At 52.4% G+C, this 60,948-nt stretch overlaps 3 protein-coding genes across 3 annotated transcripts; all 3 read right to left on the bottom strand.

Moving 5' to 3' along the window:
• Positions 1-38,461: 38,461 nt before the first annotated feature.
• LOC135999849 (olfactory receptor 14J1-like) lies at positions 38,462-46,720 on the bottom strand. Its single transcript, XM_065653421.1, has 3 exons — positions 46,628-46,720; positions 41,594-42,055; positions 38,462-38,560 (listed from the first exon to the last, which is right to left on the bottom strand). The coding sequence occupies exons 1-3, from the start codon at positions 46,718-46,720 to the stop codon at positions 38,462-38,464; spliced, it is 654 nt and encodes a 217-aa protein (XP_065509493.1).
• Positions 46,721-52,592: 5,872 nt separating this feature from the next.
• On the bottom strand, positions 52,593-53,381 carry LOC135999850 (olfactory receptor 14A16-like). The gene has a single exon (XM_065653422.1). It carries the CDS (start codon positions 53,379-53,381, stop codon positions 52,593-52,595), a length of 789 nt encoding a protein of 262 aa, XP_065509494.1.
• A 2,207-nt stretch (positions 53,382-55,588) lies between these two features.
• LOC135999913 (olfactory receptor 14A16-like) lies at positions 55,589-56,518 on the bottom strand. The gene has a single exon (XM_065653489.1). The coding sequence runs from the start codon at positions 56,516-56,518 to the stop codon at positions 55,589-55,591; it is 930 nt and encodes a 309-aa protein (XP_065509561.1).
• Between the last annotated feature and the right edge of the window lie 4,430 nt (positions 56,519-60,948).

The raw sequence follows: 60,948 nt of genomic DNA on the forward strand, positions 1-60,948 counted from the left end.
TTCCATTGTGACATCACCCACTGCCGCTGATGTCACAAAGCAGCATCAGCGCTGAGGTCGGCACAGCAGGGTATAAAAGCAGGGGTCTCCCTGCGCCTTTGTCACTCTCGATCTTGAGGGAACTGAGATCGCAGAGCTTTTGGTTCACTCGTGAGCGAGTCAGATGCTTGTTACCTGCACCTCAGCAGGTACCAAGAGGCAGACGGAAAAGGTTGAAGATCTGAACGGGTATGTTAAAAAATCTTCCTCCCCTTTGCCCAGGTGTGTTTTCAACCTCATCAGCTGGGGTGGGTGGAGGGTGGACAGGAGAGGAACACGAGGGCAGCCTGAGAGCTCGCTCTGGAGCTGGTGGAAGGCAGCAGCCGCCTTTCAGTCTCTTCATGACCACAGGGGCAAGGCCCAGAAAGCCTTTGATCTCTGCAGAATGAGGGACAGGTCTATTTTGGATCACATGGAGGGAGTCCCAAGCAGTGGCCCCGATACAGCCTGCCGTAGGGGCACAGACTGAACCTTCTCTTGAGAGGGTGGAGAAGAGGATCAGCACAAGTGCCCATCGCATGGTGGGCAGCAGAAACAGCGTTCATCATGTGCCTTCCATTTCCAAAGAATACCTGTCCAGCCCAACAGACGGGAAGTGTGGCCACAGCTCTTGTTGCAACTCCTGCTCTTAGTCCAGAGTCAATCTTGAGCCCTTTGTCGCTAACGAAACAATCGCTGCCATGACAAATCCCCCACTGGTGCAGCTGGTGACAACCCCAGCAGTGACTCGAGCTGGTGCAGGACCAAGCCAACGCACACGCCAGGAACGCCAGGCTCAAGGGCTGCAGTCCCTGCTGCTGCTCTCCAGTCTGCTGCTGATCTGCACGGGAACCGCCAGCTTCACCAGCCTTTTCCTCCTTGTTGCTCTGCAGGAAGATGAAGGCACTGAAGGCAACAATCCTGGTGCTGCTTCTCAGCCTGTTCTCTCTCGGTGAGTCTCTGCAGAGCTCCGACCTGAGGATGGTGCTTTAGGATGAACTCAGGGCTCCATCCTGCCCTGGTCCGCTTCCCCCGCTGTGACCAGAGGAGCTCAGCTGAGAGCAGAAAGTCCCCAACAGAGCTGTGCCAGTCCCTGCTCCAGCGGGACGGGTGTGGGGGTGAGGAAGGGGTGACTTGCCTTCCCCAGGAGGGCTAAGCCAGTTCTCTTCAGCCGAGGGAGAGGCCGTGGCTGAGCTCTCCTGCCCCAGGGGGATGAAAAACATCTGCAGGACAAGGAGCACAGTCCAGGGCAGGGAACGTCCACCTCTTGCGGAGCCCGTATGCCATGATGGCCACTGTCAAAGACAATAAAAGGAGAGACAACAATGGCACTGGGGAGAGAAACAGAAAGGGGAGAGGACAGCCCCAGGCACAACCCAGCCTTAGACCAAGTTCTAAGCTCTGGTGTGTGTCTGACAGGTGTTTTCCATGTGGGACGACTCGGCGCCTTATCTCTCTGGAGCACTGCAGTGGAATTAGGAGACCTGATTGAAACTCAACCCCTGCCAGACCAGCTCCGTAAGCTCCAGGAACAGCTTTACAATCTGCGCTGGAGCACAAAGGATGTGGCTGAGCGGGCTCTCCATGAAGGCGTGAAGCAGGGAAGGCTCCCAGGCTTTACCGGACGGGTAAGGGCACAAGGCAGAAGGATCGACTCAGGGGTTTTATCCTCCCTCCGGCACGTATCCTACTCCATTCCCTGTCACAGCCAACAGGCTGGTGCTGCTGGAACAAGTGCTGTCATGGCCACGCTTCCTTGTCTGTCTGTCCTGCCTGGCCTGGAGCCTCTCCATGGGAAAAGCCCCTTCCCGCAGCTCCAGCATTCAGAGCACTGGAGTGAGCAGCCCCCGCTTTCTGATCCCGTCAAGCACAGCAGAGCAAACCTGGGAGGCTTCCAGGCAATTTGGGTGTTCCTTCCATCTGATATGGGCCTTGTCCCCATGCACCTTGGCTGGCCTTGCAGGGGAGCTGCTTGCCCCCTTCCTTTTCCTTCCAACAGGCGCTCTCCTTTGTGTTCCTTCCCAGGCGGTTCAGGAGATCATCAATGAAGCCCTGGAGAAGCTGGAAGAAATGCAGGTCCCAATGCCTGATTACGCCCTAAAATCAGCAGGTACCATGACACTGTACAAACAAACCAGTTCCAAAGCGCTTCCTGTCCAGATTGACAAGATGGGCATTGGAACGTGCCCAGGGGTAGGAGAAAAGGGGCGAGAAGTCAAGGGTCACCTTGTGCCCTAACAGGTGCCCCCACTGACAGAGTCTGTAATGGGCCAGACCCCATGGGAAGCACAGAAAGCCTGGTTCACGTTCTTGTCTTTTTCCACGGCCCCATGACTCCCTGCTGTGTGTGCTCGAGGGGTCATTCCAGTAAGAAAGAGAGGAACCCACTGTAGGACATGGATGACAACTGAGAAGCTTTTTCAAGTCAACAGTGCAATATTGCTCCCAACACTGCCTGATGATTCTGCACATGTTTTAATTTCCAGGGGCTGCTGTCATTCATTCAAGGAGTTCTCCATCCCTCCGGAATGACAAAGCCAAAGTCTTCCTGTACTCCATGCCGGTGATGGATTATATGAGGTCCCCTGAGCTTGTTCTTGAGGTAGGAGCACCAAGAAGCAGTAAAACAGAGGTCAGGAGGATGAACCACACACGCTGCTCTAGAGTTGCCTTCCCCCTGTCTTTGCTCCTCGAAGCTTCTTCTCCTGCCTCCTTCTCGCATGGACCTGCTCTCCTCCTGTGTCTCCCTGCTGAGTATTTCCTGTCCCAGAGTGCCCCAGGTTCTCAGTGGGAGCTTCTACCAGGCCAGGCTGCTCCTGCAGTCTGTGTCTGCCCAGTCACTGTGCAAACTGTCAGCATGGCACAGAAGGAGAAGGGCAGAGGTGCCTGCAGAGCTCTGGGAGAGGGCCAGGGCAACCTTCTCCATGTCAATGTAGTTTCTTCTTCTTTGTTCAGCCAGAAAATCATCCTGGAAGCTGCTGGCCCTTCCCAGGAAGTCAAGGACAGGTCTTCATCAAGCTGTCTGAGCCAGTGATTCCCAGAGCAGTCAGCATGGACCATGTCTCAGGGACAGCATTCCATGGAGAAAGTATCTCCGGAGCTCCCAAGGACTTTGCTGTCTACGTAAGTGATTTCTCTGGAGTGGGGGGCAGGGGGTTGCACAGCATTTCTACGCAGGGGGTGAAGATGGGTCTAAGAGTGGAGTGGCCTGAAGGTTCCTCCTGGCTCTCAGAACAAACAGGCTCCTTGGAGTCTCTCCCTTCCCATCGTTGTGCTCTTTTATTCAATGGACCACTCGAAAGGAAGCTTCTGGGGCAAGATGCTACTCCAGGAGCCATAGGGAAAAGGAGCTGGATAGTGCACGGTCCTAGACCTTCTTGGCTTCCAACCCCAGTGGCATTTGTGATCGTCGGGTTACCTCCCTCTCACTGGGAGCGTCTGCTCCTTTTCTGACCAGCAGCTTGGACTCGTTGAGTAGGCAAGTGTGGCGTGCTGCCCAACTGCAGCTTCTCATCTTTTCCTTGTGCTCATGGTCCTTGGACTACGTAGCTGAAATAACCCCGAACTGAAGTTCAGTCTTGCCATGTTGCACCAGACGCTCTTGTTTTCTCCACCCCTGTCCTTCTGTAGGGCTTCAAGGAAGAACACGAGGAACAGGGAACATTCCTGGGACAGTTCACCTTCCTGGCAGCGCTGAATCCCAGTCAGACCTTCCAGCTGAAGGTATGGGGACAAAGAGGGGGAGAACTGTAGGAGAGGAGGAGAAATGCGGCTGGATGGGGAGAGGCTTCCCTGCCAAAGGGCTACAGGCAGCCCTGTCCTTGAATGTGTGCCACGCTGGCCTTTCTTCTGATTTAACTTCCTGGTGGCACATGGCTGGACTGCCGCTCTTCTTCTCTCTCATTTTGGGTTTAAACTTCAGCACTTAGAAGCGCCACAGTTGAAACTAGAATCAGCTTGACTGTCTGGACCCCAAGTGCAGACAAGAGGCCACATCCTGTAGGATGCATGACTGCTGCTCTGCCAGTTAAAGACCAGAAATACTGGGCTTCCTGAGGATTCTGTTGGTGCTGGCAGTGAGCAGTGACAGGGAGGCCATTCTGTTTCCTTGGCTTCCTAGAGAAGACAATGAGGCATTTTCCTGACACCACCACTGGGTCTTCTGACTGTGGAAGCCTGCGCCCCAAAGCAGGCAAGAACTTTCCAGCGTATTTGCTGAGGCATCTGGGTGCTGCTTCTTCCTTTACTAGTTCTCATGGCCCAATGAGGTAGAGCAGGACAAGAACATCTTGCCCACGAGATATCCAAAGCCCTTGCGGGGCAGCTGGAAGGAAGCTGTTGAACGAGGCCGTTGCTGCGGCACTTCTGTCAGTGGTCACGTACCAGAGAGGAAAAGGCGACTCATTTCTTCTTGTCGTTTCAGAATGAGCTCCCTGGGGTCGTGAATTACATCCAGCTGCAAGTGCTGAGCAACTGGGGCCACCCGGACCACACCTGCCTGTATCGGTTCAGGGTGCATGGTGATCCGCCCAAAGACGGGGGAGAGGGGCCAGTTTCATCTATCAATAAATTCCATTAATGTTCACCAAGTTGAGTACCAGTCTGCTTTGCCTGTGATGCTGACTGGTCCTCCCTGAGCTAACTGCAGCTCCCCATCCTTCTCTGAACCCATCAACTTGTGGGAGACTTCAGGAGTCCACAGCAAGATTTTCCTTATTAGGGAAAACAGGAAAACTCAGTCACAAATCTGCAGAAAGCCTGACATCCACATGCTTGCTGCCTCCACAGGAACATCAGCAAGGCCCTGCCTGTACACCAAAGATTAAATTAATGGACAGTTTTCCTGTGCAGGAAGCAACTAAGGATCGCCTGAGTGGAACCATCCGTTGTTACCTGTTTTCACAAGAGGCAGATGCTGCTTCAGCATCCATCTTTCAGTGTGTTGCCAATGTGAAAATGGAAGTGTGTTTTTTTCTACGAAGGAAACCTTAACTGGAAAGTTGGTTCATGGCTCATTTGCCTCCCTGTGCCTATAATCGAATTAATAGCTCAGGAAACGTTACAGAGTGATTAGCAAAGCAATCCCAGGACACTTCAGAGATCCCATAACCACATGAGTCTGTCTTTCCTTTTGACCCCGAGTTCCCCAACCCCAAGGCAGGAGCAGGCAGGGCAGTCGTTTCCTCGAGTCACACCAGGGAGGAGAGAGCAGCAACAGCGCTTGGCACCCAGGGCTGGCAACAGCAATTTGTGCTCTGAGCTGGGGCTTAGTCCGTGTGCAAGCCCAGCACTGATCCAGATACCAAACTGAGGGTGTCAGTTCATCCCCGCTGCCACACACACGCTGCACCTTCTTCCATCTTCTCCTCCCGATGAGCTGTTTTCCAGCCCCTTCCACCTCAGCCCAGCTCAGACACCTGCACTCTGGCCCAGGGCTGACTGGGGCTGGTGACCCTCGGGGCAGCAGCAGGAACCGCTCTGACCCTGGTTGTGGGGCTGTCCCTGGGCTGAGCCCTCGGGCCCAGGGCTGCTGAACTGGGCCATGGTGGGGCCCAGGGGTGCTGAGGTCGACAGGTCCCCCCAGCCTGTCTGTGCTGGAGACACCTGATCCTGCAGCAGCCCTGGTCCTGGACCTGAACCTGCTCCATCCTCATCCAGAAGTACACGTTTGTTTGGCATTTTCTTAAAACTGAAGATCATTCAGGTAGAGGCAGAGCCTGTTCAGAAGTTTGAGTAGTTTGGGGACAGAGGCCAGTTGGGGGCCAGGGCCCTCAGGGGTGGGGGCTGTTTCTGCCCCGTGCCCTTGGCCTGGCGCTCACAGCTGGGAAGGGACTTTCCAAACTCCTGCTGGGAGGAGCCAGATGTGTCCACCCCCAGCACACCCTCAGGGTCTGCTGCCAGCCTGCCTTCAGATCATCTCTCCATAGAATCATAGGATCGCTTTGGTTGGAAGAGACCATCAGGTTCATGGAGTCCAAACATAACCCAACTCTAGCACTAACCCATGTCCCTAATGACCTCCAGTCTAAACCTCCCCTGGCACAACTTGAGGCCATTTCCTCTTGTCCTCTCACTTGCTCCTTGGAGGAAGAGACCAACACCCTCCATGCTCCAACCTCCTTTCAGGCAGTTGTGGACAGCGATCAGGTCTCCCGTCAGCCTCCTGTTCTCCAGGCTGAACCCACCACTTCCCTCAGCCGCTCCTCATCACACTTGTGCTCCGGGCCCTCAGCAGCTTTGTCGCCTCCTCTGCACTCTCTCTAGTGCCTCAATGTCCTTCTTCTGATGAGGGGCCCAAAACCGAACACAGGATTCAAGCTGTGGCCTCACCAGCACCGAGCACAGTGGCAACAATAAAGTGTGGCTGATGTTCTCTCTTGACCACGCTCCCTTCCTCACTAAGGAAAGGGAAAAGGAGGAAAAGGGAGAAAGACTTACAATTTGGGTAGATTTATAAAACAAAACAAGACAAAAATTAAAACTCTCCTCGTAATACTAATAATGAGACAAATAAGGCAAAATATACAAAACCAATATTGTATTTCCCAGAGTAGCCAAAATGCTGCCACAGGGGCTGGTGTCACAGCAGAGGCTGCAGGGAAGACATCAGGAAGTCCTGGACTGGACTCGGCAGTGCACAGGAACTGGATTCAGGGATGCAAGGACTGGAACCAGGATCAGGGTTGCAGGCAGGACAACGGGCAGGCTCCTCTTGAGATGCTGGCCATGGACCAAGAGCCTGAGACCCTTGTGATCTCCCAGCATTAAACTGTGCATGACGTGGATGGCATGGAACAACTCGGTTTTCAATTGGCATCACTTGTTCTGTCCACCCCTCCCTGCAAATACAACACCCTCACTTATGGGACATAAGAGGTTCACCAGCGATGTTGGCTGCTATAGCAATAAGATCTAGTCCTAGGCCTTTTCTGCATACCAGCCCTACTGTTAGCTCAGTAAAACTGTCAATATTGGCCGTTGTCAGCTCTGGAGCAGACCGTGTTTGAAAAACATGCATCCAACTGCAGAAATATGCAGTTACTTAGAAGAGCTTAAGCTGAAAGGAAAATTCACTAAAAGACAATTAGTCTTGTTTTAACGAAAAGCAGGACAGCCCTCATCACAGTCTGCACCTTCCTCAGAGAGGCAGCAGAGGTGAGGGGCCAATGTCCTGTCTCGGGTGACCAGTGAGAACAGGACAGGTGGAAATGGAATGAGGCTGCGTCAGGGGATGTTCAGACTGGACATTAGGAGGAAGTTCTTCACTGGAGGGTGGTCGGTCACTGGAACAGGCTCCCCAGGGAAGTGGTCACGGCTCCCAGCCTGTCAGAGGTCAAGGAGTGTCTGGACGATGCTCTTTGTCTTGTGGTTTAGTGTTATGTGGTTGTGCGAGCAGCGGGGAGCTGGACTCATTGATCCTTATGGGGATCTTCTAATTTGAGATATTCTATGATTCTGTGATGTTCAAGCTCAAGAATAGTCCATCCCAGACCCATTTGTGTGTGTGTGTTTGTCTCTTTCTGAGCTAACTGGGGAGATGAGGAGATCTCTGGGAGGGATCTAAACCTTACATGTGTCATATGGATGAATATTTTCCACTAACACAGTCAAGAGTACAGAGAGACATGGCGGGGTTGGGGAGGTGAGGAGCAGGTTCTCCATACAGTGATGGACCTCAGGCAGACTGCTGCTCCTTCCTGTCCACAGCTCCTCAGGGGACACTCTGCATCAGTATCAATGGGAGAATTCTCCTATCACTTCTTCTAAGTGCTCTTTCTGTACCTTCCTCCTTCACTACACCCTTGAAACTTATCTAATTAAGCGTACAAGTGTTGGAGACCAGATGTACATGATGGAAGCAACAGGGCTCTATCAGTCTTGTGTGATAACTGCCAGTCCCAGGCAGATACCTCAGGTACCCTGGGGCCTATGGTGGTTTGCACTGGGAGCTTATGGTCAGACCATGGAGCTCTGCCTGAAAACATGAGAACTGCTCTCAGTTCTTTTAAAAAAACAAACAAACAAACAATACAAAACCACAACTCACTCATCAGCTGAAATGATTCAATGTTTTAAATAAAATGTCCATGAATTTCTGTCCTGCCAAAATATGGATTTTTACAATATGTATGAATTGCAGGAGAAGAAATATTGTAGTTACCCTGTGCTTGTATTTCCAGAACTCTGCCTATGATACTGTGTATTTAATCCCCCTGAACATCCAGGTGTTTCTACCTGTCCTTATTCAACCCACCATGTCTGCAGTCGTCTCTTCAGAAGCCTGTCTGGACATTTGCACTTTCCATTGCTCCCCAGAGGTTCTTCCTCCTCTCATTCTTTGCTCATTCAGATCCCTCTCACCTTTCTCTGCTTTGAGCATCAGGCAGGTAAAGCTGAATTGTCTTTCAGCCGTCACTCTCATACTCCCTGTAGGCAACTCTTCAGTTGTGGTGATGGACCTCACTGGAAGTGGCTTAAACTAGTGACAGAGTATATTTTATTGTTCATTATGTTCAGTTGTGTTTTCTTTCTCATTGTCTTTTTTGCTTTTGCCAATTAAAAAAGCCTCTTTGCGCCTATTTAAATCCAGATCTCTAAGGAAAGCATGAAGTAATTCATGCAGAGAAGCTGTAACAATCAGGTGCAAACTTGAGTGGAGAATCTGATGTAAAGAAAAGTGATGTAACTGCCAGGGGGCCAATGAGCAAAACAGGGAAGTTGGAGAGATGAGGAGTAAGGATGTCCATCCCGTGTCTGGCCTCAAGGGACTGCTTTTCCCACCTGTCCAACCTCCTCAGGAGACACTCTGCACCAGTATCCATGGGAGAATTCTTCTCTCACTTCTTCCTAGTGCTCATTCAAAATGTCCTCTTTACCCACCCCCCTGAAACCTCTCTAATGAGCTCTATAATTCTTCAACACTTGAAGAAAATGATGGAAGAGACACGGCTTGTGAGGGCTTGGAGAATTTTAGTGAGCCCATGGAGTACATGAGGCTCATGAAGCTCAGTTATTTAGAAGAGACTCAACAAAGCTCTCAAGGAGCCAAAGGCAAAAGCAAACCTCAAAGTTCCTTGAAGCATTAATGGGCCCCACTGAGGGCTGTTCCTGACAAAGCCTCCCCAGAGACTCGTTAGAGCAGATAATTGGAGGCTGTGATGGCAGGTAGGCCAAGGCCCTGTGCAGGTGGCTCTGATGCTCAGAAACCCCTTGGTTTGCTTCCTGAAGCAGAAAGGAGAAGCCATGACCTCCAGGCAATGGGGAGGGGGATCCTGTCCCTCACACACGGCTCAGGGCTCTTCCTGGGACCGTGGGATGTGGGTGTGCAAGGCCGAGGGAAGGACAACACTGGTACAACAACTTCCAGCTTCCCCATGGGGCTGCAAGGAGACAACGAGGCCCCAGTGCCATGGGGATAACATGTCTTCTCCTGGGCCTCAGTGGCAGAGACAACTGCCATGGCCAAGGGGACAGACACCTGGGTTGTGTTGGTGCCTTCCAGCCTTGCCAGCGCCCTTTGCCATCTCCACCAGAAGCTGTTCTACATGGTCCTACCCCTGCCCCTCTTTCCCTGAAGGCTGTAGACACCCATCTCCCTTCCCCACCTGCTCTCGCCCCAGCATTTCTGTTCCTTCCCTGATGTGTCTGCACCCTCACTGGCTGTTCTTTGGAACACAAACCATGGGCTGATCCAGCTCCCTCTGGGTGACCTCTTGCACCACGGCACTGCCCTTCCAGGGACATTTCTTCCTCCTGATAACCAGTATCCACTTCCCAATCTGTACTTTGTGGCTTTTTTTTTTTTCTCTGCTGCTTTTTCCCACTGCTTGAGAAAGCTTTACCACCTTCAGAAACTGCCCATCAAGCAGGGAACCCAACCTGTTAGTCTTCTTCTGGTCTTGCACTTGACCAGAGTGAAGTAACCTCACAATGATCTTCTAAATCCCAGCACTGCTGCTGGCCTTTCAGCTTCTCTGACAGACACGACCATGTTCCTGCTGCTGTCCCGTCATGAACTCAGGTGGGATGGACGTGACAGCCCGTCTCCGAGGCCTCTTCCTGGGTAGGGCCTGTGGGTACTTAGGCCGAGGTTCTTTCCCAGCCATGTCCCTGCTGCTGGGCTGTCACCTCCAGAGACGGAAATGACCCCACAGTCCCCTTCACAGCCACGCGCTTCTGATTGGATTATGAGTGTCTGAGACCCAACTGACCTTCAAAATACCACACCCGTCCATCCCCCTCCTTAGCCCCCAGGACCTGACCAAGACTGAAGCGTGTTCTACACAGTCCTGCACCTGCCCCTCTTTCTCTGCAGGCTGTAGACACCCATCTCGCTTCCTTGCCTTGCTTGAAGAGAGCCCTTGTCTCACTCATCTTGTCTCACTGTCCTGCTCAAGGCCGGGTGCCAGGGGAGGTTTTTGAAGGCCTCCACCCACCTTGGCATCACCCTCAAAAGAGCTAAAATCGCATTCTACAGGAGGACGAGTCCAATCCTCTTCCCAGGGACAGAGGCAGGCTGACCAACCTGCAATTCTCCCCATGCTTGTTCTTGCAATGATCCACTCCAAGGCAGCTGAGATCAGTCTCACTGGGCCTGTGTTGTTGGTTCCTCTGTGGGTGAGAGGCCAGTGCTGGCAATGGTGGTTGTGAGGGGCCAGTGCATGATGATTGACCTGAGGCTCCTTCCTCAGGGTGTCCAGTGCACACGGGCACAGCCCAGCCCCTGCTCTGCTGGTCCTGCAGGTCTCTGGCAGGAGGCCTGGCTGTGAGAGGACACTGCTGTGTGCCCAGCCCTGCACACACACACTGTTCAGCTGTACACTGGCGTTTCAACCTGCAGGCTGCTTTCTTGTGCATGTTCTTAAGAGAAACTTGAAAAAGACCTAAGCCTTCAGGCACTGCCCTGTGAACATCACTTTTCTTTACAGAAGTACTGTTACGGAGGCCAGCTCTGTCACAGCAGTGCCCCTTGCCTGTCCCTGCCTGCACTCACAGGACTCACACACAGCAGGACGGTGACCAGGCTGCCAGAGCACTCAGGCCTTGCACCAACAGGAGGGATGAGAAGGAGAGTGTGGGAGTGGAACGAGAACAGCTCTGGAAGGCCAAGCGCTGCTGCTCCCTGGCAGGGCTGCCAGGCTGGACTCTTTTCCCCTCCACCCATGCACAGGAAATGTCCCTGCAGCTCCAAACACAACTTGGTGAAAGGATCTGAATAAAAAATAGATACTGTGAGACCATTTAATTTGTTTAAACACACATACAGCAAAGCTCCTCATTTACACAGCCCCTCAGTACGCAAAGACGACAGTGAATTAGAAAGGGGATGACAACATTATCACGTGAAAAGCCACAAGTGGCAACAAAAAATACAGAAGACAGGCTGGGCCTGCAACAATTTACACTCTAATTGTTATGCAGAAGATGATGGGCAGTTTACTGCTTCAGAAAATAATCCAGTCATCAGTTTCCTCAGGGCATCCTTGAGCTCCTGGTTCCTCATGCTGTAGATGAGGGGGTTCACTGCTGGAGGCACCACTGAGTACAGAACTGATACCACCAGGTCTAGGGATGGGGAAGAGAAGGAGGGGGGCTTCAGGTGGGCAAATATGGCAGTGATGACAAACAGGGAGACCAGGGCCAGGTGAGGGAGGCAGGTAGAAAAGGCTTTGTGCCGTCCCTGCTCAGAGGGGATCCTCAGCACGGCCCTGAAGATCTGCACATACGACAGCACGATGAAAACAAAACACACAAATACTACTAATATACTAACCGCAAGAAGCCCAAGTTCCCTGAGGTAGGCATCTGAGCAGGAGAGCTTGAGGATCTGGGGGATTTCACAGAAGAACTGGTCCAGGGCATTGCCCTTGCACAATGGCAGTGAAAAGGTATTGGCCGTTTGCAACAGGGCATTGAGAAACCCAGTGGCCCAGGCAGCTGCTGCCATGTGGCCACAAGCTCTGCTGCCCAGGAGGGTCCCGTAGTGCAGGGGTTTGCAGATGGCAACATAGCGGTCGTAGGACATGACGGTGAGAAGAAAATATTCTGCACCAAACAAGAAAAATACAAAGAAGACCTGGGCAGCACATCCTGCATAGGAAATGACCCTGGTATCCCACAGGGAGTTGGCCAAGGATTTGGGGACAGTGATGGAGATGGAGCCCAGGTCGAGGAGGGCGAGGTTGAGCAGGAAGAAGTACATGGGGGTGTGGAGGTGCTGGTCACAGGCTATGGTGGTGATGACGAGGCCGTTGCCCAGGAGGGCAACCAGGTAGATGCCCAGGAAGAGCCAGAAGAGCAAGAGCTGCAGCTCCCACATCTCTGAGAATGCCAGGAGGAGGAACTGGGTGATGGAGCTGCTGTTGGACATTTGCTGTTTATTGTCATGTGGGCTCTGCTCAAACATAAAATTAGGACAGATTCCCCTTAGCAAAGCGACACCGTTTTTCATAGGTATCTCCCAAACTGAAATGCATTTCCTTCCTCTGTTGTGTGCTGACTGAGTGTGCTGTGAGCAGTGGGACCTCTGCCCGTGTGCTGCAAAGCAGCCAGCTTTTCTCTGCTGCAGTGGGGACAGAGGAGCTGGTTTGTGACCCTCAATGAAAAAGTTCAATATCTCTGCTCATGACTATCAAGGGCTTGGGCTGCAGAGGAGACAATTACATGTCATTATACATATTTTATCTGTATTTTTTTATTTTCCACCACCACATCAGGTTAGCAGGGTTTTTTTAGGGGTAGAAATCCTGCTTTCCGTGATTTAAAATGTGAAGATTCTTGAGACAGGACAGGCAAAAATGCTGAGCTTTGTCTGGCTCAGTGCAGAGTCAGACAGCAGAAATGTCCATCAGGATTTTACTCATCTGTCCTGTGCTTCAGCTTTTGCTGCCTTGAAAATGACTTCAGACACAATTTAATCTAATTAATCCAAACAACTGGACTGATACTGGAGCAGGAGATCCTTTTAGAAAGGACAGATCTGCAAACTCTTCTCTGTCCCAGCCCAGAGGTGGAGATGTGATGGAGACAGCAGGACACGACCCCTCACAGACAGAAGCAAAGGACTCTGGCAGGAGAGTGCGGACCCCAAGGAAACGCTCAGCACTCCTGGGATCCTACAGCAGAGCTGGGCCTTTCTGGGGGCAGCTGGTGAGCCCAGCAGGGCAGGCAGAGCAGACTCAGGGCTCCTGAAGATGGGATGTGCTAAAGGGACAGTCCTGGGGTTCAGCTTTGTCAGATGGAACCACAACATGTCTCACCCTTTCCTAAAAAGCATTTTCTCAGTTGCAGCATCTCTGCGCTTCTCCGTGGGGCTTTCAGATACAGAAGGATGCTGTAGGACAGGTTTGCATCCTGGACGGAAGCTCACAGCTTGGAAGGAAACCTCAAGGAGACAGCCAAGAGTCCTAATGGTGGCATTTGATTAAGGGAAACTCAGCTCATTCCCCAGCCCCACAGACTGCATTGCCCACACCCCACAGGGCAGAGGAAAGCTGGGACATGTGTTCCCATGGACACAGCTGCAGGAAAGGACCCACAAGATCAGGCTGTGACTGTGCAGCTGAAACTCCCATCCCCAGAGAGCCTGACAGCAAGAACCAGATCACAACAGCAGCGACCCAGAGCAGTGGAGCAAGAAGGAAAATGCGGTGAGGGTGGGTGTGTGTCTCTCTCTGCCTTGCCCGTCTCCCTGAGATCCCCAGGCAGAGCCCTAAGCCCTGCTGTGCTTTGCAGAGGAGCTGCTCCTGGGCAGAGCTGTCTCTCTGCAGCGCTGCTGCTTGACATAAGCTCCCTCTGTCCCAGGAGCCCAGCCCAGCTCAGGAGCACAGGAGCAGCACAAGGCACTTTAATAACTCCTCTGGTGGCTTTGGCGCTGAGTCCATGGACCTCAGACACAGAGAGGAAGTTGAAGGAACCTCTCAAGAAGTCCAAGTCAGATTCAAACTCCAAAGTTTCTGGTAATGTTAATGGGTCCCACTGAGGAACACTACTGAGGAACCATCCCCAGGGTCTGGTTAGAGAAGGCAACTGGAGGCAGAGATGACAGGTCAAGAAAAGCAAGGTGAAGGTCTCTCTGATGATCAGTAAACCTGGATGTGTTTCATTAACCAAAGGGCCAAGCCCTGACCCCCAACCCTGGGAAGGCAGATCCTGTCCCTTCCACATTGCCCAGGGCCCTTCCTGGGACAGTGTGATGTGGGGCTGTGCAAGGCCAAGGGCAGGACTATGGTCCAACACCTCCCAGGTTCCTGGCTGGGGACAAGGAGGCCATGAGGCCCCTGTGCTGTAAGGACAAGGTGTCTCCTCACAGGCATCAGAGGTGGAGACAATAGCCATAGCTGAGGGGAGAAGGAGCTCATGTCTGGTGGGGGCTTTCAGCCTCTTTACATCCGTGATCATCTCCACGACAGCCTGTGCTATGCTGTGGCATCACCTGCACCTCTTTCTCTGCAGGCTGGAGACATCCCCCCTGCTGCCCCACCTTGCTCTTGACTGAGCATCTTCCTTCCTTTGCTGATCTCTCTCCATCCTCCCCAGCTGTTCCTTGAAGCACAAAGCCTTGGGCTGATGCAGACTCCCTCTGGGTGACCTGCTCCACCACAGCACTGCCCTTCCAGTCACATTCCTTTCTCCGCATGTCCAGCCGGAACCACCAAAGCTAAACTTTGTGGCATTATTTCTTTCTCAAGCTCTTTCGCACTATGAAGAAAACCTCCACCATGTCTGAAACCACCCTTCAAGCACTCTCAGGCTCCTCCTACACTGCTGCAGCCTCCCCAGCGCTGCTGGGCCAAAGCAGCCCAGGTCCCTCAGCATCCCACACCATGTGCACAAGGTCCTGAACCCTGCCTTGGCAGAGCCCTACACTCTCCAGTTCCTCCCTGCTTCTCCAAACTGGGAAGCCGCACACTGGCACACACCCGTGTGTGTGGGGTCACACCAGTGCTGAACCGAATGGGATGAGAACTCCAGGTGTCTGGGTCCCCACGCTCCTCCTCATGCAGCCCCGTGTGCAGCTGCCTTGTTCATGGTGAGCGTGCAGCACGGGCTTGTTTGGCGGCCCTTGTAGTGCCCAGGCCCTTCTCCTCAGTGCCCCTGCTCAGCGTGTCAGGTCCTGCTCTGTCCTGATGGATAGGGTTATTCTCCTGCCCCCAAAAAGCTTCTGCAGATCTTTCAGATGGTGGAATGCCAAAGTTTCTCAAGGTCTGGACCCTCCCTGAACTGAAGCTCCATTTGTGGTCATCTCTTGATGTTTACATACAGATGGCTTATCCTGATGAGGGTGTCTCTCCAAAGATAACAGCATGAGGAGTTTCAGGGCACTACAAATAGCCCCTCCTGGAGAAACTGTGGAGTCTTGAGGGTCTGGTGCTCATCATGCCAGAGGTCTGGAGTCCAAGGGGAAGTTGCCCTTTATGTGAGGGAGCAGCAGGAATGTGTGGAGTTCTGCCTGGGGACAGAGAATATCAGCTCTGAGCTGAGGAGTCAGCATGAGAGGGCAGAACAACATGGGCAATGTTGTGGTGGGTGGACATCAGCAACAGACTCACTGATGAGGAAGAGGAATTAGATGAGGCCTCCTTCAGACAGATGAAAGTAGCCTCATGTTTGCAGGGCTGTGTCCTCATGGCAAACCTAAGATATCCCAATATTTGCAAGGTACGAGCCATCCAGGAGGGGTTTGGAGCTCGTTGACAACATCTTCCTGACACGGGTGACTGAGGAGTCAGTGAGTTGAGGTGCCCTGTGGGACTTCCCACCTACAAACCAGAAAGAGTTGGTCAGGGATGTAACAGTCAGGGATGAGAAAGGAGACTTGAGGCTCCTGGAAGATGATAACAAGGCAAAGAGCAGGATTTCAGGAGAGCAGGCTTTGGCCTGCTGAGAGACCTACTTGGGTCCCATGGGATATGACCTTGGTGTCTGTAGCGTTTTTTCTCTCACATTTCCTCCCTCCTCTCTCCCACCTGCTGTTGTGCAGTGTTTTTTACCCATTCTCATATACAATATCACAGAGGTGCTGTCAGCATCACTGAGTGGCTCAGATTTTTCAAGGAGTGGGTCCATCTTGGAGCCAGCTGAAATCAGCTCTGTCTGACGTCGGTCAAACTCCTGTTGTCTTCTCAGAGAGGCGACAACTCTAGCACAGCCACACTCAGCCCAGTTCCAAGGCTTGGCCATGCAAATCCAATACAGGGTGACAACGTCTTGGAGTTTACAAAGACCTTGACCATGAAGAAGAAATGGAAAAGATGTTCTATCAGCAACCTGAGGAAGTCTCCAGTCAATGAGCAGGTTCCTATGGGGAACTGTAATTGCCCTGGTATTCACTGGCCAGGCAAAGCGGCAGGTGCCAACAGTCCAGAGGATCTTGGGCCAAGTTCTTAACATGTCTGCCTGGTGAGCCAACAAGGGTGATGCTCACCTGGATCTGGAACTGGCAAACAAGGCAGAGCTGGTCGAGGATGTGAACATCAGTGTCCACCTTGGCTGGTGTGACCAGAAACAGTGGGGTCCCAGGCACCAGAGGGGAGGGAGGAAGGCCAGCAGCAGAGCACAGGCTGGTGGGCTCCAGAGGAGAAGACTTTGACATGACTGGGGGGGCTGATAGAGGTGGTGCCAGGGAAGCAGCTCTGAAGGCTGAAGGAGCTCAGGAAATCTGACAGGTCTTACAGGACAGCCTGCTCTAAGAACGGGAATGATCTCTCTGAGTACCCATGAGAAGTAGCATTTATCTTGTGAGGCTGCTCGTCTGAACTGATGGAGCTCCAGGGCAAAAAGGCAACACACAGAATGTGGGAGTGTGTCGAGCTGTAAAGGAGGAATTTAGAAACGTTTTCCATTGATGTGGCGATGATGCCACAGCTGCCCTGGACTTGAAACCTGCAGGGGAGGCTGAGGGCAGCCAGATGAGCTGACACTGCTTCCTTACAGTAAAATAATCGACCAGGGTAACATGGACCTGCCGCTGAACTTTGTAAGAGTAGAAGCAGACAGGACTGAGGTACTTCACGGCTTCTTTGCCTCCATCTTCACCAGCAAGGTCTCCTGGGGCTTTGTTCCTGAAGACAGAAGTCTGGAGAACACCCAGGAGTGGATGGGGCTCAAGTCAGGAGTTACTTGAGCAAACTCAGACACCATGACAGAAAAGGAAATGGGTCATTTCACCAGCTCCCTGAACACAAGTATCGCTGTGCTGTGGCACCTGACATTCCCAGGAACACCCACTTCTTGGTCCAGAGGAGTGTGACTCCTCTTGAGCTGTCCTGGCCTGTCTCCTCACTCACGCGGTGATTCAGGAACCCACTTTTCTGACATCTTCAGTCTTCATCAGGAGACGCTCCAGATCAATATGAACAGGAGACTGCTGAGAGCACCTGTTCTGGAAAGGGAGGGAAGGACGAGCAGGGAAGGAAACAGAAGAAATACTGATTTATGGCTATTTATTATGGAAATGCTCTCTGTTTGGCTGTTCCTGAAATCTCTCTAATCACCCACACCAGGCTTTAAGCCTTTTGGAAAATGATGCCCAGAGGCTTGCTACGAAAGGGCATTTTAGATGTTATGAGCCCTCTGGTGCCACGATGTTGAACTGCAGCTACTGAAAGAATGAACAAAGCTGTAATGAAGTGAAAGGCAGAAGCAAACCCCAAGTTTCTGAGGGTGTTTGGGACCCCACGAAGGGCCATCACTGACACAGCTGTGAAGGAAACAACCACTCGAGGTCCCTGTCCCTGGAGGCTGGTGAAGCAAAGACTTGGAGACACTGGTTACAGGTGGTGAGGGCAATGTGGAGGTGGCTCTGGTGCCATGTCAGCCCTTGATGCTTGTTTATACCCAGAATGGCTGAGCCGTGACCCCTGGGACCTTGCAAATTTTTCTCAAATGTTTCTCAAGGCTTTGCCTGTGGACAGTGTTTTGTGTTTTGGGGGTGGGTTTTATGTCAGGTGCTGTTGCTTTAACTGCAAGGCTCTGGTTTTCTGTGGAGTTGGAAATGCCTGTGAGTTCCTTGCAACTCATCCAGCTTCTTTCGTACACCTGGCAATGGTCACCAGTCACCTCAATGTCCCAGCCCCAAACTTGCTTGAACCCTTTATTTGGATCTGTACCCCATCACTCCAGGATGTTCAAGCATCCACCAGGTTCATGGATGGTTCCTGAGGACCATCCAAGTGTGGGGAGCGTAAGAGAGGAGCAGAGCAAGGTCAGCTCATGGGCCATGGCTGAGCACAGCCACCCCCAGCAGCAGCCATTCCCCATCTCCCAGGCACAGCCATGCCCACAAGATGGAAATGTCACTACCATACACGATTAGCCCAAGAGAGGCCTTTCTTCCTTCCATTTTCCCAGGAAAATCTTCCTCCTATTCCTCCTCCACCTGCACACGTCAACTGCTTTCCATTTTGGGGCTCAGACATGGCTGTAAGGGTTCACTAAAGCCATCGGCCATCTCATTGTTTCTCCCTGACATGCCCTGACCCTCTCCCACACCTACACATGGCCAGTCACGGCTGCTCAGGGTCTCCTGCTCCTCAGAAGAGGCCTTGAGCTTCTTGGTTCTTCCTGGTGCTTATGATAAACTTCCTCGCTCTCTCCAGAGCCCATGATGAGCTTTCTTGTCCATAACAGCCCCTTTATGACCATGTGTTAGTAAGTGGTTGTCTTTTTATGATCATTTGTGCAGAAAGGGTAATCCCAGGAAGTCACCAATTACATAAAAATTGATGCCGAATGAAATGCCATGAAGACCTGATGAGTTACCCCCATGTCTGTGTCTCTCCTTGAAGGAGTCTGTCCCGAGAAGGGGATCCAGCTTCTGCCACTCTCTGGAGAGGCAAATGCGCAGTGTCCATGCACCTGGGGAGGAACAGGGTGACTTTTGCCAGACCACCCGTCATCTGATCCACCTAGATACGTACTTGTGGATGGGGTATCAAGCCTTATAGTGTAAATACCTATTTGATGGGCACTGCCAGTGGGGCTACCACACATGCAGACTGAAATGTTGCAGATATTTATATTTGGGCAGGTTAACCTTTTCCTTTTTTTTTTTTTTTTTTTTTTTAACTGACACTCTTAGAGAAATTACATGATCACTTGAAGGACTGTTGATGCGTTTTAACATGATTATCCACAGAAGGCCCACCAGCTTTGCATCTCAAGAAATGGGATGCCAGAGGTCAAGGGAAGGATGGTTTGGGCTCTGTCCTGGGATGTGGGAAACTGGAACGTGCTCACATCTCCCCAACACCCTGCCTTCCTCAATGAGGGGTATGAGAAATTCTGCTGAGGTCTGAACTCACAGTTATGACAAGTATCTTATGTCTAACTGCAGCCAATGGTGTCCTGCCAGCTCAGCAGTTGGGCTTCCATCCCTGGAGGAATTTCAAAGACATATAGATGTGGTGCTAAGGGATATGGTTTAGTGTTGGACTTGGCAATGTTAGAAGATGCAGTTGGACTCGATGATCTTATGTGTCTTTTCCAAACTAAATGATTTTATGATTCTGTAATTCTCTGATTCTATGATTGCAGCTGAAACCACTTCAATTCCCATCACCTCCAGCTTCCCTCGAGGGCAGCTGTTGTGTGGCACAACTGTCCTGGCTCTCCAGGCAGGTTGGGCACTGGTTTGGTGCCTGCATTGGGAGTTTTCCCCTTCCTGGAGTACAAGAGCTTCGATGAGAGAAGGTTATAGAGATTTGGGTGGCAGAGGTCTGAAGTCGTCCTTTCAAAATCTGAGCAGGCTGAGCTTTGGAGCCAACAGAGAACAGAGAAGCTCTCAAGGATGTTTTAGAATAATGGCACTATCACTAATAACAGTCACAGATAACTCCTTATTCTCAGTGATGTTCATGAGATGAAGCTCTTTAATTTCATTCCCATTCTGCTTCTCAAAACACCTTGTAGACCTCAGTAGTTCACCTTTTGCATGAAGTTCTTAGTAATTTTCTCTCACTCCTACCTTTCCTAATTTTTCTCCTTTTTTTCTGTTGTAAGGTGGAGGTGGCATAGGGGAGTCGTTTCTTTTTTTGGCAAAGAAAGCCAAAGAACAGATCCCAGATCAGTGCAAAGGCACAAAGGAAGCCAGAATGTTTATGTGGTGTCCACTAACACCATCACCTGCATTTCTAGTCTCTGAAGTCCCGAAAGTGCAACAGAAACTGGAGTTCTGAGCTCCCTTCATCTGCCCTGCGTGACACATGTCAAATGAAACTACCCCAGTCAAATGGCTGGTTTTGATTCTCTTTACAGCCCAAAGCACCACATGGGTCAGGAGACAAGCCAGGATACCCAATGAGGACTCACATGCTCTGCACTTAAAGTTCAGGTGTTCCCAGGAATCTCAGCAGACGAGGTGCCGATTCCTGGGTGCAAGGAGCTGATCAAGAGCCTCGTCTCCATTTCTGTAACGATGGCTTTGCTGCCTGGCTGATGTGCAGACTCTGTACATGGATGATGACACCTGTTGAGCAACCTGCTCTGAAAGGATCAACAAGGTGAGCATGAGGACATAGCGGAAAAGATGACGCTGGGTTGGGGCAAATGAAAAGGGATGCACAAGATGTGGTCAGGACTGTTTGGGGGCACTTGTAAAGCAGCCCTGGACCTCATGTGAATTATTCCTGTAGTCAGAGAGATCCTGAGAGCTCTCCCTAAATTGAACACATGAAGGGGATGAAAGGACAGCCTCATTCAGGCTGGATGAGACCTCGAGAGGTTTCTTGACCAACCTCCTGCTCAAAGCAGGGTCAGACCAGATTACTCAGGGCTTTATCCAAACACATCTTGGACACTTGCTGGGGTAAAGTGGATGTGCACTCCTGGGAAACAGCTTCCAGTGCTTGACTGTCCTCAGGATTGGGAAGTTTCTCCCTTTCTATAGCACCTTTCCAAGCCCAAATATCCAGATTGTTTCTACCCATCTACTTGCACACTGACACAGACCATAATATCCTACCTTGGACACAAGAACATTGTGGGGGATGATGCTGAATGCCTTGCTGACTTCCAGGTAACAGACCACCACTGCTCTCCCCACGTCCTGCAACCCTGTCCTTTCCTCACAGAAAGCAAAGAGGATGGACAGACACAACCTGCCCTGGGTAAACCCCGTAACCTTCTCTTCCAGACACCCAGAAATGGGGTCCCAGTGGCCATGTTCTGGGGCACAGCCCTTAGTTCCCCTTCTCACCCATTGGCCATTTTTGAAAGGTGCACACAATGTGTGATAGCTGCCAGTGGTCAGGGAGTCCCCCCAGTCTCCATGAGCTTTCCAAGAAGGTGGAGAGCGGCCTCCCTGTGACATGGTCCTGCTGTCTCAGCTCCTGGGATGCTTTCCCTCCTGTCCCATAGACTGGAAAGGATTGTGTTAGCTCCAGTGACCCCTGACTTGATCCCCTTCCACTGCTGGTTGTTCTGCCTCCAACCACAGAGCCCTGGGAGACCTTGCTGGTGAAGATGGAGGACAAGGGACATAGAGACTGCCAGTTCTTTCCCTGATTAAATTCATCAATGGCCACATGTTATCTTTGTTTCTCCTTTAACTGTTGCTGAAGTAGTAACAGCTCATAATGAGGCCCTTGAATTGCCTTACAGGTCTAGACTGAGTTTTGATCTGGACTGTTGCTGTGCTTGGAGGCTGCTGTCCTTGCAGACCAGATGAACTAATTTCTGCCACCCTGCCTTGGCAGTTTATTCCATCCGTGTCACAGCTCTGTCTGCAACACTGACAGCTCCAGCTCAGCCAGTCAGGTCCCTGGCTGAGGACATTGCCTCCCATCTGGGCTGAACCACCCCAGCTGTGGCACCAGCCCAGCTCTGACCTGCCCCAAGGAAACCTGGTACCAAGTGTCCAAGAGCCCATGTGTGCAAAGGCTTTGCTTCAGAGCACAGACATGACATGGCCAATGGTTGCTGAATGTCTCTCTAGTCCTAGGAGTATAAAATCAGAATCAAATGGCTAAATTCCCTCAACTGAAGATATTCCTCCCCAAGCTTGGAGAAATTAGATCGTTTCCTGTAACATTCCTTGTGTCCTGTCTAATGACGGGAGAAGAAAAGATGATTCTCATACCAATTTATTTTTAAATACAAAGAACACAATGCTGGAAGGAAGTGTCTGTGCAGAAGAGAGAAAATCTACATCACTGATTACTTGAGATTGTTTCAAAGGCTGTTCCCCTGGAGCCCCAGGGACTCCTGGAGGGAGCCGCGAGGGGCCAGAGAAAGGGACATCGTGGGCTTCTCCTGTGCTGCTGAGCTGGGCTGGGCTCCTGGGACAGAGGGAGCTCATGGCAAGCAGCAGCGCTGCAGAGAGACAGCTCTGCCCAGGAGCAGCTCCTCTGCAAAGCGCAGCAGGGCTGAGGGCTCTGCCTGCAGCACCGAGGTGACATGAGCCAGGCACAGAGAGGGGAAAGGCAATGTAAAGTGTGAGGTGGCTGAGGGCTCATTGAGAGACAAATCTTCACAGTCCTAACACGGTAAGTCTCTGCGTGTAGGACAATGCAGCTGCATTTCCAGGAGGGATCTCCTAAAGCTGGCACATGACACAGTTTGCAGGATCTGTCAGGTCTCTCTCACACTATCTCTGTTGTAGAGAAGAACACACTCCAGAGCAGAGCTTCCCTGCTGCCCTGTCAGTGGGAAAGGGCATGATGGCACCTTCTGCTGAGGGTGACTGCAGGGGGAGCACCCAGGACTGCCCAGGGCTGTCCTGCAGAGCAGGGTCCCTGCACCCCAGGGCTGTGCCGGGGCAGGGACTCTGCCGCCTGCCAGGGTCAGCGCTCAGCCTGCCCGGGGAGATCCCAACAACACTGAGGGGAGAAGCTGTGGGGGGAAGGAACGACCCCCGGCAGGGCAGGGTCCTTCTGCTGCTGGGTTCTCCCAGGTCTATAGTGTTATTACTGTAGATATAACGAGCTTTCCTGAGTCTGTCTTTCTGTTTCCTCTTCCAAGACTGGGGGGAGGGAGGTATGGGAAAGGATAAAAGCAGAAGGAGCTCTCAAGTTTTAACAAGTCACTGAAACTCCTGCACTGCAACTCTGAGTGATCAGCACATCTGCCAGAAGACTCGGAACATCCCTTCAGCCACTCCTTTGCCCGTGGACAGCAGCAGCATCACATCTGCTGAACCCACCAGCCTGAGGCTGACCTGTCCTGTTTTCCATGCAGCAAACAGGAAGATGCCCCCAGGCAGTGCCCTGCAAACAGGCAGGATCTGTAGGGCCAGGGTGAGGGCACAGAGGGTGGGATGGTCTGGGAGTGCTGACAGGGAAAAGACATGGACAGGGAAACACCTCCCAGGAGGAAAATCTCCCTGCAGCAAGGATATGATCTGGGAAGGAGAGGAAAATGAAAACAGGAATGTTGTAGGAGGGAGAATGTGGGAAACTCTGTACGAAGCCCTCCAATGCAGATCCCTACTGTGAGCAGCCCCCTCGCCTCCTCTCCCACCCAGCAAAGCCTCTGCCCTCAGGGCCGGGGGCTCCAAGGCATGAACCAGCTCCTGTGCAGCCAGAGCTCCATTTCCCTCTACAGAGCACAGGGGCTGAGAGCAGCTGCCCCGCAATGCTGGTGTGTGGGAGGTGGCTGCACAGCTGGGGAAGGGTGACGCTGTCTGAGTGCCCGGCTGCCTCTGCCCTGGCCTCTCTCACACCCACCCTCACCGCATTTTCCTTCTTGCTCCACTGCTCTGGGTCACTGCTGTTGTGATCTGGTTCTTGCTGTCAGGCTCTCTGGGGATGGGAGTTTCAGCTGCAGTCACAGCCTGATCTTGTGGGTCCTTTCCTGCAGGTGTGTCCATGGGAACACGTGTCCCAGCTTTCCTCTGCCCTGTGGGGTGTGGGCAATGCAGTCTGTGGGGCTGGGGAATGAGCCATGTGTGTTCTGGAGTAAATGCGGGGTACTGAGACCTTGGGAAAGGGTTATTCATGTTGTGGCCTGAGGTGCATCCTTCTGCTCTCAGCAGTGCCTGGTGGCTTTTCAGGGTAACATGGCAGTGTGATCAGCCTCCATCTCAGCAAGGTGCCAGCCCAGGGCAGCTGGAGCAAGACAGAGGGACAGAGCAGCTGCCCTCACTCTGCACTAAGCCACACACGTTCTCTTGCTTTGCAGGATTCACTCTGTTCTCCCTGAGCACAGCAGAAATGCTGAGGGTTTATGACACCCAACAAAATCTGCAGTGACCATGGGGGGAAGTGTAAAAAAACCTGGAACTCCTAAACTTCATTCAACATCTCTGTTGCTTATCACTGGGAAAGCAAGTGCTGACAGCCCTTCTATGTTAGCAGAACCAGGACAGTCCCCACTGTTCCCTGACTGCACTTCATTAGGGCTGGGCTGACTTAGCGAGAGCCCATGGGCAGAGGCCCTGCATTTGGTTGCACATTTGGCCAGCACCAAGCAGGGCTCCAGCCACAGTGCTGAAGAAAGTTCTCCTAGAAAAAGAAAAGGGCGTCTGTGTGTAACAGGGGAGGGTCTATGGGAGTTGGTTTGATTATTGTCAGAGGACTTTCCCCTGGCTTCTCACTGTCTTTTTTTTTTTTCTCATGACACTGCCCCATGCTCCGGAAAAGCAAATGTCCAATGGCAGCTCCATCACCCAGTTCCTCCTCCTGGCATTCACAGACACACGGGAGCTGCAGCTCTTGCACTTCTGGCTCTTCCTGGGCATCTACCTGGCTGCCCTCCTGGGCAACGGCCTCATCATCACCACCATAGCCTGTGACCAGCACCTGCACACCCCCATGTACTTCTTCCTGCTCAACCTCTCCCTCCTCGATCTGGGCTCCATCTCCACCACTGTGCCCAAGTCCATGGCCAACTCTCTGTGGGACACGTGCGCCATCTCCTACACAGGATGTGTTGCACAGCTATTTTTGTTTGTCTTTTCCATTTCAACAGAGTATTTTCTTCTCACGGTCATGGCCTATGACCGCCATGTTGCCATCTGAAAACCCCTGCACTACGGGACCTTCCTGGGCAGCAGAGCTTCTGTCCACATGGCAGCAGCTGCCTGGGCCACTGGGTTTCTCAATGCCCTGTTGCAAACGGCCAATACATTTTCACTGCCACTGTGCAAGGGCAATGCCCTGGACCAGTTCTTCTGTGAAATCCCCCAGATCCTCAAGCTCTCCTGCTTAGATGCCTACCTCAGGGAACTTGGGCTTCTTGCGGTTAGTATATTAGTAGCATTTCTGTGTTTCATTTACATCATGCTGTCCTATGTGCAAATCTTCAGGGCCGTGCTGAGGATCCCCTCTGAGCAGGGACAGCACAAAGCCTTTTCTACCTGCCTCCCTCACCTGGCTGTGGTCTCCCTGTTTGTCATCACTGCCATATTTGCCCACCTGAAGCCCCCCTCCATGTCTTCCCCGTCCCTGGATCTGGTGGTGTCTGTTCTGTACTCTTTGGTGCCTCCAGCAGTGAACCCCCTCATCTACAGCATGAGGAACCAGGAGCTCAAGGGTGCTCTGTGGAAACTAATTGCGGGATGCCTTTCAAAAAGAATGAACTACCCATCATCTTCTCTTTAACAGATAATAGTTTTAATGTAAGTCATTACAGGCCCAGACTTTTATCTGTGTGTGTGTTGGCGGTGTTTATTTTTTAATCAGTCATGATATTTTTGTCATTCCCTTTCTAATTCACTGTGTGCTTTTCCTTTTCAGACCACTAGCTGTGTAAATATGAGCCCATGTTCTCTGAATATTTAAACAAAATAAAGGGCTCTGCATTGAATTTTTTCTCTGAGATTCTCCCTCCAAGGCCTATTTTGAGCTGCAGGGACAGTTCCTGTGCATGGGTGGATGGGAAAAGAGTCCAGCCTGGCAGCCCTGCCAGGGAGCACCAGCGCTTGGCCTTCCAGAGCTGTTCTCGTTCCACTCCCACACTCTCCTTCTCATCCCTTGTGTTGGTGCAAGGCCTGAGTGCTCTGGCAGCCTGGTCACCGTCCTGCTGTGTGTGAGTCCTGTGAGCGCAGGCAGGGACAGGCAATGGGCACTGCTGTGACAGAGCTGGCCTCAGAGCAGCCTTTCCACGAGAAAGGTGAAAGGCCTAGGTCTTCATTCAAACTTTTTCTCAAAGAAATTCTGAGAAAGTGGCCTGAAGATCAAAACACCAGGGCACAGCTGAACAGTGTGTGTGTGCAGGGCTGGGCACACAGCAGTGTCCTCTCACAGCCAGGCCTCCTGCCAGAGACCTGCAGGACCAGCAGAGCAGGGTCTGGGCTGTGCCATGTGCACTGGACCCCCAATGCAATCTGCCCCAATCATCATGGACCAATCCCTCACAACCTCCATCTCCAGCACTGGCCTCTCACCCCAGTTCAGAGAGGTTCTTTCTCCCTCCATGGAAAGACACTGAATGAGTGGGTCAGAAGTCCATGTTTGCATTCTACAGATGAGATGTGAGTGTGAACGTCATGTACATGAGGTGAGATGAACCCAAGGGAGCGCAAATGCTGTCAGATATTCTGGGGGTACCATTTTGCGCCTGGGACACGGTAACCCTGGCTGTACAGACAGACTAGAGGACGAGATGCTGGAGAGCAGCTCTGCAGTGAGGGATCTGGGCTTTCTGGTCAACGGCATATTGAACATGAGCCACCAGTGTCCCTGGAGCCAAGAGGGACCCGTGTCCTGGTGCACCCAGCACAGCACGGCCAGCCGGGCAGGGAGGGGATTGTCCCGCTCTGCTCTGCGCTGGGGTGGCCTCACCTGGAGCATTCACTGTGTGCAGGGCTGGGGACACAGGATCAAAAGGAGATAAAGCTGCTGGAGAGTGTCCATAAGAGGCTACGAAGTCAGGGAAGGGTTTGGAGGGGACGGCATATGCGGAGCAGCTGAAGTCACTGGGTTTGTTCAGCCTGGAGGAGACTGAGATCTCTTGGCGGTCTACATCTTCCTCACAAGAGGAGCTGGAGGGGCAGGAACCGAACTCTTCTCCTTAGTGACCAATGACAGAACCTGAGGGAATGGCAGGAAGATGTGCCAGGGGAGGGTCAGTTGGACATGAGGAAAAGGTTCTTCACCCAGAGGTGCTGGACACTGGAACAGGCTCCCCAGGGAGGTGTCACGGCCCCAACCTGACAGTGTTCAAGAAGAGACTGGACAACGTCCTCAGACACACGGTGTGAACTGTGGGGTGTCCTGTGCAGGGACAGGAGTTGGAACCGATGATCCTTGTGTGTCTCTTCCAACTCAGGACATTCTATGATTCTATGATGCCTTCTATTTGGAATTTTCTTTTTCGTTATCATAGGTATAATTTTTATTACTGCATATTTTAATTTCAATTTTTTAAATGTCATTTTTAAATTTTTAGTCTATTTTTTTTTAATTCCAATTTTTAAATGGTTTTTAACTCAACGCACGAGTGTTCTCTACTGTTACCCTTCCGGTTCTCTCCCCCGTTCCGCTGCGGGGAGGGAGCGAGCGGCTGCGTGGGGCTCAGTTACCGGCTGGGGTTCAACACGACGGTCCTTTCTCCAGCCCTTGTTCCACCCCATGGGCGTCAGGCTCAGGTCCCACACGATCCAATACGTCCTCACCAACCACCGCTCCCCTGCCCACCCTTTGATGTCACACACACACAGTTGCCCTCAGCCCATGGGCCGCCCTGTGAAACGTCCATAAAATGTCACAGCTCCCCGTTGAGCTCATGGAGTCCGTGGCTTTGGGCTCCGTCTGTTCCGTGGCCACTCCGGACAGCACAGGTGTCTGTTCCGTGGGGTCACGGGCACCAAACCCAGCTCGGGTGGGAACCAAGAGGGTCCCCTCGTGTTCAGGGCCCAAAGCGCCACCTGCAGCAACTGCCCGTCCTTTTGAGTGCCCAGAGCCTCCTTCTTGGGGCCCAAATCCTCATGTTCGGGGTCCCAACGTGTCTTTTATCACCCACGGCCTCTGATCAGGGCCCACAGTTTCATGTTTGGGTGGAGCTCGTTGCCTGGCAACAACCGACAGGAAGTCTATGGGGAGTCAGGGGACCCAGGACAGCCAATGGCATTTGAGGAGGCGGGGCAAGTCATGTGATTGATATGTAGCCAGCCAATCCAGCTTTGAGGCCTGCAGGAAAGGTGGCGAGAGCTGACCGAGCTGGGCAGCGTTCAGGGGCGGGCCGTGCTGGCTGCACCAATCACAGCTGGCGGGAGTGCAGCACATGGATGATTGACAAGTGGTCTGACCCATCACTTGGTAGGGGGGGAAACGAGAAATCCCAGCCGGCCAATCACAGGAAACATTACCTCAGGGCAGGGCGGGCACTGTGGGGGGAGTGACCCCTAAGGCAGCCAATCAGATCCAGGATCACCTCAGGGGAGGAGACTGACAGCCCTCCCGCCCAATGGCGGCGCAGCCCAGGCTGAGGAGGCGGCGGCTCTGCGGGCGGCCAGGCTGAGCTTTGCCGTGGCGCCCGTGGAGCTGCCCCAAGGCTGAGCAGCCCCCGGCCCAGCCCTGGGGCCCTTTTTCCTGCAACTGGGGCCCTGGGGATGTTGTTGCTGCATCTGGCTCAGGTGTGCGTGGGCTGCTCTGGCCTTGTTCTCCTGGGCGGGGGGAAATGGTACCGAAAAGTCAGCAAAAAGGTTCTTTAACACGGTTTGAAAGTGGTAAAAGCAGCACTTTTGTTACAGCGCCGGACACTCGGAAGATTGCTGCTCTGATCAAGCGTGTGTGTGATTCTCACTTCTTGGTATTTCTTACATACACCTATTGCATATTCATGTGTTTCTCCTGCTTAGTTAATGCATCAAACATAAATTATTTCCATAACCCCGCCATAACTTTGCTGAAGTCCATCCTTGGTACTCGAGAGTCTTCATCAGGGTCTCTGGTGTCCCCGGTTTCTCCCCAGCTGCTGCCCCCCCGGTGTCGGCTTCTTGACCTGATTGCTTGATTGTGCATTTTCCCCTCTTGCTGTCTTTTTGTCCTTTTTTTTCTTTCCTTTCTGTTCTGTTCCCGGTCCCATCTTTTCTCACCGTATCCCCCTGTCCAGCTGCTGCCCCTTCTTTCCTCTCTCTCTTGCTCTGTTTTTCCTCTCTCCATCTCTCTGTCCCACTGCCCACCACAGTTGTTTATTCCTTCAGTGCTGTCCCGCCCCCTGTTCCTTTGCCCTTTCTCTGTCACTCCATCCCAGTCCCGGTGTATTTTTCATTTGTTTTTTCATCTCAGTCCTGAACCATTACTACTTTTTTCTTCTTCCACCCCTTTGTCCTGCTCCCTGCCCCTGTCTTTGTCTCTCCTTCCCTTTGTTCTGCTGCCCATCTCATTTTCCCTTCCTGCTCCAGCTCTCTGTCCTGCTCCCTGCCCCTCTCATTCCCTCTCTGTTTCTCTGCCCTTCTCCCTGTCTGTCCCCTGCTCTGTTTTGCTGTCCTGCTCCCTCTGTAGTTTTTCCACTCTCTCTGTCACTCTCTGCTGCTCCCTGTCACTTTCATTTCTCACTCCATCTCTGTCCTGCAGCCCAAAGCTGCTTTTTGGTCTCCATCTCTGCCCTGCTGCCCAGCCCAGGCCTTTTTACCTCTATCTGTGCCCTGCTGCCTGTCTCTGCTCTTTGTCTTTCCCTTTGTGCTGCCTCCCTGACCCTTTTTCCTCTGTCTGTGTTGCCCTGTCCTCCTCCCTGTCTTTCTGTTTCTCTGAACATCCTTGTCCTGCTCCCTTTCCTTCTCTGTTTGTCTCCCTGTCCCATGTCCCTCTTCATCTCTTTTTTTCTCTTCTGTCTTTCTCCCTGTTCCTGCTGATTGTTTCTCCATGTATATCCTGTTCCCTGCCCCTTTTATCCTCTCACTGTCCCTCTGTCCTGCTGCCTGTCCCCATCTTTTCTGTCTTTATTCTTGCCCCGCTGCCTGTCCCATTGCTTCTGGCAATCGACCCGTGTCCAGCTGGCTCTGCCTTTTATTTTTTGTCTCTTCCTCTTTGCTGCTTCTCAGCCCTCCTTTCCTCTTCCTCCAGCTCACTGTGGATTTTCTCCCTTTATCAGTCTCTTCATCCCCATCTGACCTTCACTTTATTTCTCAGTCCCTTTGTTCTGCTCTCTCTCCTTCCTTTTCTCCATCTGTACATCCCCCTCCCTGTCCCTGTCTTTCTCTACCCAATTTTCCTTCTTCTCCTTCCCATCTCCTTGTCCCTCTGTCCTGCTCCTCCACCCTCCTCTTTCTTCCTCCCTGCCTCATTGTGGCTCCTCGTCCCTATTTCTCTTGATCTCTCCATCTCTCCAGCCTTTTCCCTGTGTGTTTCTTTCTCTCTGGGCTCCTCTCTCTTCTCTCTTGTCTGATTTGTCTCTTTCTAGTCCCCTGTCCTTCTCCCCAGCAGCTTCAACTGAATGACCAGGTGTCGCTGTGCTCTGGTATTTGCTGAGCACTGCCCTGGGGAAGATCTGTGTCTGTAGGGCTGGGGATCATTTAGGAGCTGGTCTCCTCCTGCAGACGGCAGAGCCGGGTGTAGTTGTGGCAGAGGTTGTTCTCAGCTGCTGCTCTGTGCAGCTTGGGGAAAGAGCCGGCTGGGGACCTTCTTTTGAAGGAAGGTTTCTTGTTCTGCGCTCACTGCTCCTCGGGACCCTGCACAGGAGCCGTGTCGGGGTCTGCAGGAACGGGTGGGACCTGCTGTGATTCCTTGTGAATGTGAACTGAACTTGTCCTGGTGTCCTCTAATGAAACCAGACTGACTGTGGATGTTTTTCTTACCAGCTCCAGTGTCAACCTACGTGCTTGGCGCAAAAGAACAAGAGACCTTGTGCTGTTTTCCAGATGTCAGTGGCTGCAAATCAGCTGAGAACATCATTGCCTTAGGTAACGGGGCAGGTGGTCTGTGATCAGGGCTGTGGACTTGCATGGCGCTGCTTTCATGAATGTTTTCTGGTCTTGCCACTTCAAAGCCCTTCCATTTCCTGGAAATTTTAAGATCACATTTCTTATTCTGAGGTTCAGACTGGAGTTGGACTTAATGTTGAGTGGCTGATACAATGGGCTCCATAAAATAAAAACAAGAATCTTTCTTTTTTGTGTTTTGGTTTTTTTTTTCTCACACCATCTGAACTTCAGTAAGCAAGAGGAAGAGTGGTTGACAGAGTCTGTTTTCTGAGAGTAACATGTTCCTGTACCTTTCCAATCTTTCTATGGCGAAGGATTTCTGCCCTTGCAGAGAGGACTGCAAAACCCGCTGCTGTCAGGTTGGACTTTGCCTCCCAACGTGGTGCAGCCTCTTCCATTGTGACATCACCCACTGCCGCTGATGTCACAAAGCAGCATCAGCGCTGAGGTCGGCACAGCAGGGTATAAAAGCAGGGGTCTCCCTGCGCCTTTGTCACTCTCGATCTTGAGGGAACTGAGATCGCAGAGCTTTTGGTTCACTCGTGAGCGAGTCAGATGCTTGTTACCTGCACCTCAGCAGGTACCACGAGACAGACGGAAAAGGTTCAAAGTCTGAACGGGTATGTTTGAAAAATCCTCCTCCCCTTTGCCCAGGTGTTTTTTCAACCTCATCAGCTGGGGTGGGTGGAGGGTGGACAGGAGAGGAATACAAGGGCAGCCTGAGAGCTCGCTCTGGAGCTGGTGGAAGGCAGCAGCCGCCTTTCAGCCTCTTCATGACCACAGGGGCAAGGCCCAGAAAGCCTTTGATCTCTGCAGAATGAGGGACAGGTCTATTTTGGATCACATGGAGGGAGTCCCAAGCAGTGGCCCCGATACAGCCTGCCGTAGGGGCACAGGCTGAACCTTCTCTTGAGAGGGTGGAGAACAGGATCAGGACAAGTGCCCATCGGGTGGTGGACAGGAGAAACAGCATTCATCATGTGCCTTCCATTTCCAAAGAATACCTGTCTAGCCCCACAGATGTGAACTGTGGCCACAGCTCTTGTTGCAACTCCTGCTCTTAGTCCAGAGTCAATCTTGAGCCCTTTGTCGCTAACGAAACAATCGCTGCCATGACAAATCCCCCACTGGTGCAGCTGGTGACAACCCCAGCAGTGACTCGAGCTGGTGCAGGACCAAGCCAACGCACACGCCAGGAACACCAGGCTCAAGGGCTGTAGTCCCTGCTGCTGCTCTCCAGTCTGCTGCTGATCTGCACGGGAACCGCCAGCTTCACCAGCCTTTTCCTCCTTGTTGCTCTGCAGGAAGATGAAGGCAGCGAAGGCAACAATCCTGGTGCTGCTTCTCAGCCTGTTCTCTCTTGGTGAGTCTCTGCAGAGCTCCGACCTGAGGACGGTGCTTTAGGATGTGCTTGGGGCTCCATCGTGTCCTGTTCTGCTTCCCCCGCCGTGACCAGAGGAGCTCAGCTGAGAGCAGAAAGTCCCCGACAGAGCTGTGCCAGTCCCTGCTCCAGTGGGACGGGTGTGGGGGTGAGGAAGGGGTGACTTGCCTTCCCCAGGAGGGCTAAGCCAGTTCTCTTCAGCCGAGGGAGAGGCCGTGGCTGAGCTCTCCTGCCCCAGGGGGATGAAAAATCTTCTGCAGGACGAGGAGCACAGTCCAGGGCAGGGAACGTCCATCTCTTGTGGAGCCCGTACACCATGATGGCCACTGTCAAAGACAAAAAGAGGAGAGACAACAATGGCGCTGGGGAGAGACACAGAAAGGGGAGAGGGCAGCCTGAGGCACAACGCAGCCTTAGACCAAATTCTAAGCTCTGGTGTGCGTCTGACAGGTGTTTTCCATGTGGGACGACTCGGCGCCTTATCGCTCTGGAGCACTGCAGCGGAATTAGGAGACCTGATCGAAACCCAATCCCTGCCAGACCAGATCTGTAAGCTCCAGGAACAGCTTTATAATCTGCGCTGGAGCACAAAGGATGTGGCTGAGCGGGCTCTCCATGAAGGCGTGAAGCAGGGAAGGCTCCCAGGCTTTACCGGACGGGTAAGGGCACAAGGCAGAAGGATCTCCTCAGGGGTTTTATCCTCCCTCCGGCACGTATCCTACTCCATTCCCTGTCACAGCCAACAGGCTGGTGCTGCTGGAGCAATTGCTGTCATGGCCACGCTTCCTTGTCTGTCTGTGCTGCCTGGCCTGGGGCCTCTCCATGGGAAAAGCCCCTTCCCGCAGCTCCAGCATTAAGAGCACTGGAGTGAGCAGCCCCCCTTTCTGATCCCGTCAAGCACAGCAGAGCAAACCTGGGAGGCTTCCAGGCAATTTGGCTGTTCCTTCCATCTGATATGGTCCTTGTCCCCGTTCACCTTGGCTGGCCTTGCAAGGGAGCTGCTTGCCCCCTTCCTTTTCCTTCCAACAGGCGCTTTTGTTTGTGTTCCTTCCCAGGCAGTTCAGGAGATCATCAATGAAGCCCTGGAGAAGCTGGAGGAAATGCAGGTCCCGATGCCTGATTACGCCCTGAAATCAGCAGGTACCGTGACACTGTACAAACAAACCAGTTCCAAAGCGCTTCCTGTCCAGATTGACAAGATGGGCATTGGAAGATGCCCAGGGGTAGGAGAGAAGGGGCGAGAAGTCAAGGGTCACCTTGTGCCCTACAAGTGCCCCCACTGACAGAGTCTGTAATGGGCCAGACCCCATGGGAAGCACAGAAAGCCTGGTTCACGTTCTTGTCTTTTTCCACGGCCCATGACTCCCTGCTGTGTGTTCTCGAGGGGTCATTCCCGTAAGAAAGAGGGGAACCCACTGTAGGACATGGATGCCAACTGAGAAGCTTTTTCAAGTCAACAGTGCAATATTGCTCCCAACACTGCCTGATGATTCTGCTCATGTTTGAATTTCCAGGGGCTGCTGTCATTCATTCAAGGACTTCTCCATCCCTCCGGAATGACAAAGCCAAAGTCTTCCTGTACTCCATGCCGGTGATGGATTATATGAGGTCCCCTGAGCTTGTTCTTGAGGTAGGAGCACCAAGAAGCAGTAAAACAGAGGTCAGAGAATGAACCACACACGCTGCTCTAGAGTTGCCTTTCCCCCTGTCTTTGCTCCTCGAAGCTTCTTCTCCTGCCTCCTTCTCGCATGGACCTGCTCTCCTCCTGTGTCTCCCTGCTGAGTATTTCCTGTCCCAGAGTGCCCCAGGTTCTCGGTGGGAGCTTCTACCAGGCCAGGCTGCTCCTGCAGTCTGTGTCTGCCCAGTTGCTGTGCAAACTGTCAGCACGGCACAGAAGGAGAAGGGCAGAGGTGCCTGCAGAGCTCTGGGAGAGGGCCAGGGCAACCTTCTCCATGTCAATGTAGTTTCTTCTTCTTTGTTCAGCCAGAAAATCATCCTGGAAGCTGCTGGCCCTTCCCAGGAAGTCAAGGACAGGTCTTCATCAAGCTGTCTGTGCCAGTGATTCCCAGAGCAGTCAGCATGGACCATGTGTCGGGGACAGCGTTCCATGGAGAAAGTGTCTCCGGAGCTCCAAAGGACTTTGCTGTCTACGTAAGTGATTTCTCTGGAGTGGGGGGCAGGGGCTTGCACAGCGTTTCTAAGCAGGAGGTGAAGATGGGTCTAAGAGTGGAGTGGCCTGAAGGTTCCTCCTGGTTCTCAGAACAAACAGGCTCCTTGGGGTTGCTCCCTTCCCATTGTATTCCTCTTTTATTCAATGGACCACTCAAAAGGAAGCTTCTGGGGCAAGAGGCTACTCCAGGAGCCATAGGGAAAAGGAGCTGGATAGTGCATGGTCCTAGACCTTCTTGGCTTCCAATGCCAGTGGCATCTGTAATCCTCAGGTTACCTCCCTCTCACTGGGAGCATCTGCTCCTTTTCTGACCAGCAGCTTGGAGTCACTGAGTAGGCAAGTGTGGCGTGCTGCCCACCTGCAGCTTCTCGTCTTTTCCTTGTGCTCATGGTCCTTGGACTACGTAGCCGAAATAACGCTGTACTTCACCGACTGAAGTTCAGTCTTGCCATGGTGCACCAGATGCTCTTGTTTTCTCTACCCCTGTCCTTCTGTAGGGCTTCAAGGAAGAACACGACGAGCAGGGAACATTCCTGGGACAGTTCACCTTCCTGGCACCACTGAATCCCAGTCAGACCTTCCAGCTGAAGGTATGGGGACAAAGAGGGGGGAGAACTGTAGGAGAGGAGGAGAAATGTGGCTGGATGGGGAGAGGCTTCCCTGCCAAAGGGCTACAGGCAGCCCTGTCCTTGAACGTGTGCCACGCTGGCCTTTCTTCTGATTTAACTTCCTGGTGGCATATGGCTGGACTGCCAGTCTTCTTCTCTTTCATTTTGGCTTTAAACTTCAGCACTTAGAAGCGCCACAGTTGAAACTAGAATCAGCTTGACTGTCTGGAGCCCAAGTGCATACAAGAGGCCACATCCCGTAGGATGCACGACTGCTGGTCTGCCAGTTAAAGACCAGAAATACTGGGCTTCCTGAGGATTCTGTTGGTGCTGGCAGTGAGCAGTGACAGGGAGGCCATTCTGTTTCCTTGGCTTCCTAGAGAAGACAATGAGGCATTTTCCTGACACCACCACTGGGTCTTCTGACTGTGGAAGCCTGCGCCCCAAAGCAGGCAAGAACTTTCCAGCGTATTTGCTGAGGCATCTGGGTGCTGCTTCTTCCTTTACTAGTTCTCATGGCCCAATGAGCTAGAGCAGGACAAGAACATCTTGACCACGACAGGTCAAAAGCCCTCGCGGGGCAGCTGGAAGGAAGCTGTTGAACGAGGCCGTCGCTGCGGCACTTCTGTCAGTGGTCACGTACCAGAGAGGAAAAGGCAACTCCTTTCTACTTGTCGTTTCAGAACGAGCTCCCTGGGGTCGTGAATTACATCCAGCTGCAAGTGCTGAGCAACTGGGGCCACCCGGACCACACCTGCCTGTATCGGTTCAGGGTGCACGGTGATCCGCCCAAAGACGGGGGAGAGGGGCCAGTTTCATCTATCAATAAATTCCATTAATGTTCACCAAGTCGAGTTCCAGTCTGCTTTGCCTGTGATGCTGGCTGGTCCTCCCCGAGCTAACTGCAGCTCCCCGTCCTTCTCTCAACCCATCAGCTTATGGGAGACTTCAGGAGTCCACAGCAAGATTTTCCTTATTAGGGAAAACAGGAAAACTCAGTCACAAATCTGCAGAAAGCCTGACATCCACATGCTTGCTGCCTCCACAGGAACATCAGCAAGGCCCTGCCTGTACACCAAAGATTAAATTAATGGACAGTTTTCCTGTGCAGGAAGCAACTAAGGATCGCCTGAGTGGAACCATCCGTTGTTACCTGTTTTCACAAGAGGCAGATGCTGCTTCAGTGTCCATCTTTCAGTGTGTTGCCAATGTGAAAATGGAAGTGGTTTTTTTTCTAAGAAGGAAACCTTAACTGGAAAGTTGGTTCATACCTCATTTGCCTCCCTGTGCCTATAATCGAATTAATAGCTCAGGAAACGTTACAGAGTGATTAGCAAAGCAATCCCAGGACACTTCAGAGATCCCATTACCACACGAGTCTGTCTTTCCTTTTGACCCCGAGTTCCCCAACCCCAAGGCAGGAGCAGGCAGGGCAGTCGTTTCCTCGAGTCACACCAGGGAGGAGAGAGCAGCAACAGCGCTTGGCACCCAGGGCTGGCAACAGCAATTTGTGCTCTGAGCTGGGGCTTAGTCCATGTGCAAGCCCAGCACTGATCCAGATACCAAACTGAGGGTGTCAGTTCATCCCCGCTGCCACACACACGGCACCTTCTTCCATCTTCTCCTCCTGATGAGCTGTTTTCCAGCCCCTTCCACCTCAGCCCAGCTGAGACACCTGCACTCTGGCCCAGGGCTGACTGGGGCTGGTGACCCTCGGGGCAGCAGCAGGAACCGCTCTGACCCTGGTTGTGGGGCTGTCCCTGGGCTGAGCCCTCGGGCCCAGGGCTGCTGAACTGGGCCATGGTGGGGCCCAGGGGTGCCGAGGTCGACAGGTCCCCCCAGCCTGTCTGTGCTGGAGACACCTGCTCCTGCAGCAGCCCTGGTCCTGGACCTGAACCTGCTCCATCCTCATCCAGAAGTACACGTTTGTTTGGCATTTTCTTAAAACTGAAGATCATTCGGGTAGAGGCAGAGCCTGTTCAGCAGTTTGAGTAGTTTGGGGACAGAGGCCAGTTGGGGGCCAGGGCCCTCAGGGGTGGGGGCTGTTTCTGCCCTGTGCCCTTGGCCTGGCGCTCACAGCTGGGAAGGGACTTTCCAAAATCCTGCTGGAAGGAGCCAGATGTGCCCACCCCCGGCACAGCCTCAGGGTCTGCTGCCGACCTGCCTTCAGATCATCTCTCCATAGAATCATAGGATCGCTTTGGTTGGAAGAGACCATCAGGTTCATGGAGTCCAAACATAACCCAACTCTAGCACTAACCCATGTCCCTAATGACCTCCAGTCTAAACCTCCCCTGGCACAACTTGAGGCCATTTCCTCTTGTCCTATCACTTGCTCCTTGCCAGAAGAGACCAACACCCTCCATGCTCCAACCTCCTTTCAGGCAGTTGTGGACAGCGATCAGGTCTCCCGTCAGCCTCCTGTTCTCCAGGCTGAACCCACCACTTCCCTCAGCCGCTCCTCATCACACTTGTGCTCCGGGCCCTCAGCAGCTTTGTCGCCTCCTCTGCACTCTCTCTAGTGCCTCAATGTCCTTCTTCTGATGAGGGGCCCAAAACCGAACACAGGATTCAAGCTGCGGCCTCACCAGCACAGAGCACAGTGACAACAATAAAGTGTGGCTGATGTTCTCTCTTGACCACACTCCCTTCCCCACTAAGGAAAGGGAAAAGGAGGAAAAGGGAGAAAGACTTACAATTTAGATAGATTTATAAAACAAAACAAGACAAAAATTAAAACTTTCCTCGTAATACTAATAGTGAGACAAATAAGGCAAAATATACAAAACCTATATTGTATTGCCCAGAGTAGCCAAAATGCTGCCACAGGGGCTGGTGTCACAGCAGAGGCTGCAGGGAAGACATCAGGAAGTCCTGGACTGGACTCGGCAGTGCACAGGAACTGGATTCAGGGATGCAAGGACTGGAACCAGGATCAGGGTTGCAGGCAGGACAACGGGCAGGCTCCTCTTGAGATGCCGGCCATGGACCAAGAGCCTGAGACCCTTGTGATCTCCCAGCATTAAACTGTGCATGACGTGGATGGCATGGAACAACTCGGTTTTCAATTGGCGTCACTTGTTCTGTCCACCCCTCCTTGCAAGTACAACCCCCTCACTTATGGGACGTAAGAGATTCACCAGCGATGTTGGCTGCTATAGCAATAAGATCTAGTCCTAGGCCTTTTCTGCATACCAGCCCTACTGTTAGCTCAGTAAAACTGTCAATATTGGCCGTTGTCAGCTCTGGAGCAGACAGTGTTTGAAAAACATGCAGCCAACTGCAGAAATATGCAGTTACTTGGAAGAGCTTAAGCTGAAAGGAAAATTCACTAAAAGACAATTAGTCTTGTTTTAACGAAAAGCAGGACAGCCCTCATCACAGTCTGCACCTTCCTCAGAGAGGCAGCAGAGGTGAGGGGCCAATGTCCTGTCTTGGGTGACCAGTGAGAACAGGACAGGTGGAAGTGGAATGAGGCTGCGTCAGGGGATGTTCAGACTGGACATTAGGAGAAAGTTCTTCACTGGAGGGTGGTCGGTCACTGGAACAGGCTCCCCAGGGAAATGGTCACGGCTCCCAGCCTGTCAGAGGTCAAGGAGTGTCTGGACGATGCTCTTTGTCTTGTGGTTTAGTGTCACATTGTTGTGCGAGCAGCGGGGAGCTGGACTCATTGATCCTTATGGGGATCTTCTAACTCGAGATATTCTATGATTCTGTGGTCTTCAAGCTCAGGAATATTTCATCCCAGACCCGTTTGTGTGTGTGTTTGTCTCTTTCTGGGCTAGCTGGGGAGATGAGGAGATCTCTGGGAGGGATCTAAACCTTATGTGTGTCATATGGATGAATATTTTCCACTAGCACAGTCAAGAGTACAGGGAGACATGGCAGGGTTGGGGAGGTGAGGAGCAGGTTCTCCATACAGTGATGGACCTCAGGCAGACTGCTGCTCCTTCCTGTCCACAGCTCCTCAGGGGACACTCTGCATCAGTATCAATGGGAGAATTCTCCTATCACTTCTTCTAAGTGCTCTTTCTGTACCTTCCTCCTTCACTCCACCCTTGAAACTTATCTAATTAAGTGTACAAGTGTTGAAAACCAGATGTACGTGATGGAAGTGACAGGGCTCTATCAGTCTTGTGTGATAACTGCCAGTCCCAGGCAGATACCTCAGGTACACCGGTGGTCTGGAGGTTTGCACTGGGGGCTTATGGTCAGACCATGGAGCTCTGCCTGAAAACATGAGAACTGCTCTCAGTTCTTCAAAAAACAAACAAACAAACAATACAAAACCACAACTTACTCATCAGCTAAAATGATTCAATATTTTAAATAAAATGTCCATGAATTTCTGTCCTGCCAAAATATGGATTTTTACAATATGTATGAATTGCAGGAGAAGAAATATTGTAGTTACCCTGTGCTTGTATTTCCAGAACTCTGCCTATGATACTGTGTATTTAATCCCCTGAACATCCAGGTGTTTCTACCTGTCCTTATTCAACCCACCATGTCTGCAGTCATCTCTTCAGAAGCCTGTCTGGACATTTGCACTTTCCACTGTTCTCCAGAGGTTCTTCTCCTCTCACTCTTTGCTCATTCAGATCCCTCTCACCTCTCTCCCTGCTTTGAGCTTCAGGCAGGTAAAGCTGAATTGTCTTTCAGCCATTGCTCTCATACTCCCTGTAGGCAACTCTTCAGTTGTGGTGATGGACCTCACTGGAAGTTGCTTAAACTAACAATAGAGTACATTTTATTGTTCATTATGTTGTGTTGTGTTTTCTTTCTCATTATCTTTTTTGCTTTTGCCAATTAAAAAAGCCTCTTTGTGCCTATTTAAATCCAGATCTCTAAGGAAAGCATGAAGTAATTCATGGAGAGAAGCTGTAACAATCAGGTGCCAACTTGAGTGGAAAATCTGATGTAAAGAAAAGTGATGTAACTGCCAGGGGGCCAATGAGCAAAACAGGGAGGTTGGAGAGGTGAGGAGCAAGGATGTCCATCCCGTGTCTGGCCTCGAGGGACTGCTTTTCCCACCTGTCCAACTTCCTCATTCTAAATATCCTCTTTACCTGCCCCCCTGAAACTTCTCTAATTAGCTCTACGAGTCTTCAGTACCTGAAAAAAATGATGGAAGAGACATGGCTTGTGAGGGCTTGGGGCCTTTTAATGAGCCCATGGTATATTTGAGGCTGAGTCCATGAACCTCAGGTACTGAGAAGAGATTCAACAAAGCTCTCAAGGAGCCAAAGGCAAAAGCAAACCCCAAAGTTCCTTGAAGCATTAATGGGCCCCACTGAAGGCTGTTCCTGACAAAGCCTCCCCAGAGGCTCGTTAGAGCAGATAATTGGAGGCTGTGATGGCAGGGAGGCCAAGGCCCTGTGCAGGTGGCTCTGATGCTGAGAAACCCCTTGGTTTGCTTTCCGAAGCAGAAAGGAGAAGCCATGACCTCCAGGCAATGGGAAGGGGGATCCTGTCCCTCACACACGGCTCAGGGCTCTTGCTGGGACCGTGGGATGTGGGTGTGCAAGGCCGAGGGAAGGACATGAGGTGACCTTGAGAAACTGTCTCTCTCAGAGGCATTCATGGAACCCCAAAGAATAGCTGATGGCATTTCTGCTCACGTACATGATGTGGATGCTGTACTCTCCTCTGTACAAGGCAAACATGGACGGCTGACCTGCTCATTCATGAACAAACTTTCCAAGCTGGTGTGACAGCCCAGGGCTGGAAATGGTGGTTGTGAGGGGCAAGTCCATGACAATTGACCTGAGGCTCCCTCCTCAGGGTGTCCAGTGCACAGGGGCACAGCCCAGACCCTGCTCTGCTGGTCCTGCAGGTCTCTGGCAGGAGGCCTGGCTGTGAGAGGACACTGCTGTGTGCCCAGCCCTGCAGGCCTACAGTTTTTCGCTTTTTCAATCTCTCAGTCAGTGTAATGGGAATCTTCTTGAGAGAAACTTCGTAGGAAGAGCCAAACCTTCAGGCCCTGCCCTGAGGAGATCACCTTGACATCTGGAAAGGCTGGTCTGAGGCCAGCTCTGTCACACAAGTGCCCATTGCCTGTCCCTGCCTGCGCTCACAGGACTCACACACAGCAGGACGGTGACCAGGCTGCCAGAGCACTCAGGCCTTGCACCAACACAAGGGATGAGAAGGAGAGTGTGGGAGTGGAACGAGAACAGCTCTGGAAGGCCAAGCGCTGCTGCTCCCGGGCAGGGCTGCCAGGCTGGACTCTTTTCCCCTCCACCCATGCACACACGAAGTATCCCCGTAGCTCCAAAAAGGCGTTGGAGTTAGGATGTCAGCAGAAAAGTATTTGCTGAAGGGCTCTTTATTTTGCTTATACACAGAGAGCACCATTCCGCATTGACACAGCCACTCAGTGAGAAAGGAAAAGCAGGCAGTGAATTGCAGAGGGAATTACAACATTATCACAATAAATAGAACTAGAGAAAAACGTACTGCAGACAGGATGAACCTGCAATGAGTTAGACTATAACTCTTATGTAGAAGAAGACAGAGACACTTTATAGCTTCAGAAGAAATCCAGTCATCTGTTTCCACACAGCATCCTTGAGCTCCTGGTTCCTCATGCTGTAGATGAGGGGGTTCACTGCTGGAGGCACCAAAGAGTACAGAACAGACACCACCAGATCCAGTGAAAGGGAGGAGATGGAGGGGGGCTTCAGGTGAGCAAATATGGCAGTGCTGACAAACAGGGAGACCACGGCCAGGTGAGGGAGGCACGTGGAAAAGGCTTTGTGCCGTCCCTGCTCAGAGGGGATCCTCAGCACGGCCCTGAAGATCTGCACATAGGACAGCATGATGAGAATGAAACACACAGAAATCAAACAGACACTAAAGACAATAAGCCCAATTTCCCTGAGGTAGGTGTCTGAGCAGGAGAGCTTGAGGATCTGGGGGATTTCACAGAAGAACTGGTCCAGGGCATTGCCCTTGCAGAGCGGCAGTGAAAATGTATTGGCCGTGTTCAGCAAAGAATAGAGAAACCCAGTGGCCCAGGCAGCTGCTGCCATGTGGCCACAAGCTCTGCTGCCCAGGAGGGTCCCGTAGTGCAGGGGTTTGCAGATGGCAACGTAGCGGTCATAGGACATGACCATGAGAATAAAATATTCTGCTGCAGCACAGAAAAGAAAAAAAAAGAGCTGGGCAGCACAACCTCTATATGAAATGGAGCTGGTGTCCCAGAGGGAATTGGCCATGGATTTGGGGACAGCGGTGGAGATGGAGCCCAGGTCGAGGAGGGCGAGGTTGAGCAGGAAGAAGTACATGGGGGTGTGGAGGTGCTGGTCACAGGCTATGGTGGTGATGATGAGGCCGTTGCCCAGGAGGGCAGCCAGGTAGATGCCCAGGAAGAGCCAGAAGTTCAAGAGCTGCAGCTCCCGTGTGTCTGGGAACGCCAGGAGGAGGAACTGGGTGATGGAGCTGCTGTTGGACATTTGCTGCCTCTGGGCATGGACACTGTCAGAGGACGGAATGACAGTGACACGTTAGGGGAGACTTCTCTGAGCAAAATCAAAGCCATTTCTCACACACCCTCCCCTGCTCCACACCCTTGTCCTTTTCCAGACCTTCCTTCAGCTCCGTGGTTGAGCCCTGGGTGGTGCTGGCTGGAGGTGCCGTGAGGAGCAGGGCCTGTGCCCGCTGGCTGCCCAGGAGTCAGCCCTGCTCTGCAGCAGGGGTCATGGCAACGGGGGGCAGGGGCCAGTCCTGGGGTTCAAAGTTGTCATCTGAAACTGCTGATGGTGAGAAGGGCCTGTCAGCATCTGCACTATCCCGAGAATGAAACAGGATGGTAAAATGAAATTTGAAATGTTTCGGTTTTTACAGCTTCACTGAGTACAGAGTGTTAGAGATTGGAACAGACATCGAAAGATCATCTAGTCCAATCCTGCAATTCCCCTGGAGAGTGTTCTTGGATGTCATAAACCCTCAGCATTTCTGCTGCACTCAGGGAGAACAGAGTGAGTCCTGCAAGGCAGGAGAATGCCTGTGGGTCAGTGCAGAGTGAGAGCAGCTGATCTGTCCCTCTGTCTTGCTCCAGCTGCCCTGGGCTGGCACCTTGCTGAGATGGAGGCTGATCATACTGCCATGTTACCCTGAAAAGCCACCACGCACTGCTGAGAGCAGAGGTTTGCAGGTTGGAAAAAAGGACAGGTTAGCCTAAGGCTGATGGGTTCAGCAGATGTGATGCTGCTGCTGTCCATGGGCAGAGGAGTGGCTGAAGGGATGTTCCGAGTCTTCTGGCAGATGTGCTGATCACTCAGAGTTGCAGTGCAGGAGTTTCAGTGACTTGTTAAAATTTGAGACCTCTTTCTGCTTTTATCCTTTCCTACACCTCCCTCCCCCCAGTCTTGGAAGAGGAAACAGAAAGGACAGACTCAGGAAAGCTCGTTATCTTTACAGTAATACCTCTATAGACCTTGTGCTTGAAACGTCCAATTGGAAGTAGTCTGCAGTGAGCTGGAGCTGTGAGCAGCCCTTACCCATGGAGAACCCAGCAGCAGAAGGACCCTGCCCTGCCGGGGGTCACTCCTTCCCCCCACAGCTTCTCCCCTCAGTGTTGTTGGGATCTCCCCGGGCAGGCTGAGCGCTGACCCTGGCAGGCGGCAGAGTCCCTGCCCCGGCACAGCCCTGGGGTGCAGGGACCCTGCTCTGCAGGACAGCCCTGGGCACCCCTGCCTGCACATTTGCATTTACACCCCACAGCCATCCTTGGGAGAACGCAGCATTCATGTCTTGTCACTCTGACAGTGCAGAAGGCAATCCCTGCTCTGCAGCACATCCTCCTCCTCTTCACCAGAGAATCTCTGAGAGCTGTACTTACATCTCTTGCAGGCTCTGCAATGTGACAGCTTTCTGAGATCCTCCCAAGATTTGCAGATGCAATGCCCTGCAGCCACAGGCTTAATATCTGAGAAGATTTTTCTCCAAGTGAGCTCTCATCTGTCCTCCCACTCCAGACTGTGTTTCCCCTCTCTGTGCCTGGCTCCTCTCCCCTCAGTGCTGCAGGCAGAGCTCTCAGCCCTGCTGCGCTTTGCAGAAGAGCTGCTCCTGGGCAGAGCTGTCTCTCTGCAGCGCTGCCACTTGCCATGAGCTCCCTCTGTCCCAGGAGCCCAGCCCAGCTCAGCAGCACAGGAGCAGCCCATGATGTCCCTTTCTCTGGCCCCTCTGGGCTCCCTTGTGGTGTTCCTGGGGCTCTAGAGGCACATTCTTGGAAACGAAATGAAGTAATCAGTAATGTTGATTTTCTCTCTTCTGCAGAGACAGCTCTTTCCAGCATTGTGTTCTTTGCATTAAAAAATAAACTGATATGAGAATCATCTTTTCTTGTCCCATCATTAGACAGGACACCAGGAATGTTACAGCAAAGGATCTAATTTCTCCATGCTGGGCGAGGAACATCTTCAGTTGAAGGAATTTAGGCATTTTATTCTGGTTTTATACTCCTAGGAGTAGAGAGACATCTAGCAATCTTTGGCCATGTCATGTCAGTGCTCTGAAGCAAAGCCTTTGCACACATGGGCTCTTGGACACTTGGTACCAGGTTTCCTTGGGGCAGGTCAGAGCTGGGCTGGTGCCACAGCTGGGGTGGTTCAGCCCAGATGGGAGGCAATGTCCTCAGCCAGGGACCTGACTGGCTGAGCTGGAGCTGTCAGTGTTGCAGACAGAGCTGTGACACGGATGGAATAAACTGCCAAGGCAGGGTGGCAGAAATTAGTTCATCTGGTCTTCAAGGACAGCAGCCTCCAAGCACAGCAACAGTCCAGATCAAAACTCGGTCTAGACCTGTAAGGCATTTCAAAGGCCCCATAACGAGCTGTTACTACTGCAGGAACAGTTAAAGGAGAAACAAAGACACGGTGTGGCCATTGATTAAATTAATAAGAGAAAGAGATGAGAATCCCTGTGTCCTCTTCTCCTGCCTCTTCACCAGCAAGTTCTCTCAGGCATTTGTGACTGGAGGCAGGAATCTGGACGAGAACAACCAGCAGTGGATAGGGATCAAGTCAGGGGTCACTGGAACTACCACAATCCTTTCCTGTCTATGGGACAGCAGGGGCAGCATCCCAGAGGCTGAGACAGCAGGACCATGTCACAGGGAGGCCACTCTCCACCTTCTTGGAAAGCTCATGGAGACTGGGGGGACTCCCTGACCACTGGCAGCTCTCACACATTGTGTGCACTTTTCAAAAATGGCCAGTGGGTGAGCAGGGGAACTGTGAAATGTGCTATTGTGATTCGTGTCACTATGAGAGTGTATCAGGGGACAGAAATAAGTATTAGTGTACTAACATTTCGAAAATGCGCCAACAAGAAGTTAAGATAAGTGCACTGAGATAGCCAAATAAGGCATGGAGCAAGGACACTGGATATTGTGGTTAGGTAGCACTAAGGACTTATGTAAAGAAAAGGGTATTGCGGTTAGGTAGCGCTAACGACTTGCTTACAGAAAACCCACTTTACGCATGCACCCAATAAAGGGTAAAGAAAAGGACACTAAAGAAGAGGAGAAGCCTTCCTCCTGAGGACCACCAGGAGGGGAGAGGCGACCACCTAAACCTCTGAGACATGCGCAGAAACCCCAACGCCACATTAATCTGGAGAATCAAAACTAGGAGGATACTTCTTGGAAAACGGAACTTAAGAAAGTGTAAAAAACCAAGGGAAAAAGTAAGCAGTGTGCGTGTTGGTGGAGCGGTGACTCCCCGCACACCCAGCGCTGTTTGCTTGCCTTTTATTACCTAGCCTTTTCCTTTGATATCTGTTAATGAAATGACTGATTCTGATTGAAACTCAACCGGACTCAAGTCCTGTTTATCACAGAACTAAGGGCTGTGCCCCAGAACATGTCCACTGGGACCCCATTTCTGGGTGTCTGGAAGAGAAGGTGACGGGGTTTACCCAGGGCAGGTTGTGTCTGTCCATCCTCTTTGCTTTCTGTGAGGAAAGGACAGGGTTGCAGGACGTGGGGAGAGCAGTGGTGGTCTGTTAGCTGGCAGTCAGCAAGGCATTCAGCATCATCCCCCACAATGTTCTCGTGTCCAAGGTAGGATATTATGGTCTGTGTAAGTGTGTAAGTAGAGGGATAAAAAAAATCTGGATGATTGGGCTTGGAAAGGTTCTACAGAAAGAGAGAAACTTCCCAATCATGAGGACAGTCAAGCAGTGGAAGCTGTTTCCCAGGAGTGCACATTCACTCTACCCCCAAAATATGTTTGGATAAAGGCCTGAGTAATCTGCTCTGACCCTGCTTTTGAGTGCCCAGAGCCTCCTTCTTGGGGCCCAAATCCTCATGTTTAAGGTCCATTTGCATTTCCATTTGCCTTCCAGTCATGTGCTGGAGCTGCCAAGCGGTTTCCGCTTCCTATGAGGCCTTCCTGGATGTTCCTCTGGATATCAAAGTAAGAGGCTTTGTAATTGTTCTTCAAGTTGTCCCAAGGCCACTGGAGCTTTCCAGAATCCACACAGTTGGCTTAAAAATGTATCCGACAAACACGAGAGAGCTTGGTGGTGGGCAGAAGGTGGAATGGACTGTGTCCTCCTGCAGAGGCCATGGCAGTGGTCTCCCTGTCGGTGCTGGTTTCAGCTGGACAGGCACCCGTGCCCCTCTCTGCACTGTGACGTACCCTCCTCCTTCTTTCCTTGCCCTCCCTCAACACCCGTCTGGCTCCCAGGCTCATGGGGGGTGTTGTTTCCATCACTGGTGACCCGCACACCATTGTCGCTGAATTGTGCGGTGCCACGAAGAGGTGGCTCTGGAGAGTGCCGGGAATCCCCGGGAAATGAGGGTGATGTTCAGCATCACACCCTCTTTCTGCCTCCTTCTGGACACTGCTTGCGGGTTCACAGTGGGTCTCCTCAGCGTCATCGAGCTGTTGTCTTGTGTAAACTCCTCCTAAGTGTTTGGGTGAGGGCATTTCCCAGAGCTCAGGGCTCTCCCTTCTTACTCCTCCAGGCAGCCGCATCTGTCACCGCAGCTCTGGAGGACTTTGTGAAACCCGAGCACCTGGATGGTGAAAACTGCTTTAAATGTAGCAAGTAAGACGATTACTGATGACATATTAATACTAGATGCTGTGTGAAGGTGTCATTGAGCAGAAGTCATGTTTTCACATTGGGTTAAGGCACAGTAATGAGAGGCAGGTTTTTTAACATGGCCTCATGGTACTGAATAGCCTTAAAATAACATCAGGATGTGTGAGACAGGAAAGGCTGTCTGGCCTTTGGGGGAAAAAATGGTGAGTTTCAGCCCTTGGCTCTGGACTTGCTTTCAAGGTGTGACAAGATGACTGCCGCCTCCAAGAGGTTCACGGTCCATCGCGCACCCAAGGTTCTCACGGTGTGTCTGAAGAGGTTTGAAGCTTTCACCGGCGACAAGATCAGCAAGGTGTGTACACAACTGGAGGGCAACGTTCTCTTCCTGGAGGGGGTTTCCCAAAGCCAGACGTTCTGTCACAAGCAGCTCTTGTTGAGATTTCTACGTTCCCTTCTGGGGACAGTTCCCATGGGAAGACAAGCGTGTCCTCTGCTCCCACAGAGCTGCTTTGGCCCAGGTCTGTTTCCTGCCACCCAAAAGGTGACATCTTGCTTTAGGGAAAACCAAGCGTTGGTGATTCCAAACGATGCATTTCTACACCTCTGGCCCTTAGTCTTGGAAGGCTGTGTCCTCAAGTGTTTCGTGATCATTGCTGAGCCCTCCTGGTCTCTCTGTAGGTTGTGGAGTATCCCCAGTACCTGGATCTTCGCCCGTACATGTCTCGGGCAGCCGGAGAACCGCTCCTCTACTCCTTATACGCTGTCCTGGTGCATGGAGGTGGCAGCTGCCGTGCAGGACACTACTTCTGCTACATCAAGGTGAAAAGCAACTTCCTTCTGAACAAGGGAAAAATGTATCCTGGGGAAAACCACCTTCCCCTGCCGTGTTCTGGCAGCCAAGGATCTGAGGGGAGAAGGTTTCCTCAGGGGCTGGATCGGATTTGTTTTGGAACACTCCTGGTTCGGCAGCTTTTGGCTTGTATTTTTGTGGAGGAGCTGTGCCGTTCATCTCCTGATATCGACACTTTTCTTTGCAGGCCAGCGATGGACTGTGGTACCAGATGAACGACGAGTCTGTGGTTCTTTGCAACATCGACACAGTTCTCAGGCAGCAAGCATATTTACTGTTTTACATCAGGTAATCACAAGTTTTAAGCTGTGTTCAGAATACATTTCCTTTTCCTGGCTTTGCTATTTTTCTTCAGATCCTCTGGAGTGTTTCTGTCATAGCTGACAATTACCACCTGTATCGTTCAGCCCAATCAAATTTCCCATTTGTGGTCTTAGTTACATATTCTCTCTGTCATATAAAGTGCTCCAAGAAAATGCCTGAACTCAGAGGAGGCTGCAAGAACAGCCCTCAGCAGAGATCCCTCTTTTTTCCCCAGGTGCTCTGATTTGAAAGTTGGACAAATGACTTCTTCCTCACCGGCACCATCACACGCCCTTTCCCTCCTCAGTCAGTGGGCGGCCGGCAGCAAGCAGGTGGGTTCTGTGGGACCGCAGTGTCTGCCCTGTAGGACTAAGGTGGCTGTGGGGAGGTGGTCAGGGCACCAGATGGACAGCAGGTTTCTTTCAGGGATCTTGTCAGCGCTCTCTTTTCCCTCCCACACAGCAGCTTTCTGCACAGTTGCAGCACGGCTCCCTGTCCCAGCATCCCACCTGCATCCATCCCATTTGTCCTCCTTGGCCCCTCTGCAGCCTCCTGGAGCCTTTGGGAGGCCCTTAGTTGTCCCCTCAAAGCTTCTGGGGGTTCCCCACTGGTGGGTCCTGTCAGGAGGAAAGGGCAGGAGCTTCTCACAGCTCTCTTTGCAGGACATGGCGGGGGGCATGGAGGACTCTGCAGAGGACAGCAGCTCCTCCACACCAGCCAGCAGCAGCCAGCAAAGCCGGGCAGGTGCCCGGGAGGCAGCTGCGGGCCGGCCGTGCCCCATCTGGCCAGGCAGGGTCAACAGCAGCTCCTCCGTGGGTTCCTGCTTGCGTTGCTTCTTCCACGGCTGCGTCAGGCTGGTGTCCAGAAGGAAAGCTGCGTGCCCGCTGCGCTGTCACCCCCGTGACCGTGTGCCCCACACTGCGCGAGAGGGCAGCAGCAAAGAGGAGCGGGGATTCAGCCCTTCTGCCCACTGCCAGGAGAACGGTGCCAGGGAGAGGGCCCGCAGCAGATCCCCGCAGTGGGGCAACCATCTCCGCAGCTGGGCTGTGGACACCACGGACTACGAACATTCAGACGGGTAGAGGGGGAGAACCAGTCCCCTGAGCTGTGACCGCACTCACAGGGATGAGGCAGCTCCAAGACCCTCCAGCAGCAGCTCCCAGTCTGCACCAGCACCTGCAGTGCCCTCCAGCAGCAGCTCCCAGTCTGCACCAGCACCTCCAGTGCCCTCCAGCAGCAGCTCCCAGTCCGTTCCTGCCCCCAGAGCTGCTCAGGAGCAAACCCGGCCAAGGCAGAGAGATCGGAGCAGATCCCCATGGCGGGGCTGTGATCTCCGCAGCCGGTTTTTGGAGATCACGGACCAGCATCGCTCAGTGAGGAGGACAAGGAGCTGGAGAACAAGTCCTCCATGCTGTGACCAAGCCCTAAGGGATGATGCAGCTCCAGGACCCTCCAGCAGCAGCTCCCAGTCTGTTCCTGCCCCCAGAGCTGCTCAGGAGCAAACCCGGCCAAGGCAGAGAGATCGGAGCAGATCCCCGCGGCGGTGCTATGATGTCCACATCCAGTTTGTGGAAATCACGGACTGTGACCCCTCAGCACACAGGGGGAGGAGGAGGAGGAGCACGAAGGCTTCAGTGCCCCGGAGTTACAAATCAGAAAAACAGCCAGTGGTGACAGAGGCAGATTGCAGCCTGGGATGAGGGAGGACACAGCGTCTGAAGCCTGTGATGCCAGAGAGGAGAAGGAAGAGTCCGGGAAGCACCAAAGCTGCCCCAGCAGGGACCAAGCTGCCCCAAGGGCACCAGCAGCCAGTGCTGCCTCTGGCCAGGAAGAGCTCAGAGAGCCCTTCCAGAGCCAGGGGCAGCTCTGCCGGCCGGCCCGCCTGCCCACAGGCCCCTCGAGGAGAAGCTGCTTCTGCGTCCCATGGCTGGGATCCCTTCTCAGAAACACTCCCTGTGCACCAGCAGGCCGATAAGACAAAGCCACGATTAAAACCAAACTCCTGTTGGCCTTGCGTGTGTCATTGATGGGCTGTTTGCTTCTCTGTGGGTTTTGGGGAAATTGGTGAAATCCCTATTCTGAGAAGTCTCTGTGATGAGGTTTTGGGAGCTGTGTGCTGCGTGTTCCCATCTTGCCCTCTCTTCTGTTTCAATGTGGAGGTCGAGCAGGTCACTGTCCTGCTCAAGGCCAGGTGAACCAGGGGAGGCTGTTCAAGGCCTTCACCCACCTTTGCATCACCCTCAAAAGAGCTAAAATCGCATTCTACAGGAGGACGAGTCCAACCCCCTTCCCAGGGACAGAGGCAGGCTGACCAACCTGCAATTCTCCCCATGCTTGTTCTTGCCTTTCTTGAACATGGCTTTGATGTCTGCCTTTTCCAAAGACCCCAGAACCTTTCTAATTACCCTGATTCTTATGAGAGCACAATCCAGAATCACGGGCAAGTGTGACGTAGCAGACAGCAGCACTTGCAATGAGCTTGTCCAAGGCAGCTGAGATCAGTCTCACTGGGCCTGTGTTGTTGGTTCCTGGAGTCACACACAGAAATCACAGAATCACAGAATGTTAAGGATTGGAAGGGACCTGAAAAGATCATCTAGTCCAATCCCCCTGCCAGGGCAGGATCACCTAGGTGAGGTTACACAGGAAGGCGTCCAGGTGGGTTTTGAATGTCTCCAGAGAAGGAGACTCCACAACCTCCCTGGGAAGCCTGTTCCAGTGTTCCATCACCCTCACTGAGAAGAAGTTTCTTCTCAAATTTAAGTGGAACCTCTTGTGTTCCAGCTTGAACCCATTACCCCTTGTCTTACTGTTGGTTGTCACCGAGAAGAGCCTGGCTGCATCCTCGTGACACCCACCCTTTATACATTTATAAACATTGATGAGGTCACCCCTCAATCTCCTCTTCCCCAAGCTAAAGAGACCCAGCTCCCTCAGCCTTTCTTCATAAGGGAGATGCTCCACTCCCTTAATCATCTTTGTGGCCCTGCGCTGGACTCTCTCCAGCAGTTCCCTGTCCTTCTTGAGCTGAGGGGCCCAGAACTGGACACAATATTCCAGATGAGGTCTCACCAGGGCAGAGTAGAGGGGAAGGAGAACCTCTCTCGACCTACTAACCACCCCCCTTCTAATACACCCCAGGATGCCATTGGCCTTCTTGGCCACAAGGGCACAGTGCTGGCTCGTGGTCATCCTGCTGTCCACCAGGACCCCCAGGTCCCTTTCCCCACACTGTACTCTAATAGGTCATTCCCCAACCTATACTGGAACCTGGGGTTGTTCCTGCCCAGATGCAAGACTCTACACTTGCCCTTGTTATATTTCATTAAACTTTTCCCTGCCCAACCCTCTAGCCTGTCCAGATCTCGCTGGATGGCAGCACAGCCCTCTGGCATGCCAGCCACTCCTCCCAGCTTGGTGTCATCAGCAAACTTGCTGATAGTACACTCAATTCCCTCATCCAAGTTATTGATTAATATATTGAATAACACTGGTTCCATAATACTGCTCACGTACATGATGTGCATGCTCACATCTCCTCTGTACAATGCAAACATGGACTGCTGATCTGCTCATTCAGGAACAAATTCTCCAAGCTGCTGTGACAGCCCAGGGCTGGAAATGGTGGCTGTGAGGGCCAGTGCATGACAATTACCCTGGGGCAGCTTCCTCAGGGTGTCCAGCGCACATGACACAGCCCAGACCCTGCTCTGCTGGTCCTGCAGGTCTCTGGCAGGAGGCCTGGCTGTGAGAGGACTCTGCTGAATGCCCCAAACCTGCAGGCCTACAGTTTTTCGCTTTTTCAATCTGTCAGTCACTGTAATGGGAATGTTCTTGAGAGAAACTTTGTAGGAAGACATAAACCTTCAGGCCCTGCCCTGAGGAGATCACCTTGCCATCTGGAAAGGCTGTTCTGAGGCCAGCTCTGTCACACAAGTGCCCATTGCCTGTCCCTGCCTGCGCTCACAGGACTCACAGACAGCAGGACGGTGACCAGGCTGCCAGAGCACTCAGGCCTTGCAGCAACAGGAGGGATGAGAAGGAGAGTGTGGGAGTGGAACGAGAACAGCTCTGGAAGGCCAAGCGCTGGTGCTCCCTGGCAGTGCTGCCAGGCTGGACTCTTTTCCCCTCCACCCATGCACAGGAACTGTCCCTGCAGCTCAAAATAGGCCTTGGAGGAAGAATCTCAGAGAAAAAATTCAATGCAGAGCCCTTTATTTTGTGTAAATATTCAGAGAACATGGGTCCATATTTATACAGCCAGTGGTTTGAAAAGGAAAAGCAGAGAATGAATTAGAAAGGAGATGACAAAAACATAATGACTGATTAAAAAATAAACACCACCAACACATACACACACACAAGACTGGGCCTGTAATGAGTTACATTAGAACTGTTATCTGTTAAAGAGAAGATGACGCGTAGTTTATTCTTTTTGAAAAGCATCCCGCCATTAGTTTCCACAGGGCACCCTTGAGCTCCTGGTTCCTCATGCTGTAGATGAGGGGGTTCACTCCTGGAGGCACCAAAGAGTACAGAACAGACACCATCAGATCCAGTGAAGGGGAGGAGATGGAGGGGGGCTTCAGGTGGGCAAATATGGCAGTGCTGACAAACAGGAAGACCACGGCCAGGTGAGGGAGGCACGTGGAAAAGGCTTTGTGCTGTCCCTGCTCAGAGGGGATCCTCAGCACGGCCCTGAAGATCTGCACATAGGACAGCACGATGAACACAAAACACATAAAAACTAGAAAGCCACTAACAACAATAAGCCCAAGTTCCCTGATGTAGGCATCTGAGCAGGAGAGCTTGAGGATCCTGGGGATTTCACAGAAGAACTGGTCCAGGGCATTGCCCTTGCAGAGCGGCAGTGAAAATGTACTGACCGTGTGCAGCAAGGAATAGAGAAACCCAGTGGCCCAGGCAGCTGCTGCCATGTGGACACAAGCTCTGCTGCCCAGGAGGGTCCCGTAGTGCAGGGGTTTGCAGATGGCAATGTAGCGGTCGTAGGACATGACTGTGAGAAGAGAATATTCTGTTGCAATCAAGAAGGAAAGCAGAAATATCTGTGCAACACAACCCAAGTAGGAGATGGCCCTGATGTCCCACAGGGAATTTGCCATTGAATTCAGAACAGTGGTGGAGATGAAGCCCAGGTCGAGGAGGGAAAGGTTGAGGAGGAAGAAGTACATGGGGGTGTGGAGGTGCTGGTCACAGGCTATGGTGGTGATGATGAGGCCGTTGCCCAGGAAGGCAGCCAGGTAGATGCCCAGGAAGAGCCAGAAGTGCAAGAGCTGCAGCTCCCAGCTTGCTCCTCCCTGCTTGGTGTCATCAGCAAACTTGCTGATAGTACACTCAATTCCCTCATCCAAGTCGTTGATGAATATATTGAATAATATTGGTCCCAGAACTGACCCTTGAGGCACTCCACTCGATACAGGCCTCCAACCAGACTCCGCCCCATTGACCACGACTCTCTGGCTTCTCTCCTTCAGCCAGTTTGCGGTCCACCTCACTACCCGATCATCCAGTCCACACTTCCTCAGTTTTGCTGTGAGGATGCTGTGGGAGACGGTGTCAAATGCTTTGCTGAAGTCAAGGTAGACCACATCCACTGCTCTGCCATCGTCAATCCACCTTGTTACGTCTTCATAAAAGGCTATGAGGTTGGTCAAACACGACTTCCCCTTGGTGAAGCCATGTTGACTGTCCCTGATGACCCTCTTATCCTTGATATGTCTTAAGATGGCACCAAGGATAAGGTGTTCCATCACTTTCCCAGGGATGGAGGTGAGGCTGACCGGTCTATAGTTGCCCGGGTCCTCCTTCTTACCCTTTTTGAAGACCGGAGTGACATTTGCTTTCCTCCAGTCCTCAGGCACCTCTCCCGTTTCCCAAGACTTGGCAAAGATGATGGAGAGCGGTCCAGCAATGACTTCAGCCAGCTCCCTCAGCACCCGCGGGTGCATCCCATCTGGACCCATGGATTTATGGATGTCCAGATTGCTTAACTAGGTCCCTAACCCAGTCCTCATCAACTGAGGCAAACTCCTCCATTGCCCTGCCTTCCTCTGGGGCCTCAGGGGTACGGGGCTCCTCAGGACAGCCTCCGGCTGTCAGGGTTCTGTCAGGTGTCCACATCTGAGCTGGCCTCATGGACTCCTTATGCACCCAGGGATGCTCACAGACAGAGTCTGTCCCTTTCACACACAGAGGCAGGAGTCACAGTGTCTCTCTGGCCTCCTGTTGCCACTCCCAAGGGACGGGAGACACCTCAGCCCTGTGGTGTGTCACCCTGCTCTGCACTCATCTGAGATGTCCCACATCATGAGGAATGGACACGGGGACCTCAGTTAAAGGAAGCACATCCCAGGGCTGCATTCGGGTGATTTCCCATGGGGTGTTCCTCCCAATATGAAGTGACCTCAAGGCCTTCTTTGTGCCACAGGCCTTCATGGAACCCCAAGGAATAGTTGATGGTGTTTGTGCTCACTCGCATTCATGTCACATCACATACATGATGTGCATGCTCACATCTCATCTGTACAATGCAAACTCGGACTGCTGAACTATTCATTCAGTGTCCCTCCATGGAGGGAAGAACAACCTCTGTGGGTGAGAGGCCAGTGCTGGAAATGGTGGCTGTGAGGGGTCAGCGCATGATGATTGACCTGAGGCTCCTTCCTCAGGGTGTCCAGTGCACATGGCACAGCCCAGACCCTGCTCTGCTGGTCCTGCAGGTCTCTGGCAGGAGGCCTGGCTGTGAGAGGACACTGCTGTGTGCCCAGCCCTGCACACACACACTGTTTAGCTGTGCCCTGGTGTTTCAACCTGCAGGCTGCTTTCTTGTGCATGTCCTTAAGAGAAACTTGCCCTTATAGAAGTACTGTTCCGGAAGTCAGTTGTTTCACAGAAGTGCCCATTGCCTGTCCCTGCCTGCGCTCACAGGACTCACACACAGCAGGACGGTGACCAGGCTGCCAGAGCACTCAGGCCTTGCACCAACACAAGGGATGAGAAGGAGAGTGTGGGAGTGGAACGAGAACAGCTCTGGAAGGCCAAGTGCTGGTGCTCCCTGGCAGGGCTGCCAGGCTGGACTCTTTTCCCCTCCACCCATGCACAGGAACTGCAGCTCAAAATAGGTCTTGGAGGAAGAATCTCACTGAAGTAAATACATGCACAGCCCTTTATTTCGTTTAAATACACAGAGAGCATGGCTGCATATCTACACAGCCAGTGGGTTCAAAAGGAAAGGCAGACAGTGAATTAAAAAGGGGATGACAAAAATATCATGGCTGATTAAGAAATAAACACCACCAACACACATACACACAAGTCTGAGCCTCTAATGAGTTATATTAAAATTGTTATCTGTTGAAGAGAAGATGACGGTAGTTTATTATTTTGGAAAGCATCCCACCATTAGTTTCCACAGGGAATCCTTGAGCTCCTGGTTCCTCATGCTGTAGATGAGGGGGTTCACTGCTGGAGGCACCAAAGAGTACAGAACAGACACCACCAGATCCAAGGATGGGGAAGAGATGGAGTGGGGCTTCAGGTGGGCAAATATGACAGTGCTGACAAACAGGAAGACCACGGCCAGGTGAGGGAGGCACGTGGAAAAGGCTTTGTGCCGTCCCTGCTCAGAGGGGATCCTCAGCACGGCCCTGAAGATCTGCACATAGGACAGCACAATGAAAATGAAACACACAGAAATTAAACAGGCACTAAAGACAATAAGCCCAACTTCCCTGAGGTAGGTGTCTGAGCAGGAGAGCTTGAGGATCTGGGGGATTTCACAGAAGAACTGGTCCAGGGCATTGCCCTTGTAGAGCGGCAGTGAAAATGTACTGACCGTGTGCAGCAAGGAATAGAGAAACCCAGTGGCCCAGGCAGCTGCTGCCATGTGGACACAAGCTCTGCTGCCCAGGAGGGTCCCGTAGTGCAGGGGTTTGCAGATGGCAACGTAGCGGTCATAGGCCATGATCGTGAGAAGACAATATTCTGCTGTAGCACAGAAAAGAAAAAAAAAGAGCTGGGCAGCACATCCTGTATATGAAATGGCCCTGGTCTCCCAGAGGGAATTGGCCAAGAACTTGGGGAGAATGGTGGAGATGGAGCCCAGGTCTAGGAGGGAGAGGTTAAGCAGGAAGAAGTACATGGGGGTGTGGAGGTGCTGGTCACAGGCTATGGTGGTGATGATGAGGCCGTTGCCCAGGAGGGCAGCCAGGTAGATGCCCAGGAAGAGCCAGAAGTGCAAGAGCTGCAGCTCCCGTGTGTCTGAGAATGCCAGGAGGAGGAACTGGGTGATGGAGCTGCTGTTGGACATTTGCTGTTTGTTGGCATGTAGGCACTGTTCAAAAAAAAGAAAAAGCAACTTAAAATTAGGACAGACTCCTCTTAGCAAAGCCACACCATTTTTCATAGATATCACCCCAACTGAAATGCATTTTCTTCCACTGTTGTGTGCTGTCTGAGTGTGCTGTGAGCAGCAGGACCTCTGCCCGTGTACTGCCAAGCAGCCAGGTTTGCTCTGCTGCAATGGGGAGAGGGGAGCTGGTTTGTGACAGCTCCCATGTTCACACAGAATGGCAGATGTAATCCACCTTCAGTGAAAAAGTTTAACATCTGTTCTCACGACTATCAAGGGCTTGGGCTGGAGAGAAAATAATTACCATGTCTTTTTAAATATTTTATCTGTGTTTTTTTATTTTCCACCACCACATTAGGTGAGCGGGTATTTTCGAGGTAGAAATCCTTCTTTCTGTGATTTAAAATGTGAAGAATCTTGAGACAGACAGGCAAAAAGGCTCAGCTTTGTCTGGCTCAGTGCAGAATCAGCAGAAGTGTCCATCAGGATTTTACTCATCTGTCCTGTGCTTCAGCTTTTGCTGCCTTGAAAATGACTTCAGACACAATTTAATCTAATTAATCCAAACAACTGGACTCATACTAGAGCAGAAGAACCCTTTTAGAAAGGGCGGACCTGCAAACTCTTCTCTGTCCCAGCCCAGAGGTGGAGATGTGATGGAGACAGCAGGACATGACCCCTCACCAAGAGAAGCAAAGGATTCTGGCAGGAGAGTGCGGACCCCAAGGAAAGGCTCAGCACTCCTGGGATCCTACAGCAGAGCTGGGCCTTTCTGGGGTCAGCTGGCGAGCCCAGCAGGACAGGCAGAGCAGAGTCAGGGCTCCTGAAGATGGGATGTGCTAAAGAGACAGTCCGATCATTGCCCAGCAGACAACACCCAGCAGCCACCCGCAGAGAAGGAGCAAAAGAGCTCCTGAACAGCCCCTGCTCTGCTGCCTGGAGCTGTCCCTGCCTGCTGCTGTGTCTCTGTCCCCAGGTCTCCTCCTGTCAGTGTCACAGACCCCATCCCAGCCCCTGTGTGCTCACCTCTGCCCCGCAGACCCCTCCCAGCAGCCGGCACTGCCCAGGGGCATCTCTGTGTGGGCCAGCTCTGATGGGAACACCAGACCAGCCCTGATGAGGCTGGAAGTCATCCTGATGCTGTTCCTGATGCTGTCTGGACGCTAGGGTGTGTTGATTTCTGATACTCACAGGTTTATGCACTGCTAAGAGTAACAGATTTGGAATTTCAGTGCCTCCACCTGAACTGAGACATGAGTTTCTCTGTCCCATTGGCCACATAGATAACTGAGAATGTGAGACTGATAAATAGGATCCTTCTCTTTCACAGAGCCCCTGTCTTGCTGTGCTTCAAGAGTCTCCTGGGAATGTCCTAAAGTGATCTGGAGCTGTGAGCAGCCTTGACTCACTCAGCACTCACTTCATAGCAGGACCCTTCCCAGCCACACGCTGTTCCTACCCCCCAGAGCTTCTCCCCTCAGTGTTGCTGGGATCTCCCCGGGCAGGCTGAGCGCTGACCCTGGCAGGCGGCAGAGTCCCTGCCCCGGCACAGCCCTGGGGTGCAGGGACCCTGCTCTGCAGGACAGCCCTGGGCAGCCCTGGGTGCTCACCCAGCTTCACAGCTGTTTGAAATGGCCTGACAAGATCCCCGTCCTTACAGATCCCACCAGCTGTGGCTGTGCCAGTTTTAGGAGATGCCTCCATGAGTTCCAGCTGCATTGCCCTGCACCCAGAGACTTACCATGGCAAGGGCTGCAAAGATTTCTCCTCCAGTGAGCTCTCAGTCATCCTCCCAGTCCTGACCACCTTTAACCTCTCTCTGCCTTGCCCGTCTCCCTGAGATCCCCAGGCAGAGCCCTCAGCCCTGCTGCGCTTTGCAGAGGAGCTGCTCCTGGGCAGAGCTGTCTCTCTGCAGCGCTGCCGCTTGCCATGAGCTCCCTCTGTCCCAGGAGCCCAGCCCAGCTCAGCAGCACAGGAGCAGCCCAAGGCACTTTAGTGACCCCTCTGGTGGGTTTGGCGCTGAGTCCATGAACCTCAGACCCTGGAGGAAGTTGAAGAAACCTCTCAAGAAGTCCAAGTCAGATTCAAACTCCAAAGTTTCTCATAATGTTAATGGGTCCCACTGAGGAACACTACTGAGGAACTGACCCCAGCGTCTGGTTAGAGAAGGAAACTGGAGGCGGAGATGACACATCAGGAAAAACAAGGTGAAGGTCTCTCTGATGATCAGGAAACCTGGATGTGTTTCATTAACCAAAGGGCCAAGCCCTGACCCCCAACCCTGGGAAGGCAAATCCTGTCCCTCCCATGTTGCAAAGGGCTCTTCCTGAGACAGTGTGATGTGGGGCTGTGCAAGGCCAAGGGCAGGACTATGGTCCAACACCTCCCAGGTTCCTGGCTGGGGACAAGGAGGCCATGAGGCCCCTGTGCTGTAAGGACAAGGTGTCTCCTCACAGGCATCAGAGGTGGAGACAACAGCCATAGCTGAGGGGAGAAGGAGCTCATGTCTGTTGGGGGCTTTCAGCCTCTTTACATCCGTGATCATCTCCACGACAGCCTGTGCTATGCTGTGGCATGACCTGCACCTCTTTCCCTGCAGGCTGGAGACATTCCCCCTGCTGCCCCACCTTGCTCTTGACTGAGCATCTTCCTTCCTTTGCTGATCTCTCTCCATCCTCCCCAGCTGTTCCTTGAAGCACAAAGCCTTGGGCTGATGCAGACTCCCTCTGGGTGACCTGCTCCACCACAGCACTGCCCTTCCAGTCACATTCCTTTCTCTGCATGTCCAGCTGGAACCACCAAAGCTAAACTTTGTGGCATTAGTTCTTTCTCATGCTCTTTCCCACTAAGAAGAAAACCTCCACCATCTCTGAAACCACCCTTCAAGCACTCTCAGGCTACTCCTACACTGCTGCAGCCTCCCCAGCACTGCTGGGCCAAAGCAGCCCAGGTCCCTCGGCATCCCACACCATGTGCACAAGGTCCTGAACCCTGCCTTGGCAGAGCCCTACACTCTCCAGTTCCTCCCTAGCTCTCCAAACTGGGAAGCCGCACACTGGCACACACCCGTGTGTGTGGGGTCACACCAGTGCTGAACTGAATGGGATGAGAACTCCAGGTGTCTGGGTCCCCACGCTCCTCCTCATGCAGCCCCGTGTGCAGCTGCCTTGTTCATGGTGAGCGTGCAGCACGGGCTTGTGTGGCGGCCCTTCTAGTGCCCAGGCCCTTCTCCTCAGGGTCCCTGCTCAGCGTGTCAGGTCCTGCTCTGTCCTGGTGGATGGGGTTATTCTCCTGCCCCCATAAAGCTCATTCAGAGCTTTTGGATGGTGGAATCCCAAAGTTTCTCAAGGTCTGGACCCTCCCTGGACTGAAGATCCATTTGTGGTCAGCTCTTGATGTTTACCTGCAGATGGCTTATCCTGATGAGGGTGTCTCTCCAAAGATAACAGCATGAGGATTTTCAGGGCACTACAAACAGCCCCTCCTGGAGAAACTGGGGGGTCTTGGGGGTCTGGTGCTCATCATGCCAGAGGTCTGGACTCCGAGGGGAAGTTGCCCTTTATGTGAGGGAGCAGTAGGAATGTGTGGAGTTCTGCCTGGGGACAGAGAATATCAGCTGAACAGCTGAGGAGTCAGCATGAGAGGGCAGAACAACATGGGCAATGTTGTGGTGGGTGGACATCAGCTACAGACTCACTGATGAGGAAGAGGAATTAGATGTGGCTTCCTTCGGACAGATGAAAGAAGTCTCATGTTTGCAGGGCCATTTCTTCACAGCAGACCTAAGATATCTCAATATCTGCAAGGTACCAGCCATGCAGGAGGAGTTTGGAGCTCGTTGACAACATCTTCCTGACACGGGTGACTGAGGAGTCAGTGAGGTGAGCTGCCCTGTGGGACTTCACACCTACAAACCAGAAAGAGTTGGTCAGGGATGTAACAGTCAGGGATGAGAAAGGAGACTTGAGGCTCCTGGAAGATGATAACAAGGCAAAGAGCAGGATTTCAGGAGAGCAGGCTTTGGCCTGCGGAGGGACCTACTTGGGTCCTATGGGGTATGACCTTGGTGTCTGTAGCGTGTTTTCTCTCACATTTCCTCCCTCCTCTCTCCCACCTGCTGTTGTGCAGCGTTTTTTACCCTTTCTCAAATACAATATCACAGAGGTGCTGTCAGCATCACTGAGTGGCTCAGATTTGTCAAGGAGTGGGTCCATCTTGGAGCCAGCTGAAATCAGCTCTGTCTGACATCGGTCAAAATCCTGTTCTCTTCTCAGAGAGGTGTCAACTGTAGCACAGCCACATTCAGCCCAGTTCCAAGACTTGGCCATGTAAACCCAATACAGGGTGACAACGTGTTGGATTTTACAAACCCCTTGACCATGAAGAAG

The sequence above is a fragment of the Caloenas nicobarica genome, chromosome 30 (genome assembly GCF_036013445.1).
Source record: "Caloenas nicobarica isolate bCalNic1 chromosome 30, bCalNic1.hap1, whole genome shotgun sequence".
Classification (NCBI taxonomy): domain Eukaryota; kingdom Metazoa; phylum Chordata; class Aves; order Columbiformes; family Columbidae; genus Caloenas; species Caloenas nicobarica.

What these genes read in the sequence shown, in the direction of transcription:
- LOC135999849 (XM_065653421.1), bottom strand. Translation starts at nt 46,720, where the DNA reads ATGGTGTGCGGGTCACCAGTGATGGAAACAACACCCCCCATGAGCCTG. An exon ending in GCAAGGAAAGAAGGAGGAGG is followed by an intron (nt 42,056 to 46,627) that starts GTACGTCACAGT and finishes ATCTGCAAACCC; the next exon opens with CTGCACTACGGGACCCTCCT. An exon ending in TGTACTCTTTGGTGCCTCCA is followed by an intron (nt 38,561 to 41,593) that starts GCAGTGAACCCC and finishes GACCTCTGACAG; the next exon opens with GCTGGGAGCCGTGACCATTT.
- LOC135999850 (XM_065653422.1), bottom strand. Translation starts at nt 53,381, where the DNA reads ATGTACTTCTTCCTCCTCAACCTTTCCCTCCTCGACCTGGGCTTCATC.
- LOC135999913 (XM_065653489.1), bottom strand. Translation starts at nt 56,518, where the DNA reads ATGTCCAACAGCAGCTCCATCACCCAGTTCCTCCTCCTGGCATTCTCA.